Raw genomic sequence first — 53,095 nt, forward strand, 5'->3', positions numbered from 1 at the left:
GTGTGAATTTTTAATTTTCACGTTTTTCAGGGTTTCCTTTTATATTCCAGGTCTTACATTGTGTGTTTCTCATTTTTCACATTTTTCAGTATTTCTCGCCATATCCCAGTTCCTACAATGTGCGTTTCTCATTCTCCACGTTTTTCAGGGTTTCTCCTCATATTCCAGGTCCTACAGTGTGTCTTTCTCAGTTTCCACGCTTTTCAGGGTTTTTCGTCATATTCAAGGTCCTACAGTGTGCGTTTCTCATTTTCCAAATTTTTCACGGTTTCTCGCCATATTCCAGTTCCTACACTGTGAATTTCTCATTTTCCACGGTTTTCAGGGTTTCTCTCCATATGCCAGGCCCTACAGTTTGCCTTTTCATTTTCTCATCTCTTTCAGTTTTCAAGGCATATGTCAGGTCCTAGAGTGTGCCTTTCTCATTTTGCACGATTTTCAGGGTTTCTCGCCATATTCCAGCTCCTACCATGTGCCTTTCTCATTTTCCACATTTATTGGGGTTTCTCGCCATATTCCAGTTCCAACAGTGTACCTTTCTCATTTTCCTCGTTTTTCAGTATTTCTGGCAAATTTTCCTGGTCCTACATTCCTACGTTTTTCAGTGTTTTATTCGCCATATTCTAGGTCCTACAATGTGAATTTCTCCTTTTCCACGTTTTTAAGTTTTTCTCGCCATATTCCAGTTCCTACACTGTGAATTTCTCATTTTCCCCGGTTTTCAGGGTTTCTCCTCATATTCCAGGTACTACAGTGTGCGTTTCTCATTTTCCTCATTTTTCACGGTTTCTTGCATTATACCAAATCGTACAGTGTGAATTTCTTATTTTCCACATTTTTCAAGGTTTCTAGCCATATTCAAGTTCCTACAAGGGTCTGTTTTTTATTTTCCACGTTTTTCAGGGTTTCTCTCCATATTCCATGTCATACACTGTGCCTATCTCATTTATCACGTTTTTCAGTGTTTCTCGACATATTCTGTGTCCTACTGTTTGATTTTCTCATTTTCCATGTTTTTCAGTATTTCTCACCATATTCCAGGTCGTACAGTGTACCTTTCTCATTTTCCACGTTTTTCAGGGTTTCTTTTCATATTCCAGGTCCTACAGTGTGAGTATCTCATTCTCCATGTTTTTCAGGGTTTTTTTTTTTTTTTTTTTTTTTTGCATTATTCCAGGTCTTACAGTCTTCCTTTCTCATTTTCCACGATATTCAGGGTTTCTTGCCATATTCCAGGTTCTACAGTGTGCATCTCTCATTTTCCCCCTTTTCAGTGTTTTTTTTTTTCACCATATTCCAGTTCCTACAGTGTGAATTTCTCATTTTCCACGGTTTTCAGGGTTTCTCTCCATATGCCAGCTCCTACAATGTGCCTTTCTCATTTTCCAATTTTTTCAGGTTTTATTTGTAGATTCCAGGTCCTAGAGTGTGCGTTTTTCATTCTCCACTTTTTTCAAGGATTCTAGTCATATTTCAGGTCCTACAGCTTGCTTTCTCATTTTCCACGTTTATCTAGGTTTCTCACCATATTGAAGCTCCTACCATGTGCCTGTCTCATTTTCCACATTTATTAGGGTTTCTCGTCTTATTCCAAGCCGTACAGTGTGCCTTTTTCATTTTCCATGTTTTTCATGGTTTCTTCACATATTCCAGGTCCTACAGTGTGCATCTCTCATTTTCCAAATTTTTTACAATTTCTCACCATATTCCAGATCCTACAGTGTGCCTTTACATTTTCCTCGTTTTTCAGTGTGTCTTGCCATATTCCTGGTCCTACAGTGTTCCTTTCTCATTTTCCACCTTGTTCAGGGTTTCTCACCATTTTCCAGTTCCTACATTGTGAGTTTCTCATTTTCCACGTTTTCATGGTTTCTTGCCATATTCCAGGTTCGACAGTGTGTTTTTCTCATTTTCCTCATTTTTCATGATTTCTCACCATATTCCAATTCCTACAGTGTGAATTTCTCATTCTCCAGGTTTTTTCAGGGTTCTCGCCATATTCCGTGTCCTACAGTGTGAGTTTGTCATTTTCCAAATTTTTCAGGGTATCTCGCCCTATTCTAGTTCCTACACTGTGCATTTCTTAATTTCCACATCTTTCAGGGTTTCTCGCCATATTACAGATCCTATAGTGTGCCTTTCTCATTTTCCAGGTTTTTCAGGTTTTCTTGCCATATTGCAGGCCCTACAGTGTACCTTTATCATTTTCCACGTTTTTCAGTGTTTCTCATTGCCGATGCTACAGTTTGAATTTCTCATTTTCCACGTTTTTCAGGGTTCTAGCCATATTCCACGCCCTACAGTGTGAGTTTCTCATTTTCCAGATTTTTCAGGGTTCTCGCCATATTCCAGTTCCTACAGTGTGGATTTCTCATTTTCCACGGTTTTCAGGGTTTCTCTCCATATTCCAGGTTCTACAGGGTGCCTTTCTCATTTCCTAAGTTTTCTAGTGTTTCTTGCCATATTCCAGCTCCTACAATGTGCCTTTCTTCTTTTCCAAATTTTTCAGGTTTTCTTTGTAGATTCCAGGTCCTAGAGTGTGAGTTTTTCATTCTCCACTTTTTTCAAAGATTCTTGTCATATTCCAGGTCCAACAGCTTGCTTTCTCATTTTCCACGTTTATCTGGATTTCTCACCATATTCCAGCTCATACCGTGTGCCTTTCTCATTTTCCACAATGTTCAGTGTTTCTCGCCATATTCCAGATCCTACCATTTGCCTGTCTCATTTTCCATATTTATCAGTGTTTCTCGCCATATTCCAGGCCCTACAGTTTGCCTTTTGCATTTCCCATGTTTTTCAGATTTCACGGCATATTCCAGGTCCTAGAGTGTGCCTTTCTCATTTTCCACGTTTTTCAGGGTTTCTTGCCATATTCCAGCACCTACAGTGTGCATTTCTTATTTTCCAATTTTTCAGGGTTTCTCGCCATATTACAGGTCCTATAGTGTGCCTTTCTCATTTTTCCACGTTTTTCAGGGTTTCTTCCATATTCCGGGTCCTACAGTGTACCTTTATCATTTTCCTCGTTTTTCAGTGTGTCCTGCCTTATTCCAGGTCCTACAGTGTTCCTTTCTCATTTTCCACGTTGTTCAGGGTTTCTCGCCATATTCCAGACCCTACAGTGTGCCTTTCTCATTTTCCACGTTGTTCAGTGTTTCTCACCATATTCCAGCTCCTACAGTGTGCCTTTCTCATTTTCCACGATGTTCAGCGTTTCTCACTAAATTCCAGTTCCTTCAGTGTGAATTTCTCAATTTCCCGGTTTTTCAGGGTTTCTCGCCATATTCCAGGTCCTACAGGGTGGCTTTCTCATTTTCCAGTATTTTCAGTGTTTCTCATCCCAGGTCCTATAGTGTGAGTTTCTCATTTACCATGTTTTTTCAGGGTTTCTTCCATATTCCAGGTCCTACAGTGTACCTTTATCATTTTCCTTGTTTTTCAGTGTGTCTTCCTTATTCCAGGTCCTACAGTGTGCCTTTCTCATTTTCCATGATGTTCAGCGTTTCTCGCCAAATTCCAGTTCCTTCAGTGTGAATTTCTCAATTTCCAGGTTTTTCAGGATTCTCGCCATATTCAAGGTCCTACAGGGTGGCTTTCTCATTTTCCAGTATTTTCAGTGTTTCTCATACCAGGTCCTATCGTGTGAGTTTCTCATTTTCCATGTTTTTTCAGGGTTTCTTGCCATATTCCAGGTCCTACAGTATGCATTTCACATTTACCATGCTTTTCAGGGATTCTCTCCATATTCCAGTTTCTACAGTGTATCTTTCTCATTTTCCAAGTTTTTCAGGGTTTTTTTTTTTTCCATATCCCAGGTCCTACAGGGTGCCTTTGTCTTTTTCCAGATTTTTCAGGGTTTCTCTCCACATTCCAGGTCCTACAGGGTGCCTTTCTCATTTCTCACGTTTTTCAGTGTTTCTCACCATATTCCAGCTCCTACAATGTGCCTTTCTCATTTTCCACGATGTTCAGTGTTTCTTGCCATATTTGAGGTCCTACAGTGTGCGTCTCTAATTTTCCACTTTTTTCAGGTTTTTTTTTGCCATATTCCAGGTCCTACAGTGTGATTTTCTCATTTTTCACGTTTTTCAGGGTTTCTCTCCATAATCCAGGTCCTACTGGGTGCCTTTCTCATTTCTCATGTTTTTCAGTGTTTCTCTCCATATTCCAGCTCCTACAATATGCCTTTCTCATTTTTCAAATTTTTCAGGGTTTCTTTGTATATTCCAAGTCCTAGAGTGTAAGTTTTTCATTGTCCACTTTTTTCAAGGATTCTCGTTATATTCCATTTCCCACAGCTTGCTTTCTCATTTTCCACATTTTTCTGGGTTTCTCACCATATTCCAGCTCCTACCGTGTGCATTTCTCATTTTCCACGTTTTTCATGGTTTCTTCACATATTCCAGGTCCTACAGTGTGCATCTCTCATTTTCCAAATTTTTTAGGTTTCTCGCCATATTCCAGATCCTACAGTGTGCCTTTATCATTTTCCTCATTTTTCAGTGTGTCTTACCATATTCCTGGTCCTAAAGTTTGCCTTTCTCATTTTCCAAGTTGTTCAGGGTTTCTCGCCATATTCCAGATCCTATAGTGTTTCTCATTTTCCACGTTTTTCAGGATTTCTCTGCATATTCCAGGCATTACAGTTTGCCTTTTGCATTTCCCATGTTTTTCAGTTTTCAAGGCATATTCCAGGTCCTATAGTGTGCCTTTCTCATTTTCCACGTTTTTCAGGGTTTCTGCCATATTCCAGATCCTACAGGGTGGCTTTCTCATTTTCCTCATTTTTCACAGTTTCTCGCCATATTCCAGGTCCTACAGTGTGAATTTCTCATTTTCCAGGTTTTTCAGGGTGTCTCACCCTATTCCATCTCCTACAGTGTGCCTTTCTTTTTGTCCACTTCTTTCAGGGTTTCTTGGCATAGTACACGTCCTATAGTGTGCCTTTCTCATTTTCTACGTTTTTCAGGGTTTCTTGCCATATTCCAGGTCCTACAGGGTGGCTTTCTCATTTTCCACGTTTTTCAGTGTTTCTCATTCCAGGTCCCACTGTGTGAGTTTCTCATTTTCCAAGTTTTTCAGGGTTTCTCGCCCTATTCCATCTCCTACAGTGTGCCTTTCTTTTCGTCCACTTCTTTCAGGGTTTCTTGGCATATTACACGTCCTATAGTGTTCCTTTCTCATTTTCTACGTTTTTCAGTGTTTCTTGCCATATTCCAGCTCCTACAATGTGCCTTTCTCATTTCCTAATTTTTCAGGTTTTATTTGTAGATTACAGGTCCTAGAGTGTGAGTTTTTCATTCTCCACTTTTTTCAAGGATTCTCGTCATATTCAAAGTCCAACAGCTTGCTTTCTCATTTTCCACGTTTATCTGGATTTCTCACCATATTGCAGCTCCTACCATCTGCCTGACTCATTTTCCACATTTATCATGGTTTCTCACCATATTCCACCTCATACCGTGGGCCTTTCTCATTTTCCAAGATGTTCGGTGTTTCTCGCCATATGCCAGATCCTACTGTGTGAGTTTCTAATTTTCCACTTTTTTCAGGGTTTCTCGCCATATTTCAGGCCCTACAGTTTGCCTTTTGCATTTTCCATGTTTTTCAGTTTTCACACCATATTCCAGGTCCTAGAGTGNGCCTTTCTCATTTTCCACGTTTTTCAGTGTTTCTTGCCATATTCCAGTTCCTACAGTGTGAATTACTCATTTTCCACGTTTTTCAGGGTTTCTCGTCATATTCCAGGCCCTACAGTGAGCCTTTCTCATTTTCCATGTTTTTCAGGGTTTCTTGCCATATTCCAGGTTCGACAGTGTATTTTTCTCATTTTCCTCATTTTTCATGATTTCTCACCATATTCCAGTTCCTACAGTGTGAATTTCTCATTCTCCAGGTTTTTCAGGGTTCTCGCCATATTCCACATCCTACAGTGTGAGTTCCTCATTTTCCAAAGTTTTCAGGGTATCTCGCCATATTCCAGCTCCTACACTGTGCATTTCTTAATTTCCACTTCTTTCAGGGTTTCTCGGCATATTACAGGTCCTATAGTGTGCCTTTCTCATTTTCCACGTTTTTCAGGGTTTCTTCCATATTCCAGGTCCTACAGTGTACCTTTATCATTTTCCTCGTTTTTCATTGTGTCTTGCCTTATTCCAGGTCCTACAGTGTGCCTTTCTCATTTTCCACGTTGTTCAGGGTTTCTCGCCATATTCCAGGTCCTACAGGGTGGCTTTCTCATTTTCCAGTATTTTCAGTGTTTCTCATACCAGGTCCTATAGTGTGAGTTTCTCATTTTGCATGTTTTTTCAGGGTTTCTTGCCATATTCCAGGTCCTACAGTATGCATTTCACATTTACCATGCTTTTCAGGGATTCTCTCCATATTCCAGTTTCTACAGTGTGCCTTTCTCATTTTCCACGTTTTCAGGGTTTCTCTCCATATTCCAGGACCTACAGGGTGCCTTTCTCATTTCTCATGTTTTTCAGTGTTTCTCACCCTATTCCACCTCCTACAATGTGCCTTTTTCATTTTTCAAAATTTTCAGGGTTTCTTTGTATATTCCATGTCCTAGAGTGTAAGTTTTTCATTCTCCACTTTTTTTCAACGATTCTCCTTATACTCCAGGTCCTACAGCTTGCGTTCTCATTTTCCACATATTTCTGGGTTTCTCACCATATTGCAGCTCCTACCTCGTGCCTTTTTCATTTTCCACATTTATCAGGTTTTCTCTCCATATTCCAGGTCCTACAGTGTGCATCTCTCATTTTCCAAAGTTTTTTTTTTTATGGTTTCTCAGCATATTCCAGGTCCTACAGTGTGCCTTTATCATTTTCCTCATTTTTCAGTGTGTCTTGCCATATTCCATGTCCTACAGTGTGAGTTTCTCATTTTCCACGTATTCAGGGTTTCTCTCCATATTCCAGGCCCTACAGTTTGCCTTTTGCATTTTCCATGTTTTTCATTTTTCATGCCATATTCAAGGTCCTAGAGTGTGCCTTTCTCATTTTCCACGTTTTTCAGGGTTTCCTGCCTTATTACTGATCCTCTAGTGTGAGTTTCTCATTTTCCACCTTTTTCAGTTTTTCTCGCCATATTCCAGGTCTTACAGTGCGCGTTTCTCATTTTCCTCATTTTTCAAGGTTTCTTGCCATATTCCAGTTCCTACTGTGTGCCTTTCTCACTTTCCAGGTTTTTCAGGGTTCTCGCCATATTCCAGGTCCTACAGGGTGGCTTTCTCATTTTCCAAGATTTTCAGTGTTTCTCATTCCAGGTCGTACTGTGTGAGTTTCTTATTTTCCATGTTTTTTTTTTAGGGATTCTCACCATATTGCAGGTCCTACAGCATGCATTTCACTTTTACCATGCTTTTCAGGGATTCTCTCCATATTCCAGGTTCTACAGTGTGCCTTTCTCATTTTCCACGTTTTTCATGGTTCCTTCACATATTCCAGGTCCTACAGCTTTCTTTCTCATTTCCCACGTTTTTCTGAGTTTCTCACCATATTCCAGCTCCTACCGTGTGCCTTTCTCATTTTCCACGATGTTCAGTGTTTCTCGCCATATCCAGGTCCTACATGTGTGTTTTTCTCATTTTTTCACGTTTTTCAGGGTTTCTCACCATATTACAGGTCCTACAGTGTGAATTTCTCATTTTCCACGTTTTTCAGTTTTTCTCACCATATTCCAGGTCTTACAGTGTGTGTTTCCCATTTTCCTCATTTTTCACGGTTTCTCGCCATATTCCATGTCCTACAGTGTGAGTTTCTCATTTTCCAGGTTTTTCACGGTATCTAGCCATATTCCGGCTTCTACAGTTTGCGTTTGTTATTTTCCACTTCTTTCAGGGTTACTTGCCATATTCCAGGTCCTATAGTGTGCCTTTCTCATTTTCCACGGTTTTTTTTTTTTTGGGGGGGGGGGTTCTTGCCATATTCCATGTCCTACAGTGTGAATATGGTGCAAAACCCTGAAAAACGTGGAAAATGAAAAACACACACTGAAGGACCTCGAATATGGCAAGAAACCCTGAAAAATGTGAAAAATGAGAAACGCACACTGTAGGACCTGGAACATGGAGAGTTTCCCTGAATAACGTGGAAAATGAGAAAAGCACAGTGTAGGACCTAGATTATTGCAAGAAATCCTGAAAAAAATGGAAAATGTGAAACGCACAGTGTAAGACCTGAAATATGGCAAGAAACCCTGAAAAATCTGGAAAATGAGAAACGTACCCTGTAGGACCTGGAATATAGCGAAAAAACGTGAAAAACTTGGAAAATGAGAAACACACTCTGTAGGACCTCGAATATGACGAGAAATCCTGAAAATAGCAGAAAATGAGAAATGCACACTGTATTACCTCCAATATGACAAGAAACCCTGGAAAATGTGGAAAATGAGAAATTCATAGTGTAGGACCTGGTATATAGGGAGAAACCTTAAAAAAAAGTTGAAAATGCTTTCCCATAATTCCCCCATACCCTACCCCCACTCCCCTACCCACCTAGTCTCATTTTTGGCCATGGCATTCCCCTGTACTGGGACTTATACAGTTTGCATGTCCAATGGGCCTCTTTTTCCAGTGATGGCCGATTAGGCCATCTTTTGATACATATGCAGCTAAAGTCAAGAGCTCTGGGGTACTGGTTAGTTCATAATGTTGTTGCACCTATAGGGTTGCAGATCCCTTTAGCTCCTTGGATACTTTCTCTAGCTCCTCCATTGGGGGCCCTGTGATCCATCCAGTAGCTTATGAGCATCCACTTATGTGTTTGCTAGGCCCCGGCATAGTCTCACAAGAGACAGCTATATCAGGGTCCTTTCAGCAAAATCTTGATAGTGTATGCAATGGTGTCATCGTTTGGANGCTGATTATGGGATGGATTCCTGGATATGGTAGTCTCTATATGGTCTATCCTTTTGTCTCAGCTCCAAACTAAAATACCTAATAAAAATATTTTAAAAAAAAAAGAATTGGTTGTTCTCAGCTGGAAAACTAAATACAGGAGTCAAGTTTTTAAATACAATTTATACAGTGAAAAAGAAAAAACAATAACATCTATTACTTCCTTTAATATCTAAAACGGTTTTATCCTTGAGATTATTAGCATTAATAGATGTACATACCTGCATTTTCTGAAAAATCACACTGGGATGACATTAACATAATAACAAGATAATAAAAAAAGTTGAAAATGAGAAACGCACACTGTAGGACCTGAAATATGGTGAGAAACCCTGAAAAACATGGAAAATGAGAAAGGCACACTATAGGTCTTGGAATATGGCGAGAAACCCTGAAAAACTTGTAAAATGAGAAACGCACACTGTACGACCTGGAGTATGGCAAGAAACCCTGAAATTGTGGAAAATAAGAAATGCACACTGTAGGACCTGGAATATGGCGAGAAACCCTGAAAAATGTTGAAAATGAGAAAGGCACAATGTAGGACTTGGATTATGGGAAGAAACCCCGAAAAACGTTGCAAATGAGAAAGGCACACTGTAGGACCTGGATTATGGCGAGAAACCCTGAAAAACATGGAAAATGAGAAACACACACTGAAGGACCTGGAGTATGGCGAGAAACCCTGAAAAACGTGGAAAAAGAGAAATGCACACTGTAGGACCTGGAATATGGCGAGAAACCCTGAAAAACATGGAAAATGAAAAACTCACACTGTAGGACCTGGAATATAAAAAGAAACCCTGAAAAACGTGGAAAATGAGAATCTCACTCTGTAGGACCAGGAATATGGCGAGAAACCCTGAAAAACGAGGAAAATGAGAAACTAGCACTGTAGGACCTGGAATATGGCGAGAAAAACTGAAAAATGTGGAAAATGAGAAACGCACACTGTAGGATCTTTGAATATGGCATGAAACCCTGAAAAACATGGAAAATGAGAAAGGCACACTGTACGACCTGGAAGATGGCGAGAAAACTTGAAAATCTTTGAAAATGAGAAACACACACTGTAGGGCCTGGAATATGGCGAGAAACACTGAAAAATGTGGAAAATGAGAAATTCACAGTGTAGGAACTGGTATGTGACCCTAAAAAAGCTTTTTAGTAGTGTAGCGAATTTCCTCATGGACTACACTTTCTACCTTCCCTCTAGGGGCCTGTTTTGCCTTGAGACTGGTTATAGTTCTAGAAGAAACTATTCGTGGACGTTGTGGAACATCAGTATTGTCTTGCCTGGCATTTTCTTCACAGAAAGTCACTGCTGGTTTATCAGACTCTGCAGAATTCATTTCCTCATATGGGGAAGGTATTATTTCAAGGGGTGGGGCTGAGGGTACTATTTCCTCAGGTGGGGCAAATCCTTGAGAATCTGAAGATTCACATTTCTCAGCTTCAATAGGGTCTTCCCGTAAGTCCCCATCCCAAGTTATAGGATCCCATTCTTTGCCAATTAGTGCCCTTACTTTAACTGTGGACACTCTCTGAGGCTGAGACTTGAATTTTAGCTGTAGTTCAGCCAACGTTATTACTATGAGGGTTTCAGTTTGATTTTCTGCAACTTGAGCTCTATGGCTGCTGGAGAGATGATTCTCTTCAAGGACACACTTTGCAACTTTTAGATAGTTTGTGTCTGGAGCCATTCGATTTTATCGCACATCTTCTTTTCATTAATCGTCCCCCCCCCCCCGAAATGCTAAGAGCAACCAGCCAGTAAAATCATTTTCTGATCCCACCCCCATCTTGTAGAAAGCTTTGTACACCAAACCACCTAATTCATCANAAGAAAATCAAGGGCATTAGCTTCTTTAAGTTTGAAATATAGTTTCAACCATGGGTCTTCAAAATTCTCTGAGCTCCCAGGAGGGAGAGAATCTGGAGAGGTTTCAATAGTTGAAAGTGCTGGTGGATCAACAAGCCAATTCCAGTATTTTAAAAGATTCATCCTTATACTTCTGCTCCTCTAGAACCACTTCTGGTGCCAACTTGTGCATTAGTCATGGTTCTCTAGAGTCACAGAACTTATGGATAGTCTCTATATAGTAAAGGAATTTATTGATGACTTACAGTCTGCAGTCCAACTCCCAACAATGGTCAGTAGCCGCTGTGAATGGAAGTCCAAGGATCTAGCAGTTGCTCAGTCCCACAAGGCAAACAGGCGAAGGAGAGAAAGAACCTTCTTTCTTCCAATGTCCTTATATAGTCTCCAGCAGGTGTAGCCCAGGTTAAAGGTGTGTGCCACCACACCTTTAATCCCAGATGACCTTGAACTCTGAGATCTCCCTGTCTTAAGCTTCTGGAGTCCATAGCCACTAGGCCTCAAAATCTCCATACCAAGATCCAGGTCAGAAACTTCTATCTCCCAGCCTCCAGATTAGGGTCACTGGTGAGCCTTCCAATTCTGGATTGTAGTTCATTCCAGATATAGTCAAGTTGACAACTAGGAATAGCCACTACACTCCCTTAATCCCCTTAACCATAACCTAAGCCTAACCCCCTAACCCTAACTTAACCTTTAACCTAACCCCAAACCCTAACCCAAACCCTAACCCAAACTTGAACCTATATCCTAACACGACCCTAACCCTGTACCCTGAACCCTTTAACTCTAACCCCACCCCATAACCTGTATATCTTGCACTTTTACAACAGTAACTTTTTAGTCTAACCCTCTCACCAACCCTAAATGTAAACCGGATGTACTGGCTGATTTTGTGTCAACTTGACACAGGTTAGAGTTATCACAGAGAAAGGAGCTTCAGTAGGGGAAATGCCTCCATGAGATCCAGCTGTGGGCATTTTCTCAATTAGTGATCAAGAGGGCAGGGGGAGGGGGGGATGGCAGGCAAATTGTAGGTGTTGCCATCCCTGGGCTGGTAGTTTTGAGTTCTGTAAGAAAGCAAGCTGAGCAAACCAAGGGAATCAAACCAGTAAGTAACATCCCTCCATGGCCTCTGCATCAGGTTCTGCTTCCTGACCTGCTTGAGTTCCAGTCCTGACTTCCTTTGGTGATGAACAGCAATGTGGGAAGTGTAAGATGAATAAACCCTTTCCTCCCCAACTTGCTTCTTGGTCATGATGCCTTGTGTAGGAATAGAAACCCTAAGACACAGGATATGCCCAACCCTAACATCCCTACCACTAATCCTCAGTGCAACCCTCTAACCAACCTTAACTCTACCTTTGTAACTGGAATTTCTCTAACCCTCACAACCTTAACATTAACCCTCAGTCTAACCCTCATACCAACCTTAACCAACTAATTTGGTTAATACATGTAATACTATTCCCTCTCTCCATTACCTTCTAACTCCATATCACTAACCCTTTGAACTACCAGTTCCAGAAATCATTATGGAAAAAGATTCACGTTGTAAACCTTGGTATATCCTTAAAGAAAATAAAATCATTTTCTCCACACACCATGGCTAAATGTATTAAAATAAAACTATACTAAAAACTTATTAAAGAAGAAACTCAATGTAGTATTAACTTTTATTAATGTCTTTAGTTTGTGTATCATTTACAAGGAGACTTGTGCCTTCAAAAGCATTCCTACTTATAAATAGAACAAGAAACTCTTAAGTAATTAAACCCTAAAGCATGCACAAAAATTTTATTCAGGTTTTATAAGAAAGGGGAATACATTTTAAGCCTTTATTTGAAATTATTATTTGGGAATGTCAAATATTTTTTTAAGATGAATGTATTTCCTAATAGGAAATAATTATATAATTATAATGAATAGTGTTCATAAAAATGTCTAGAAAGAACAATTGTGTTATGCCTCATGAACAAAAGAAGTGTTCCTATGTGCATTAATTATTTTAAAAAAAGAAGCAGGTAGCATGAACGTGGGAGGTTCCTTATTATAGGACACATAGATATTCAAGGCACATGACTAGGCTAATAGTTGGCTGAGTTCAAAATACTAATTTATTGTTTCATTGAGAAAAGAGTAAAATGTAATATCACTTCTTCAGTAATGGTTCTTCACTTAGTTTTACCTGTTGATAAATAAATGCAATTATATCTAGGATAAAAATTTTTTTCTTCTCAGATAGACATCGACTACTAAATGACTGATGCCAAAGTAGATGAAGCAGCATTACACTCAAATTTTCTTTTACTACAATAAATGTATGTTAAGATATTTTGTATTACTTCTATATAATTAAACCGTCTCTCTTTCAGGTTTTACAACTATTCAAAATTAGGCTGATTGAAGAATTAGTTAAACCATAAAGAAAGATCAAACCATTATTCAAAAAAAGTCAAATCCAAATCCTGGAGTTGACTTCTGACTCTATTCAGTTTGGGTTTTTCCCAGAATAGGAAAAACATCCTACATTACCGCATTTTGTGAGGTTAAAATGCATGCACTTTTAGTATTGCTCCATTCTTTTTCTTTGGTGACACAGAGGTATTTGCCTCCCCTCTCTTCAATTATGAATTTATTAACAACATGTTTGTCCCAAATATGTACAGAAGAAAAAAGAATATGTAAAACCCATAATCCTCAACTTAATCTCAGTTCAACTTGGTAATGGATAAACAGAAGGTATTAAACTATGTGCAGTATGAATAAATAATATACTGAACTTTATTTCAGAAAGTAAATTCTGGGAGAAAGAAAGATAATTCTTGTGCTTCTAATGGGTTATCAAAATGTTTCCTACCATATTGAAATAAAATTTCAATGTTAACTACATTACTTGTATGGGCTCCTAGATATAAGCAGCACTAACAATTATTACAATTCTCAAAATTCTCTATTTATTATTTTGAAGCACCTAAAATTCTCCCATAACAAAAGAGACTAAAATGAGATGTTAGTAATACAATCCACTTCCTAGCACTTTGTGTGAACATACAAAGTTCCTAGTTTTAACAGACAGGTCATAAGTTTGGTGGTTTCCACGTTGGCAAAGGCTTTGTATATTAAAAGCAAAAATGTCTTCCTAAGTAGAAGGTACTACTTAAACTAAAGAAACAAATAAATGCCCTTTCTCATGTGAATAATGATTCAATGTGAAATTAATTAACATAAACCATATGACAGGCAAAGATTAAAACAAGAAAAAGAGAAAAAAAAAGATTAAAGAAACTGGCATTTTCTGAGAGTAGTGAAAAGACAGAGAGAGTCACATGAATTTCCTTTATCTCCTTTCACTCTCATATCCTTCGTTAATGGTAACTTTTTTCTTTCTTATTTCTTCACACAGTTTGGCCATGTAAACCCACCACAGAGAAGTGATACAATGATATAGATGAACACCTGGAAGGAGAAAGAAAGCAATTTTACTTACATGACTCTATCACAAGGTTCACAGAACTCATTAAAAAAAAAAAACACTACGAGTACTAGGAGAGTAATAGCTCTTCAATAACAATAGTGAAACTATATGAAAAATAAGTATTATGAAGACAGATTTTATTATTTTCCTTTTAAAAATGTTGGCATCTAAAATACAGTGGCATGCAGTTTCACAGTTCTATAAACCATGAAAGAAGTATATGTACACACTACGATTCTTCAATCATGATCCAATCAATGCAAAACATATCACATAGCTGACAAATGTTAGTTAAATAGAAGAAATTACATATTAATTTCTATATAATTCTGTTAATAGACTGAACTGGTTGAAAATTTTACATACTAAATGTATGTCTGAGTATATACGGGTATGCACATTTGTCAGTGTATATGCACAAGTCATAGAACTCTGTCTTCCTCTACTGTTTTCCTATTTACTTTTTGAGACCAAGGCTCTCACTGACTATGAAGCTCACCTTTTCAACTAGGTTGTCTTACTAAACAAGCTCCCAGGATCTACATGTCTACATTGCACACGCTGGGATGACAGGTACCCATGGCTATGTCTAGACTTTTAGGTGGGTGTTGGGAAATTTGGATTTAGGTCTTCTTGCTTACAGAGCAAGAGTCATCTCTTCAACCTGAATTTTATTTATCCCATTATACATAAAAATTCTCAATAGGGAGAAAAAGAGTTTACGTGGAGGGTGATATTTAATGCTAATTTCACAAGAAAAGATATTTCCTGGTCATGTACTTTATGATGAAAAGGTGAATGTAGGGCTGGAGAGATGTCTCAGTGGTTAAGAGCAATGACTGCTCTTCTAGAGGTCCTGAGTAAAATTCCCAGCAACCACATGGGTGGCTTACAACCATTTACAATGGGATTTGATTCCCTCTTTTGGTATGTCTGAAGACAGCTACAATGCACTCATATATGTAAAATCAATCAATCTTTCAAAAACCAATGTGCCAGGCAGTGGTGGAGCACACCTTTAATCTCAGCACTTGGGAGGTCAGCCTGGTCTACAGAGTGAGTTCCAGGGCAGCCAGGGCTACACAGAGAAACCCTGTCTCGAAAAACAAACAAAACAAAACAAAAACCTGATGAATGTAGCACAATTGGAGTGATAATCATTACTAAAGAATCCCAGCACCCAATTTCTTAAAGAGTCAAAAATAAGCTCATATACTAAAGAGAGAAAAACTTACAATTGATACAATGATGATGATGATAGTGAGCTTGATATTCTTCATACACATGGCTCGAGCAAGATTTCTGCTGGTAGTTTTGAAAGTGACAGACTAAAAAACAATCATCAGTTGTTTTATTCTTCACACTGACTATATGAATGACTTGTAGTAACAATCTGCAAATTGTTATTTTAATCAATTCTCTCACTTTTATGATTCTAAGGATGAAACCCAGGGCCCCTGATCATAAAAGATAAGAAATATAAAGAGAATGTCTTGTGCCATGTACTATAAAAGCATTTACCTTTCAATAAAAAAAATAAAAAAAAAAAAAACCTTTGGCCAATGAACTGAGGCAGGAAACAGGAGGTAAGAGTTGGAGGGGGGAATGGGGGGGGGCAAGCACAAGGGAGATTCACTTGGACAGAGAAAAAGACGGTTACAAGAGAACAAGGAACTATACTACTGAACCAGAGTCCAAGCCTTATTTTCACTAGTTCTGTTTAAATTCAAATGTCTTTTCCCCTTCCTTCTCTTTTCAAGTCATTCAGAATCAGTACTTATCCTGAGCAGAGTTCTTTGAAATCTATAATAAGCAATAGGAACTCACTGACAAGGCTTTACTTCTTTTCCTTCTATTTGTAGCAATGTACACAGTGTTGAATGAACAAGTGATTTTATTTTAGGGGGAAAACATTTTCTATTTTAAATTTTTAATAAGAAAGTCTTATTCCAAACCAACTGGTTATAAGCATATTAGTTGATCTTTGGGCTTTGAACCACACATATAAATGTCTGATTTTCCTAGGAACATATGTATTTACTTATTGTCAAAAACCCATAGGTAAGATAAGATTCCTTCAGTTATCCATTTTCTTTTCAATCATCACTTTTTCAGTGAGTAAAGCATTTTCACCAAGACACAAGAAGTTTAAAACAAATAGGTAAACAAATAATGAAATGTACTAATTACCTAGCAATTCTACTCCTAGGTATACTGTACAAAAGATATTATGTGAAAGCTCAAAAAAGCCATATAAAAATGTTTTGGGTTATTTTTTTCATATCTAAAAGTGGACACTACCAAAATATCCATAAGCCATAATGAATTATTATATAATAATCAAAACAAAAAACTTACTAATATATTTACACAATCAACATGTCATGGATTAGTGTAACAATTTTGACAGAAAGAAAAATAGAGTAAATATTATAGCTTCTTTTTATAATTTTTGCAGACTCAACATGGTGGTTTGAATATGCTTGGCTCATGGGAAGTGGCACTATTAGGAGATACGGCCTTTTGGGGATAGGTATGGCTTTGTTGGAGGAAGTGTGTCACTGTGTAGGCAGGCTTTGAGATCTCCTAATGCTCAAGCTCTGCCTAGTACAGAAGACAGCCTCTTCTTGGTTGCCTGCAGAAGACAGTCTCCTGCCTGCCTTCAGATCAAGTTGTTGAGATCTTAGCTCCTTCTTAGCACCATGTCTTCCTAGATACTGCCATGTTTCATTCCATGATGATAATGGAATAAACCTCTTAAACTATAAGTCAGTCCCAATTAAATGTTGTTCTTTATAAATGTTGCCTTGGTCATGGTGTCTCTTCACAGCCATGAAACCGTAACTAAGACAGAAGTGGTATCAGGCACTGGAGTATTGCTGTGATAGGCCTGACCATATTTTTGCCTAGAAAAATGTGAATTTTGAAAGCAGTGGAATGCTTTAAGTTGGGGACAGTGTGCCATCCTAGTAGAAACATAGAAGACAGTGGTGCTGAGGGTGATTTGATCTTTGGGGGCTTGGCTCAAGAGGTTTCAAAGAAGACTTTAGTATGTTGCCTAGCGATCATTCTTGTGATATTTTCGTGAAGAATGTGGCTGCTTTTTGCCTTTGTCCCAAAAGTCTGATTGAGACTAAGGTAAAGAGGTTTTGATTAATTGCATTGACAAAGGAAGTTTCAAAAAACCCTATTTTAGAATTTGTCCTTGTGGTTCACCCTTATGAGGAGCATTTTGATCAAGTGTAGCAAGGTTAGAAAAGAAAAATACAAAATGCATGCTTCAAAGATTAAAGAGGCACCAGGAAGTGAGGTGTAACTAAATCCTGTGTTCAAGGATATTAAATGGAATTAAGGGAGTGGTGACCTCAGGGTGAGATACCACTCAGCTAAGCTTATTTTGGGGTCTGTAGTTGCACAAGGGATAGTTATATCATGTTAGGGATTATTATGACCTGGTTATTGTTTTCATTTGAATATAAGGAGATATGATTGTATGTCAAATTGACAAGGGATGGACTGTGATGGCTATTCTTGGTTGTCAACTTGATGATATCTAGAATGAACTACAATCCAGAACTTATAAATATCTTGTGAAGATAATTTAAAGAAAAGCTTAGGTCCAGACATGGTAGCACATAGCTTTAATCCCAGCACTTAGGGACAGAGGCATGCAGATCTGTGATTACAAGGTTAGACTACAGAGCAAGTTCCAGGACAGCCAAGCTTAAGTAGTGAAGGAAATCATCAAAACCAAAAAACTGATGAAGATGTAATAGAACAAGGGGGCCATGTTTAAGACCCACCAAGCAGTAGAACTTGGCAGTTTCACCCATGTAGCTCTGGCTTTAGAGTGAAAAGTAGAAGAGGTGTCCTGAATTAGCCATGATTAAGAAGAGACCAGCATTGCTGAGGTGAAGTCTTCTGGGAAGTGTTTTCTGAGAGCACAAAGAAGCTGTATTCCAGGGATGGACCTCCTGATGACAGCGAGACTTGGTGATATGTAAGACTCACATCACTGGTTTTGAAGGCATTAAGGGGTCATGGAGAGCAGCTGAGGCTTGGCACTGTAAGAGGCTAGGGAAAGCCATTGGTGAAGGTGCAGCTGCAGTAGCAGTTGATGGCCCAGGATTGAAGGAGTCATGTAAAGGAGTTCAGGCTTGGCACCATAAAGAGAGCCTATGAGAGGCTATTGGTGATGCCCAGTTGCAGCAGAGAAGACTCTAGTGTATTAGATATGCCAGTACCATGGGATGATCACCAAGAACAGCAGCAACAGTGGAGTGGATCAACCTAAGCTTAAAATGCTATAGAGGGCAGAGCTGGAGAAGTGGCTCAAACCCTTTGGAGGAGCCCAGACAATCATGTGTGGATCCCAGACACTGGAACAAGAAATTGTGAAGTAGAAGTTGCCTTGGAGACCCCAAGATGTTAGGGATGCCAGAACCATGGGATACCTGTCAAGGAAAACTGCTAACAGGGAATAAAACCAGCCCAAGAGAAAGAATTGTGTTTCAGTAAACAAAACTGAAAGGAGTTGGACATCAGGTATGGAGATGCAGAGTTTGAAGGTTTTGGTCTTGTTTGGGTCCAGTATTTCTACACTATGACATTTTGGAATAGTAATGTATATTCTGTGATATTGGAAGTATATGATTTGGTTTTTGATTTTGATTGTATAGAGGATTACAGTTAAGAGACTGCATGAATCTCAGAAAAGACTTTAGACTTTTAAACATTGTTGAGACTGTGAAAGACTATTCGGACTTTTGAAGTTGGACTAAATGTATTTTATATTATGCTATGGGTAGGTATGGCCCCCATAGACTCACGTTTGAACAAGTCTATCCCCATAGGAAGGCTATAGGGGGAATGCAGTGGTTTGAATATGCTTGGCCCATGGGAAGTGTCACTATTAGGAGGTATGGCCTTGTTAAAATAGGTGTGGCCTTGTTGGAGGAAGTGCATCATTGTGTAGGCAGGTTTTGAGGTCTCCTAGTTCTCAAGCTGCATCCAGGTGCAGAAGAGAGGCTCTGCCTAGCTGCCTGTAGAAGACAGTCTCCTTCTGCCCACCTTTGGATCAAGTAACCTTTTTTTTTTTACCTTTTAATTGGTATAGGATTCTGCACAAGTAACATTCTTCTCTGTTAATAAGTTGTGGGATACCAGGTTATTGGATATGCTTTTCTATACTATTATTAAAATGCTTATAGGGAAAATAATTCTGTAATGTTTAAAATGATGGTCTGTTCAGCTACCCATCTGAAGGAGTCAAGTACAAGCATGGAAGTAAATCCAAAGATACAGAGGACTCATGTTAACAACAGTAGGTAGCTTTGATGCAACACCAACAATGTTCAAATATTACCTTAATTATTTCAAAAACACTGAAACAACTTGCTAGTATTATTGAACTGTTAAACATTAAAGTAGTATGTTTTAGCTTATCTAAATTTTTAAACTATTAAGAAAAATATTAAAGTATTTCCTCTTTTTAAATTACACAGATGTTTAATTAACTTTATTTACAGAGTAGGTATCCTCCCCTTCACCCAGATTCTAGTGGTACCTAATAGCATCCTTAGGCAAGAGGCAAGAATGGCAGTTTAAAAATAATTATGTAGAATCCTGAGACTAACAGATTGGTACTCATTAAGAAAAGCAAGTGGGGATAGTAGCATTTCTCTATGTCTCAGTTACTCAAAAGCAGTTTTGTTCCAGTCCCTATATAACATGATTTTGAAGACAAGGCTACTATTACTGCATTCCTATCAAATTCCACAGTATATAGTTTTGTTTTTATTTTTGTTTTTATTTTTTGTGTGTATGTATGTGTGTATCCTGTACTAGAAAATTGTTTTCCAGCATACATGTATGTTCAAAGCTAAGCTGTTTTCACATTTCCTGATTTTGTTTGAGCTAATTTGCTACTACTGCATCTTGTGGATCATCTGGTTCTGCAGTTGTCAACAGTGCTTAGAATGACAACAGCATGCAGAAAGTCACTGGTACCATCTATTGTTTTTTCAGGATATCTCAACAGGTATCCCCTCTGACAGAACTAATAATTAGGATGCCATATTTTAGTGATAAACCAGACTTTAGGAGGGTTAAATGTATGTGATTCTTTGAATGAGAAACGTCCCCAACGGGCTCTGGCATTTGAACACAAGGTTCCCAGTTAGTGACACTGCTTAGGGGTGTTTGGAAGTTGTAGCATTGCTGGAGGAAGTATGTCACTGGGGGTAAACTTTGAGAGTATACAGTCTTAGTCTAGATTTCCAGTTCTCTGTTTCATGATATAATCTGTTTCCTGCTCCTGCCACCACAACATGCTTGTTATCATGGCTGCTCACCATAATGGACTCTTTACCACTCTGGAAACATAAGCCAAAATAAATTGTTTCATCCAAAAAGATGATGATTTTGATAAGGGAATTTTATCACAGCAATAGAAAATTAGCTAATAAAATGGAAATGTTTCCAGTATTTTAACCTCTACTTGGTATCTTACTCATCAAATGGTGTGTCTTTTTTATTGCTGTGAAGAGATGCCTTGGTCTCTTCCACCATTTCTATCACCACTGCCACCTCAACATGAGCGTAAGTAGTGCTACCCCTGCCAACACATTTCCCATCAATGTTGGAATCTCCAACATATCCAGCCACCTAAATCTCTAGATGAATCTAAGGCTGGCTCCACAAGACAGAACTCATGCCTAGTCTGTTAAGTAGGCCCCAAATCCCATAGATGGTTAGGTTATAGGCATGAGGGGGTGACCTAATATTATTCTGCAAAATAGCTATAAAGAATAAACTGCTCCCTAAGTTCTCTTTATATTTGTGCATCTCCCAACCGATACAAGAGAAGCTTCTTTTTACAACATATTGTGATTAATAAAGTGACTCATAAACTGGTTAGCATGCAGACAATAACAGACTGTGGACTGCCTATCTCTAAATGGGACCTCAATATCATACTTTCGCTTCCATAAGTCTCAGGGAGTATCATAGATAAGGGGGTAAAAAGTTTGTAAGAGTCAAACATATTGGACATCTGCAGCAAAACTCTTCTTGTCAGATATGACAGAGCCGTTGAATGCATGGACTCACAGCAGCTGTGAATACATGTACAAGATTAAGGCAGCCAAAATCCAAGCATGGATGAAGGATGGGGGAGGAGCTCATAAAATCCCACCCTCAAATAAAGACCTATTGTCAATTGATGGCTGTTAGGGGAGAAGAGTCAGGGGTTTTTTTAGTGATGTCATCAATGAGAGTCTGCCTATGTTCCTGTAGACTATCTGATACCAATGCATATACAGGTAGCACTGAATAGACTCAGCACACAAAGTTGGGAGAGAAACAAGTGAAAAATAGGGGATGAATTGGCAGGGATGAAAAGTGGGGTAGCACTGATCAAAATGAACTATAAGTGTATATGAAATTTTATCACTGGGAGGCCTGCTCTTTTCTGAAGGGAAATGAAGAGGGAGTAGATCTGGGGGAGGTGTGTGTGTATGGAGAGGAACTGGGAGAAGAGGAGGGAGGGGAAACTGTAGACAGTTTATAATATATGGAAGAAGAACAAATTAATAAAAGAAAAATTAAAAATTATAGAAATTAAAAATCTTTATATCATTGTTCTAATTACCATATACTTTGATGAAAAGCTTATAAAATGCCACAAAACCCAACAGTTGTCATACAACCTCCTACAACCTGCCATTACTAAATGTCAATATTAAAATTAACAATAACAAAAGTTCAAATACCTGTTAGAACATAACATGTATCATGCCAAGCATTTTACATATAGTTTAATTCTTAGAACTCCATGAAAAAGGTATATTGCCATTTTATAGATTATGACAATTGAGGTAGAAAGAGGTTAAGTAATGTGCTTAAGGTCATATTACTAGAAAATGGTATTAAAATCCTGACAGTATGATTCTAAAGTTCAGGCTCTTAATCACTACAGTCTTGTTGCTAGTCACAATCAACATCATTATGATGTTTTTATAGTCATCGTGATATTTACAGTATAATCACCTTGGAGATATGCATGTCTGTGATAAATTATCTAAAGTTAATTGAAGTAGGAAGATCCACCTTAAATATGGGCAGCATCATTTCCTGACCTGAAGTTCTGGACTAAATAAAGAAGAGAAGCAAGCTAAGAGTCTGTATCCATTGCTTTCTGCCTCCTGAATATGAGGCACAATATGACCAGCTGTCTCAAGATTTTACTTCTATGATTTCCTCACCATAATGGACTAAATACCCACACTGTGAGCAAAAATAAACTTCTTTAAGTTCCTTTTATCAGGTATTTTGTCACAATGAAGAAAGTAACTAATACCATGATTAGCCAATCACTGATGGCTTTTAATGTGAAAATTTTTAATCTGTTAAAGATCTCCACATATTTATTTTTTCAAAGCACTTGTAATAAACTACATAGAAAATGTAAAGAAATATGTGAGAGTAGAAAAAAGTAATTAATGGCACATTTCAACCTATGCCTTTGGCTTGATATAAGGAAAAAATCAAGCTAACACTATAAACACCAAAGGATTCACAATGAGTTATACCCAGCCAAAACGTCCGGGGAAGTATATAAGGTGATCAATTGAAAAACTTTGCTTCAATGCAAAGTTATAGGAAATTATAAAAGCTTCATTAATGGTTACTGAGAGACTGGATGTTTTGTATGTCTCACTGCTACCTTTCTTATCAAAATATGATAACATCATAGACATGAGAAAGGAAACAGAGAAACAAACCACCTTAATATAAAATTTAAGACCATTCCCATATTATCTTAGCTATCAGTGCAATTATTCTAATACCCTGGGAAAAATATATTCCATACTTACTGAATCCACAAGGTTTTCTGTTTTATCTATCAGCAATTCCAACCTTTCTCCACGTTGAGCAACCAAATCTGGAAATATTTTTAGAAATAAAAATAAGATTTTATATTAGAAATAAAGAAACCCACCTACTAAAGCCAAGGCCCTAAAACTGAGATCAAAATTCTAGGAAATCACCATTTGACTACAGAAGAAAATCAGCTAACCCCAATTCAAGACAACAGGTAGTTGCAAAAGGAGACAACAAACAAGCAGTTTCCCAAACAGCTTATTTATGGAAATAGGTAACTTGCCCATTCTGCCCAAATAAACACCTCCTTCCTTTCCCTATCATTACACCACCCCCCGCCCCAAATTGGAGAATATAAACTGTGTTCTTTTGAACTCTGGTCATTGAATGACTGGGTCCTTTGCCCTGATCACAGTGATGTTAGAACTCAAGATGGCACCTCTTTGGCATTAAACAATGCCCACTCTAGTTTTTTGAGGTCATCTAAATTCCCATTTTTATTTCTTCCTGTAAACTTCATCATTACATATCCTTAAAATACATATGCAATTTTGAGGCCACAAGACAACCCAGAAGGTAAGATTTTTTTCACCACCAAGCATGACAACTTGAATTTAATCTCCAGAATACACATAAATGTAGGAGAGAATAGGCTCCAGAGTTGTCCTCTGATCTTCACAGCTACACTGTGGCATGGACCAGGTGCCACACATAAATAAAAAAAAAATATGAATATAATAAGAGATTGATTCAATAATTTCAAAACTCTGGGTGCTGGAGAGATGACTCAGTGGTTAAGAGTACTGAATGTTCTCCTAGAGGTCCTGAGTTCGATTCCCAGCAACCATATGGTGGCTGACAGCCATCTGTAATGGATACCCTCTTCTGGTGTGTTTGAAGACAGCTACAGTGTACTCATATACATAAAATAAATGTTAAAAAATTCAAAACTCTGCATAAGAAAAATCAATGCCTAGATAGCTTTAAAGATAAATTCTATATAAAATATTTCAAGAAAAATATATACTAATTTATCAGAAATTTCTCAAAAAAAATCAAAAGAAAGGAATATTTTTCAACTTATTATATGGGTCCAGTATTATCTTGGTATTAAAGTCAAACAAAGATATCACAAGAGGATCTGGGGTGTGGCTCACTTAGCAGAATTCTTTGCTAGCATGCATAAACCTTGGATTTAATCCTTAGTACTGCATAAACTGGTACACACACCAGTAATTCCAATACTATGGAGGTCAAATCAGGGTGTGATGGTTAGGTTTTTTTAAATTTATTTTTATTTATTATTAGATATTTTTTTATATACATTTCAAATGCTATCCCGAAAGTTCCCTATACCCTCCCTCCACCCTGCTCCCCTACCCACCCACTCCCGCTTCTTGGCCCTGGTATTCCTGTACTGGGGCATGATGGTTAGTTTTAATTGACAACTTGACACAATCTAGAATCACCTAGGAAGATAGTATGAATGAAATATTGTCTAAATCAGATTGGATTGTGGTATATCTGTGAAGAATTGTCTTGATAGCCTTAATTGATGCAAGAAGACCCAGCCAAAATATGTGTGGCAACTATTCCTTGGTTTTTGGCCGAGACATATAAGAGAAAGGTAGATGAGCACTAAGCATACATGCATTTATTCTTTTATATTCTTCACTGTAGATGTAATGTTTCAAGCTACTGCCTTTGTGATTTGCTGCTATGATAGACTATAACATGAATTTATAAGCTAAAACAAACCTTTTCTTCTCTAAGATTTTTTCTCAGGGTATTAAATTAACAGAAATAAAACAGAAATGCAGGAGAACCAGAAGTTCAAGGTCTTCCTTAGCTACATAATAAGTTTGAGAACAGCTAGGGATACAGAAGCTTGTCTCACAAAAAAAGACACCATAAATGGAGAGAACAAATAAGCTAACAACCCCTGACACACTCCCACACTCCCTGCCCTCTCTCATAGGATGGGCTGGTGATCCTGGGTTCTGTAAGAAAGCAGGCTGAACAAGCCATAGAGAACAAGCCAGTAAGCAGCACCCTTCCACGGCCTCTGCAACAGCTCCTGCATCCAGGTTATCTATCAGCTCATGCCTTCAGGTTACAGCCCTACTTGAATTCATGTCCTGACTTCCTTTGATGGTGGATTATGATCCACCATCATCCACCAGTGTAAGGCATAAAACCTTCCCTACTCAAGTTGCTTTTGTTCATGGTGTTTCATTGCAGCAGTATGGTCATCATATCGAAAACATTTCCTAATATATAGGCCTGGGAAGCAAGTAGGGCTAACTACAGATCTTCAATGTTCCCTTCTTTCTTCAAAATCTAATCCACTAGTCTCACCCCTAGCTCTATAACAGACTGCCTGCTGTGGCCTACCCTCCCTTTTTGCCACCAGTTTAAAGGATCACACAGACTTCTCCAATACTCTCCCATACTCATAGCTTTGTTTCAGTCCCATAACTTCAGAAGGCATTACCCACCAGCCAAGCCCTCCAGAGGAGCAAATAGGCCAGTGAAGAAGGTAGGTGAACTTCAGCTCTTTATTTTTCCTTCCTTTCCTCCAAGTTCAATATCCAAGTCTCATCCCCAGCTCTGTAGCAGACTATCTGCTGTGGCCTCTTGCCTCCATTCCCAGGGTACTAAGCAGATGATAGTGAAACAACCTCCTACCCTCTCTCTAGTGGACCTCCTCAGCCTCTCTCTTCTAGCCCATTCCCATTCCTAATTGACAGTTCCCAATAACTAGCAACATACTGAACCAGGAAGCCCCAGTGGGATACTTAGAAACATTCCCTACCAGGCAACACACAATCACCATGCCCTCCTAAGAACCAGAGAGGGCAACAGAAACCAAGGAACAAAACACATACCCAACAAAGACAAGACCAGATATCAGTATCTAGGTCAGTAGCTATCAACCTGTGGGGTCATAAATCAGATATCCTGCATATCAGATATTTATATTATGATTCATAACAGTAGCAAAATTACAGTTATGAAGAAGTAATGAAAATAATTTTATGGTTGTGGTCAGCACAACATGAAAAACTGTATTAAAGGGTCACAGCACTAGGAAGGTTGAGAACCACTGACCTAGATGGTGAAAACAAGGAAGTGCTGTTTCAGTCTCTCTACAGTAATCTGTCTAAAATCTAGTCCACTGTTATTTGTGTTCATATGAAGGGAAACTATGCCATTGAAACATACCTATGTTTCTGACCATTATTCCTTTCAGTTCATCCACTTGTGCTTGAGTCTCCATCACTTTGTCTAGGCTCTTATTCTCAGAGTGATGCTTCTACAAGATAATAAGTTTTAACTTGCAATATTAAGGCATTATTTATAATAATAAATAAAGAATAACAACCTATACTGAAGAATGCTATACAATTATAGGTTCTATTATATAAAAAACATATATATGAGAAATAGTTTTAGATTTAGGAAAAATATTGGCAATATAAAATTTGCTATCATATTAAATGCATTTTAGTATAAATATATCATTTTAAGTAAAATTCAGTAAATGTGTTACAAAATATGAAATATATGAGACTCTTAGGACAGAAATGAGGGGATAATCTGTGCTTATAAAAGAAGGTAGGTACCTTTGATTCTTCACTTCTTTAACATTATGAAATGGAGGCATACTCACTTTTTTAAAAAAATCTGTTCTTTTATCTGATGTGATCACAACATTGGCTTCTCACAAGATCTAGAGTCTAAAACACTGATGATAGTATATATTTTGATATTACTATTCAATGCTAATAATGATAAATATTACAATATTATTTAATCCACTATAAAGCTGTTTGATATAGATATTTTCATTATCTCTATTTGTTATAGGGAGGAAATTAGTAATTTAAAGGATCAAACACAGATTTGGAGCTAATAACAAACCAGTTAATAGTTTTGCTGCTACTTAGAATATATTTAAAAATAGGAAAAGAGAAACTAATTAAAAATGCATAGTTTTCCATATTCACAATGAAATTATAGTTAGAGGTTATATCTTTGCACTCAAATAATCTTTTTTTATTATTAGATATTTTCTTCATTTACATTTCAAATGCTATCCCCAAAGTCCCCTATACCCTCCCCCCGCCCTGCTCCCCAACCCACCCACTCCCACTTCTTGGCCCTGGCATTCCCCTGTGCTGGGGTATATAATCTTCGCAAGACCAAGGGCCTCTCCTCCCAATGATGGCCAACTAGGCCATCTTCTGCTACATATGCAACTAGAGACATAGCTCTGGGGGTACTGGTTAGTTTATATTGTTGTTCCACCTATAGGGTTGCAGATCCCTTTAGGTCCTTGGGTACTTTCTCTAGCTCCTCCATTGGGGGCCCTGTGTTCCATCCAATAGATGACTGTGAGCATCCACTTCTGTAGAAAAGTATTTTGAAAGATGCTGACCATCATTTATAGCATAAAAATGCAGATAAAAACACAATGAGATGCCAATATATACCCACTAAAATGACTAGGATGAATGACAGAAACAATAAATGTTGACAAAAATGAAAAACACTGGAACTGCTAATGAGAATTTAAAATGGTACAATAACTTTGGAAAAATAGTGTAATAAATTTTTAAATGACATATTATCTACCATATTGCCCAGAAATTTAATTTCTAGCTATTTACCAAAGAAATAAAAACATATGTCCACACAAAGACTTGAGATTCACAGAACTTTACTCATGCAACACAAATGTCTAGCAACAGATAAATAGGTAAAACATTATTTATACAGTATTGTTCAGCAGAAAAAAAAAATAAGCTGACTTACTCATCATGGATAAGTAGTGTAAGCATTATAATGAGAGAGAAAGAAACAAGAACCATCAGAGTACCTACTTTTGACTGTCCTTAAAGAAAAATCTAGAAAAGACAAAACTAATCTACAGAAATAAAATATAGATCAGTAATTTGCTGGATTAGAATATTTGGGTTGGTGACTTACTAGGAAGGGGGATGGGGGAAGTTTAAGGTAATGGAAAGGCTTTTTATCTTGACTATAGTAGCATTTCAGAGTTACACACACACACACACACACACACACACACACACACACAAACTATCAATTCAGTTGACAATGAGGAAATTATACAGATGAACAGATTTTCACATGACTAATTTGAGCTATTCAAAAATCAAACTTGGATGAGAAAAAGGTTTATATATAGGTTAAAAGGCCAGTTGACATGTTTAGTGGATTTAAGCTTATGAAAAAAAAGAATATTGATGCAAAAATACTCAATAAAATTATTGCAAACTGAATCCAAGAACACAGCAAAATCATCATTCACCATGATCAAGTAGGCTGCATCCCAGGGATGCAAGGTTGGTTTAATATACGAAAATCCATTAACGTAATGCACTATATAAACAAACTCAAAGGAGAAAAACCACATGATCATCTCCTTAGATGCAGAAAAAAGCATTTGACAAAATACAACATCCCTTCATGTTAAAGGTATTGGAGAGATCAGGAATTCAAGGCCCATATCTAAACATAATAAAAGAAATTTATTGCAAACCAACAGCCAATATCAAATTAAATGGAGACAAACTTGAAGCAATCCCACTGAAACTGGGGACAAGGCAAGTATGCCCACTCTCCCCATATCTATTCAATACAGTACTCAAAGTGTTAGCTAGAAATATAAGACAACAAAAAGAGATCAAGGGGATACAAATTGGAAAAGAAGAAATAAAGGTATCACTATTTGCAGATGATACGATAATATACATAAGTGACCCCAAAAATTCTACCAGGGAACTCCAGCTGATAAACAACTTCAGCAAAGTGTCCGGATATAAAATTAACTCAAATGAATCATTAGCCTTCCTTTATACAAATGATAAACAGGTTGAGAAAGAAATTAGAGAAACAATCCCCTTCACAATAGCCACAAATAGTATAAAATATCTCGGGGTAACTCTAACCAAACAAGAGAAAGACCTATATGACAATAACTTCAAGTCTCTCAAGAAAGAAATTAAAGAGGATCTCAGAAAATGGAGAGATCTATCATGCTCATGGATTGGCAGAATTAACATAGTAAAAATGTCGATCCTACAAAAGGCAATCTATAGATTCAATGCACTCCTCATCAAAATCCCAACACAATTCTTCAAAGACATGGAAAGAGCAATTCTCAAATTCATCTGGAAAGGCAAAAATCCCAGAATAGGGAAAACAATTTTTAATGATAAAAGAATGGCTGGGGGAATCACCATCCCTGACCTCAAACTTTACTACAGAGCAGTAGTGATAAAAACTGCATGGTGGGCTGGAGAGATGGCTCAGAGGTTAAGAGCACTGACTGCTCTTCTGAGTCCTGAGTTCAATTCCCAGCAACCACATGGTGGCTCACAACCATCCGTAATGAGGTCTGACTCCCTCTTCTGGAGTGTCTGAAGACAGCTACAGTGTCCTTATGTATAATAAATAAACAAATCTTTTTAAAAAACTGCATGGTATTGGTACAGAGACAGACACATTGATCAATGGAACAGAATTGAAGACCCTGAAATAAAACCACACACTTACAGTCACTTGATCTTTGACAAAGACACCAAAAATATACAATGGAAAAATGAAAGCATCTTCAATAAATGATGCTGGTCTAACTGGCTGTCTGTATGTAGAAGAATGAAAATAGACACATATTTGTCACTTTGTACAAAGACCAATTATCTTTCTACACTAAAATGAACCTTTATGTCTTTTAATGGGGAAACTTTATTATATTGTGTTCTACAAGTCAGGGCCCCTAGATTCATGGTGTCTGAAGGTAATAAAGAAGAAAATATAAATCAAAACACTATGATCTGAGATAAACCTTACCAGTTGTGCAGCCAAAACACTTGAAAACTCGCTATTCATAGCATAAGGAAGTGCAGTTTGTGCTCTTGAACCATAAGTTGTCTGGAATCTCTTCTTTACTTCATTCAAAAAACTGAAGGCTCGAGAACGCTCAAAATCCTATAAAATGAGAAATATTGTACTCATATTTACAAAGTAAACAAATATATGTGGCAGATTGGTAACAATATAATAGGTAATGTTTACTGACAAGTGACTCCATGAGGAAGAACCAGAATTGATCCTTTTTCATAGATCAGGAACCAAAGACTCCAAAAGACAACTAACTTGCCATATATCAAATAGCTAGTAAATTAAAAAGCTGATAGCCAAATCTAAACTAAATACAATGTTATATAGAATATTACCTCAGGGGTCAGGAATTGATTTTTAATTCTTTCAGTTCTTTCACATAATCTATTGCAAGAACCAACATAATGAGACAGTCAATATATCCATAAAAATAGTATAGTCTGAGGGCTGGAGAGATGACTCAGTATTAAGAGTGCTAGTTGTTCTTTGAGAAGATCCAAGTTTGGTTACAGCACCCAGGTTGGGCAACTCACAACTGAAATCACAGCTTAAGAATTTTGCTGCTTAGGCTGGAGAGATGGCTCAGTGGTTAAGGGCACTGACTGCTCTTCCAGAGGTACTGAGTTAAATTTCCAGCAACCACATGGTGGCTCACAACCATCTGTAATGAGATCTAATACCCTCTTCTGGTGTGTCTAAAGACAGCTACAGTGTACTCATATGCATAAAGTAAGTAAGTAAATAAATAAATAAATAAATAAATATTTTTAAGAAAAGAATTTTGCTGATTAACTTAGACCATTTGACATATGTCATTGACCATATGACAATTTTCATCTACTCCAACATTTTCACATCAGTCCTTTCAGATAAAGCTGGACTTTATTGTGAAATCAGAGTTAAAAGCCATTGTGATGATCAATGTAATTGAACGTCATTTCCACATAGTTTAAACCAAAGTTTAGTTAAACCTTTCTAGGCCCTCTGCATATATGTTATAGGTGTTAGCCTCCTGGTTTTGTGGACTCCTAACAGTGGGAGTTGAGGTAGTTCTCATTTTTTTGTCTACTCTTGGGAACCTTCTCCTCCTATTGGGTTGCCTTGCCCAGCCTCGATAGAAGGGTTTGTGCCTAGTCTTACTGTATCTTGTTATGCTGTGTTCAATTGATGCCCCTGAGAAGCCTGCTCTTTTCTGAAGAGAAATGAAGGAGAAGGGGACGTGGAGGGACACTGGGAGGAAATGGAGGGAGGGGACTGGGAGGAGTGGCAGGATGTATTGAAACAAAAAAATTAAAAGATCTGAAAACAAAAATAACAATCATAAACACCAATTTCAACATACTGTATGTTGATAAGGGTTCAGAGAGATTAAGCAAAAATATCAAAACTGAGCTGAATTATACATATTTAAGTATCAAACCTTGTCATAAGATGCTTTTTATAACAAATGCAAAGTTTAGAAAAAATTTCTATACTTTTCGTATCACCATTACCCATCATAGGTATAGATGATTAATAATTGGCTGCATTAGTATACATAGTGAAATAGCAATATACCTTCAAGTTACTTACATCATCAGTGATACAAAGATACACAATCCTGTCTTGGCAGATGTAATGAAACAAATAACTGTAGAATAAAAGATATAAAACTTATTGTAGTTTTAAGCATTGCCTACTTTATTTCTAAGTTCTAGCTATATATAAGCCATGTCAAACTTTACTATCGTGATTACAAATCCATTTTCATCTTCCTCTTCCTCATGCATTTCTATCTTTGGTTAAACTTACAGGAATGAATAAAATGAGAAGTTCTCTTTCCTAAATATAATAATGTGCATCAACCATTAAAATGCTAGCTAGAAAAGCATAATTGGATTCCTAAGGCCTAAAGGAGAGATGTCTTAGAAGAGACAATTAAAATTAATTCCCAGTGAGCCATAGGATTTTTGTTTTTGTTTAGCTTTTTCCTGGCAAACATCTTTAGTAGCAAATTCTCTGTACTTCTGTCATGCATTTGAGCAAGTGAATGTGCAGGATAGTAAGGATACAGATTGTAAAACCATCAGTTCCCGCTTTTTTGGGATCATAGTACAAGGAATTACAATGCAGTGTGACAAATAAGTTGATAAGGAAATCGAGGGTATTATATAGTATTCTAGTGACACAGAGGAAGCAGGTAATGGACATTTATCAAAGGGTAAAAGTGATATATGATCTGAATTCTAAAGGATAAGTGATAGATGCAAAGAGTCAGCCAGGAGTATACAAACATGCAAAATTAGGCAGTGTAAGAATGTGGATATAAAAGAGCACATACTAAATATTGGTATGTTCACATGACAAAAGTACAGAACATACAGAAAAAAGGAACTGCCGAGACAGATGATAGTGAGAAAGTAAGTAGATACTAGGTTATACAAAATTTTATAAACTGCTTTGAGAAAAATGAAAAAATTCAAAACAGTTTTGCCTGGGGCAGGTAATGCTATTATATGATAATATCTGAAATCAGTATGTAATCCTTCACCTGAGCTCCAGTCCCACCTATGCTTCCATCTATCATACTTAATATTTTAAAAACGTGCTCTGTTTTCCCGAACAGATTTTTAAAAACAAGTATGGTAACCATACGGCAATAAAAGGTGAGAAATATTACAAATATTATGAAGAATCAAAGAAATTAACACTGAATAGTAAATTGTTAAGTATGGATACAAAACAAAATCACGGACTAAAGTAGTAGAAGACAAGGTCACTGAAGAAAAAAGTAGAGAAAGACTGAGCTGACAAACTTGTAGAGGACAGGTAAATATTTGGTGAGGAAGTGAAATATAATTCTGAAGTTTTAGGTTTAGCTTACTAAGTGCCCATTGGAAATATTCCATATATACAATGTAGATGTTTTAATTTTGGTATACAGAAGTAAAAGTTATGTTATTGAGATGACAAATATGATTATGTGACTGAAATCAGGGCAGAGGGTGAAAAAGAAAAACAATTCCGTGATTAAACCTCACTGAACAAACATAGGAGGAGCAGGTAGAGAGATCACAGAATGTATAAAATATTATCTTCTACTAAAACTTATATTGTACTTATATTTCCTAGCTTTCCTTGTCGCTAGAGATAGGTATGTTACTAAATTTTGGCTCTAATAATACTAGTGGAAGAAATATTCCCTTCCTCACTCTAAAAGAATTCCATGTTTCTTCCCAGCATTTTCATAGGCATTGATTAGCAACACATACATTGTAAGCATGCAATGTTTTGAATAAACTATAAATCCATACTCAACAGACACTGATATTATTTAAGCCTTATTACAATCTCTGGGCCCCTAAACCTAAACTGTTATGATGTGGACTATAAAACCTGTTTTTCTTTTAAAGATTTATTTTACACACACACACACACACACACACACACACACACACACGCACACACACACACTGTAGATGTTTATGGACATACCAGAAGAGGGCATCAGATCCCACTACAGATGGTTGTGAGCCACCATGTGGTTGCTGGGAATTGAACTCAGACCTCTGGAAGAGCAGTCAGTGCTCTTAACCACTGAGCCATCTCTCCAGCCCCTATAAAACCTGTTAAGTTCTCAAAGATGATACATTCTCTGGCATTTATAGAAGTCTGGTAAAAAAAGATGAGGAGTTTCTCCAAGAAAGTAGAGTCACTAACCATACCCCATTTCAAATGGTTGTGAAGTAATTATTTGATCACTGATAGTAAGAAATGATTTGTGTTTCTTGTTATTCTCTTTTACAAATAAAAGTTTGTAACTCTCATTCCAGTGATCCTGTTCTTATTTCAACATTGATGGTAGGAGGATGATAGCAGGGAAAACATATGACTTGTTCTGTTTTGTTCTTTTTTTTTTTTTTTTTGACCACCAGGCCATAGGACTTCCTAGACCAGATGGAAAGGACTGTGCATCACCCAGAAACTATGGACATACAGCAAAACACAGCAACCAGATAAGTCTTTAGAGTTAGGTATGTTCAGTATTTGAGAAAGAAAGTTCATCCAGGTATTTTGATGGCTGACGAAGTAAAAGGGAAGACTTAAAGTAATCCTTAAATTACTTAAAGTAATTCTACTATAATAAATTTTTCCAGAGTAAAAGCTTTACTTAAGCCTAAAACAACATAGCCAAAGATGGCAGTTCCTAACTTCCTATCTAGCTAGCTTGACTACATGACTATATAGTGAGGAGGAAAAAAAATGTAAGCAGAAACTTTAAATAGTAAAATGCAAGGATACTTCTGACCCATGCCTTTAAAAACACCAGAAAAAAAACACCGAGACATTATAACAATAAAAGAAGCTGTTTTGGCAAAAGTTGGAAGGCAATGATGGTAGAGCCAATCCACTAGCTTTGAATCACTCATCTCTGGGCTATTTCACATATGTTAATTTTATATTTCAATGTCTTTGTCACAGTAGCTTTAACTAACTTGTAAAAGGGCTTAACTCTATAAAGTTATAAGGATTTCCTGACATAAGAAGTAAAGAAATAAGGATTATGTATTAAAATATTTTAAGCATCATGGGAAGTTAAAACATGATTACTAGGATTTTACACTTATTAGCATCTCTAATATGCCACTATGGTATCATTCTAGAGCAAAAGCTGTCATACCTTAAAAACCTTTAGTACCTTTCTACTGTCTACAGGTAAATCTAAACTCTTAATATGCCCTATGAAGACATGCATGACTTTCTGCTACCCATCTCTTTAGTTTTTAATCATCATCATTCTGAATACTAGTCACAGAGAATGACTTATAAATTTCATAAATATGACTGTATTACTACTTAATGGTCTGTTTTATGTTCCTTCTAACTAGAATGTCACTATTTCATAGTCTTTACTATAGTTATCTACAAATTTCCTCACTAAGCTATAATTTTTTTTAAATAAGGTATTTTCTTCATTTACATTTCCAATGCTATCCTAAAAGTCCCCCATACCCCCCCCCCCCCCCCCCCCCCCCCCCCCCCCCCCCCTCTTGGCCCTGGCGTTCCCCTGTACTGAGGCATATAAAGTTTGCACGACCAATGGGCCTCTCTTTCCACTGATGGCCAACTAGGCCATCTTCTGATACATATGCAGCTAGAGACACAAACTCTGGGGGGAGGGGTACTGGTTAGTTCATATTGTTGTTCCACCTATAGGGTTGCAGACCCCTTTAGCTCCTTGGGTACTTTCTCTAGCTCCTCCATTGGGGGCCCTGTGATCCATCCAATAGCTGACTGTGAGCATCCACTTCTGTGTTTGCTAGGCCCCGGCATAGCCTCACACGAGTCAGCTATATCAGGGTCCTTTCAGCAAAATCTTGCTAGTGTGTGCAATGGTATCAACATTTGGAGGCTGATAATCTAAGCTATAATCTTTATGAAGGCAAATATTACATTTCTTGTTATATCACTTTCACCAGCTAGAGTGCCTATCAATAGCTAAATACTATGTTAATATTTACTAAAAGAATGAAAAAGGGAATTATCTGTATCATTTCATATATTTTAGAAAAGCAATTTTATATATAACATTTCTATATCTTTCTTTAGTATATCATTTCAATTGATAGAATAAATAATAAGTTAAATTAGTAAGTAACAAAACTTTACTAATTAACAGAGCTTCTTATTGTTTTTGAGATAGGGTTTCATTCTGTCATTTAGGCTGGCCTTGAACTCATAGTGGAATCTAGTAGAAGGATAAGAGACATGAACTACCACCATGCATGGCTTAACACTAGACATTTCTCAAGCTAGTCAAGTTATTGATTGTCAAATTAATCTACCTAAAATCTACTGTTTTGACTATAATAAAATTCATTCTTTCCCTCTACCACATGCAGATCAGAACTCACTTGCCATGTGAGTAAGTTAGTTTATTATTTTCAGAAGGTATCTTAGCCAGAATCTGCTCTGTCACCTCCAGGAAGTTTCCTCCACACCAAGCATGTTTGGCAAGGATAGTGGTTCCCCTGGCAACAACAGCAAAAAGAATGGCCATGACTTCAATCTATTAAAAGTAAAAAAAGATACAGATTTAGAATATTACTTAGGCATGAACTTTCAAAAGAAACCTTATCATTTACCTACATCCATCTAGAGATAGTACTGAACAAGTCATTATAGCATAGAAATTAATGAAAACTTAATAGGAACTGGGGGCACAGCTCAGTGGTATAAACTATGCTTAGTATGCTTGTAGACCTGGGTTTCATCCTCATCAATGAGGAAAAAAAGTGAACAACCCCAAGATCTTCTACAAGTTTGTGACTTAAACTGCTTATAGTTACAAATCGGTGTGTACACATTTATAAATTATAGCAGAAACTGATACTCTTTAGAAAGCAATGGCCACAGATAGCAAAGTGGCATAAAGACACCCCCACAATTTAATGAAATAATCTCATCCTGAAAATTTATCCTAGGAAAATAGTTTAGCAGAGACTAAACTTCGGATACACAAAGATCACCGTTAACCATAACAACAACCCATATTTATTAAGTACTCACCTTGTAACAGATACTAGTTTAAGTACTTAAAAAAAAAAACAGGGAATGACTCCTTAATTATTTTACACAAAATTACAGAGCTACAACAGTATGGTAATTTAAACCCAGAAAGTGTGATTCTAGAACCCACATGGCTGCATAGAACCAATAATATGTATATTATATGATTTATACCAATATGATAATTACTTCTAATATAAAGGCATTATCCATAAAAGCAACCAAATGAAATTCACCCAAACCTTCCACAAGCGAAGAGTGTTTTTATAATTTATGTTAGAAGCTTCATAAACAAAATATTATCAAAACCAAAGGGCATGAATTCAAAATTACTTTCCTGACATTTAGATAGGAATATGCTTATTTTTCCTCATATAACATGCCAGATTTCCCTGTGTGTGTGTGTGTGTGTGTGTGTATATATATATATATATATATATATATATATAAACAAATCAACTCTTCAATGTAATATAATTTAACATGTTCATTTCATCAAGTAAATCAATGGTTCTCAAACTATAGTGAGACTATGAATTGTATTGGATGGTATAATCTCTTAAAATATGATTTTTAAAACAGAGGGCAGGTTCTGAAAATTGTAGTTAAATAATCTGGCCTGATGAAGCCTAGAAAAAAATAATTCACATAACCATTCTTCATTACACAAAGTAGAAAATGATGAAGTGCTTGGGGTCAGGTAATCTACTGAGTCCCAAATAGAATCTCAGCATTGAAGGACATAGAGCAAAGGCTATCTTTTCAGCTCATCTTCTAGTAGGATCTCTTCTTCATTCCTACTGCCTAAATAAATTTATTCTCTGGGGTTATCTCTTCAGTAGTCTTTATTTTCCCCTGACTCTTCTGTACATAGATAGTTTCCAAACCAATGTTTCATAATTTTTATCTCCCTTGACGTAAAATCCTCCCTTGATCATGTATCATCATACTGGTATTATTATTCTATTAGACTCTTGTCTATATATTATCTTTGATTCTCTACCTCCTTTTATATTACTATACTCTGGCTTTTGCTCTTAACAATCTAAAATATAATGCTTCCTAAAATCACCAACAGCCACCCTCTATGCTATAAAATAATAGTCACTTTTCTATTGTCACCTTACTTTGCCTCTCAAGAACTATCAACATGCTAACTAATTCTCATTCTTGAAACATTTCCATGTATTTGGCTTCTATGGCTTTCTTCTTGATGACTTTTTCCTCTCCTTACTCATCAGTAAATATTGAATTCCCCAAGGGACTGATTCTATGCCCTTTTTTGCACAGATGAGCTCATATGGATTTGGCATTTAAAATATAATTCATAAAAGATACATTGTATATAAAAGAATAGGGTCAATGATAAAACTCAAGACACAACCAACAATTGAGGGAAAGATAAAAGAGCAAAGACCCACAAAGAAAACTCAAGAGGACCAATTGGGAAAATGTGGCCCAGAGGCCAAAGGGAAAGAAAACTTTAAAAGGAACAGGTGTTAGTGGTTGGATATGTTAGCTCACAAAGAATGAGGACTAGAAAATAGTGACTTCGATTTTATAAGGAAGGAAACTATTGCCTAGGGTTAAAGAGACATATAGTCAAATAGACAAGAGCAAAAAGAGATACAAAGATAGGAATTCAATTGGTACTTAGATGATTAACGTAGTAACCTTGGTCACTCTGCAACTTCAAGAAGAAAACCAAGCTTTGCAGCAATATAAAAAAGATTGCTTTCATCAGATGTAACTTTATTATGAACCAAGGGTCTGAGGTAACTGTAAAATACTTAAATAATCCTAAATTGTGTTTAAAAAAAATAGGGCAATTTGCTCTCTTTAAGTTTTATTACTATTCCATGCTGTGCTGGTTAGACTCTTCAGAGAACAGTGGATTCAATTCTATGTATATCTAGACTGGACAGAAGTGAGAAATCTGAAGATAATGTCATACAAAGGATGGCTTGTGGAAAGACAGTTAAGAAAAAGAGAAGAAGGGGGAACTTAAAACAGTTTTTAAGTTTATAGAAAGTGTATAATGTATTGGAGTAGAGAGCACACTATTCAGAGTAAAACTGGGAACAGTGGATATAAGTTACAGAGAAGTAGTGCAAGTTTTCCCCACTCAATGAAAGTAGTTCCTAATTAAAATTTAGATTACTAAATATTGCATCTATAACAACAGAAATCTGATTTTCTTTCTAGATGTTACTAATAGGAATGTTTTTACTTTCCTGTAATACTGGAAAAACTCTACCTATATAGTCAAATCTTGCCTATACTGTAACTCTTTTGCAGTTCAATATTGATGAGTGTTGAGATAACAGAAACAACTGTGGCAGAAAGAACACTTACTGTGTTTGAAAAAAGGAAACCTAGCTCTACTAATTATCAGCACTATGTGACTGTCTAACAAATCACAAGATGCTATATAAAATAGTATTCAGAAATTGCATGGAATCATAAGCAGACACAGAAGCAAAAACATGTAATGGAACTATCAAATTTTCATCAATGCTGTTTCTCCCAATTTTCTTAAACATTTCTCACTTAGGCCAATAGCTATTATCCCAATTCTACTTGGATCTTGCTAAGAATTATAAATTGTTTTTCTGTGGCAGGCATAAAAATTACAAATAAAAACCTCCAGATGGGTAACCACTGACAGAAAATTATCACCTCAAAGCTCAAAAGGCCAGAGGGCAAAAATCAAGGTGTTGTTAAGTCCATGTTACCTATGAAATCTGTAGAGAAGAATCTTTAGTCTTGACTCACCTGGGGATCCATCCCATTTACAATCACCAAACTGTTGTGAATGCCAACAAGTGCTTGTTGACAGGAGCCTGATATAGCTGTCTCCTGAGAGTCCCTGCCAGTGCCTGACAAATACAGAGGCAGATGCTCATAGCCATCCATTGGACTGAGCACACGGTCCCCAATGAAGGAGCTAGAGAAAGGACCCAAGGAGCTGAAGGGGTTTGCAGCCCCATAGGAGGAACAACAATATGAACTAACCAGTATCCCCGAGAGCTCCCTGGGACTAAACCACCAACCAAAGAGCACACATGATAGGCCTTGTGGCTCTAGCTACATATGCAGCAGAGGATGGCCTAGTTAGACATCAATGGGAGGAGAGGCCCTTTGTCCTATGAAGGCTGTATGCCCCAGTGTGGGGGAATGCCAGGGCCAGAAAGCGGAAGTGGGTGGGTTGGTGAGCAGGGGAGGGGGGAGGGGGGGAATAGGGGGAGGATGTTTTTCGGAGGGGAAACCAGGAAAGGGGATAACATTTGAAATGTAAATAAAGAAAATATCCAGAAAAAAAGAAAATATTTGCAAAATATAAAATAAAGGAGTAATATACCAAAGTGTGTGTGTGGGGGGGGGGGGTGTCGAGAATCTTTAGTCTCATAGCATCTGGTAGTTTGCTAGCAATTCTTTGGCTTGCAGTTGTAGCACTGTAATTATGCTTCTCTTGTCTTCACATAACATTGTCTCTTCTATCCTTATGAGACTGATCATAGTAGTCATGTCCACTCTACTCCAATAGGACCACATCTTATCTATATTTACACAATCTTATATGCAATAAAGTATCATACACAGGTATCAGGAGCCCAGACTTCAATATAACTTTATGGAGGACACAATTAACAGTACTCACTGTTCCTCTCAAATCAATCCTATTCTCCCTTTTCCATATAATTCACATCCCTTCTACTTCTAAAACCAACTACCTTGTCAGCTATATCAGAGACTTGTCCTTATAGCTATGAGGCAATCTACTATGGTTTGGATTTAGAGAATTCTGTTGTAGTTGGATGTGGTTGTGCACACCTGTGATACTAACACTTGGGAAGCAGAGGCTGGAATATCAAGAGTTTAGATTAAGTCTTGGCAATATAGTGAATTCAAGGTCAGCCTGGATATGATGGGTAAAACAGTAGACAATGGATATGAAACTCAGGAAGAGAGGACTCCTACTAAAGGGAGTCATAATACAAAGGGAGACAGACATAAATAAATGCAATAGGGTATAAAGGATGAATAATATAGGAATAATAACCATAATGATCAAATTAGATAAGATTATGAGATTCTAATATTGAATTAATAAAGGAATGACTAGGTACCAATCTATCAGCATTTTCCTCAGTATACTGTTAACATTTCTCCTTAAAAGAGATGTTAAAGTGTTTGCTTTACTCTAGCTCTTCAATTTTCAGCACAATACCTGACAAAGAATATCTACTGAAGAATTAAGTGAACACTGGGTGTACTTAAAATACTATAACTGGTAGATAACTTTATATTCTATAGAACCTGTTAAGAGTATTTTTTTTTAAGTATCAAACTCTTTCCCTAATTCAGGTAACACAGTTCATTGATATCCAATCACCAACTCTTTAGTTTGAGACTGTGATGGTATATGCTTGGGCCAAGGAGTGGCACTATTAGGAGGTGTAGCCTTGTTGGAGTAGGTGTGTCACTGTGGGCATGGGCTTTAATACCCTCATCCTAGCTGCCTGGAAGTTAGACTTCTCCTGTTTGCCTCTGGAACAAGATGTAAAGCTCTCAGATCCTTCTGCACCATGCCTGCCTGCATGCTGCCATGTTCCTGCCTTGATGATAATGGACTGAACCTCTGAACCTATAAGCCAGTCCCAATTAAATGTTGTCCTTATAAAAGTTGCCTTGGTCATGTTCACAGCAGTAAAACTCTAAGACAGAGACATAGCAGGAAATAAGTCGATGGCAAATAAGCCACATACTGTGATGCAATAGCCTTGGAACAGATAGCAAAGAATACTGTTAAGCCACACAATTTTAAAGAAGGGGGGGGATCTTTATGAAAAGTTTGGCTATAGACTAAAATTACTCTTGTTGCTATCACAAGCACTGTTTCTGAAAAATGATCTGAAATCCAGCCACATCCCTCTCACTTTCTCAGGATAGGATTTTATTCTGTCAAGCGAACTACCTTTTAACCATATTGATTTATTATTCCTATTTATCCCCGTTCCCAAAAAAATGTAAGTTATTATATTAGTCACCTCCTATGTCTTGTTTGCTACCAATGTATCCCATGTACTTAATGGAGTACCTACTATGTATTTATTCTTTAATAAATATGTTAAGTACATTGCTTCCAGACATAGCTATTCAAGGGGAAAGACATTTTCCAAGAGAATGATGATACAAGTCACTGAATATGATTAATAAAATCCAAAGAAAAAGACTTGATAATTCATTGGTTATGAGAGTCAGAGCTATTTTAACCAAAGAGCCAGATACAGGATCAATTTGGTATCGATTGGCCATCAAGAAAAAAAAAAAAAAAAAAAACAGTAACATGCTCAAACCATAGGTTTGGAGATCTACTACCTACTAGGACTGAGAAAGAGAAATGGCAATATTGCTAAGGGCGTACAGAAAATAGGGATGTGGTTGTGTACACCTGTGATACTAACACTTGGGAAGCAGAGGCTGGAATATCAAGAGTTTAGATTAAGTCTTGGCAATATAGTGAATTCAAGGTCAGCCTGCATATGATGGTTAAAGCAGCAGACAATGGATATGAAACTCAGGAAGAAAGGACTCCTACTAAAGGGAATCATAATACAAAGGGAGACAGACATAAATAAATGCAATAAGGTATAAAGGATGAATAAGATTGTTCATGCTCACAATGAAGCATGAGCAAAAAGGAAATCATAACGCAGAAAGTGATATTGGTGAACATGGGTGATGAGAGTTTTTTGGCTTACAGAAAAGTCAGCAAAACGCGAATGAGAAACTTAATATTTTCGCAGCCTGTAATGACAACTTAAATAACGCGTTTTGACAGTAACCCGAGACTTCTTCAGCAGCGTAAAAACATACTTTGCTCAAACGGGACCTGCTCATCAATTAGAACGGTAGACAACAGAGAAATCAAAGCCACCCATGTTCTACCTTTGCACCTTCTAGTTTACATCTTCTCCCTCCCTTTCTCCCAGTCTCCTCACTGCAGGAAACGACCCATTCCACTTACCTGACCGAGTACCGTCTGGCGGGCACTCCAGCTATTGACTGAGGGGCGCAGGTCCTCCTAGGGTCGCCCACTGCTTGAAACAAGAGGTGGATAGGACCTGACGCCGCAAGCTTCCGTGTAAAGCACCCCGCCTACGCGTGGCCTCCTGGGAACGTGAGTTCTCCTCCAATGGGGAGCAGGCTAGAGGACGTTCCCAACCCTCCGCACTTCCCAGAACCCGTACTGCACTCTGGGAGTAGTAGTTCTGAGTGTAATGGTGCCACGTCTGCCTTAGGTCGGGTCAACGACTCATAAACAACATCGAAAGCTGTACTATAATCCCAGGAAACGAGAAGATGCAAGACAACACAAGTAGTCTACCAGTATAACCACCAGAATAAATGAGGAGTTGGGCTTCCCCCGCTATCTCCACACTGATTTCTCAGCAGATAATGTCGCCTGTTCATAAACAAAAAACAATGTCTCCGACAGGAGCTTTCGCTACAAAAAAAAAAAAAATTAGCTTCACTGTGTACCTCACCAATCATTTCTCCTATGCTTTGCCATCAAAAGTAACGGCAGCAAAGCAGCGGCAGCTATTTTCCTGTGATTTGAGTCTGCTATGCTATATCCTTTTTCTCCTTTGTCATCACCACTTCTCCCCAACCCCCAACTCAGCAAACTCCCTGCTTCCTGGCTCTGTATTACCAACCTTTAGAGACCCTGGAGTTTTCTCTTATGTAAAACATTCCAAAGTCACCTTTTCAACCCCACACTTCTGGCCTCCTCACCACATAGAGACTTGAGTGATGATCATTCTCCAACCTCTCCATTTCGTACAAAATTATCAACAATGTTCCTACGAAAAGTACTTTATAGACATTGCTACATTCATTAGGTTTGCATCTCACCTCTATGCCAGCCCGTTTACTTCTGTAGTGTTCACATTGCATAGGTCCTTGCTCTGCACTTTGTTTTCTTATTCTTCACACACTTCTTGGTGATATCAGCTATCCCCACCGCATTATTGTCATCCATATGCCGATAATTCTCATGTATTTAGAAAGCCCAGACAATACGCTTGAGACACAGTGATAACTGGATATCTTGGGTATCTAAATCTTAACAATAGTTCCAAATCTACCTAATAGATTTCAACTTTCCCTGTTCCATAACCTGCTTGTCTCACTGAATAGCACATTCAATCAGTTGACTGCTCTAGAATGCTAGGTGTGATTTTGAATACATATATTTCCTCAAAGCTCATAGATACACAATAAGTAATCTATTTTTTGACTACTTGATACTTCATTTCACACAGCTTCAGCTTTCTCATAACTTTTCAAGGATTTTCAAGGATATGTTTACTGAGCAATGATGCTAAGCAGAGGATAACATCACCATTTATCTTTTCTTTACCCTTTTTCTTTTTCTTCTCTAGATTGTATTGTGGAACATGCACAAGACCTACATAAGTTCAAATCAGACAAAATCCCAGCAATGATAAGGGAGAGTGGATACAAAGTCCCATCCAGTCCCTAAATCCAGAAGCTGTTTGTGATTGATACCTGCTGAGAAAGGGAAAAATCAGGTTATGGAACATAAACCATACCAGGATAAAAGTAAAGGGCCTGGAAGCACAATATGGAGTCACTGCTATGCATCCACATTGAAAGCTAAAGAAGCTGGAGTCTAATTTCCACAAACACTACTCAATAAAAATGAAGTAAAATGAGACAGTACACAAGAACTATTCTTGTATTTTCTGTATTATTTTGGAAAGGGAAGGATAAAAATAGATGAAGAAGGAGTGTCTGGATAAAGATAGCAATAAAAATTTAAAACTTTTATATAATACTTTAAAAATATTTTGGTGGCTCTTATACACTTACTCTTTTATGAGAGGCAGTGAATTTATGGACCTAGAATAGGAAGGACCTTTATGTCTGCCTGCCTCTGAGTGTGTTAATGTTATATTAACTGAATAAATGGAATCAAATTTTGGAGTTTTGGTTGAAGTAGCCCTGACCATGAATATTAGGAATGTGAGTTTTATAACTTAAGGATGAGTAATGGACAAACTGATATTTCCTTGAAAACCTGTGATGTTTTAAAATGATGTATGGAAAGCAGAGGAGAGAAAAGGGAAATAGGTGTGTGTGTCTGTGTGTGTGTGTGTGTGTGTGTGTGTGTGTGTGTGTGTGTGTGTGTGTATGTGTCAATCTGTAGGAAGTACCAGAGACCTGGGGTTGGTGGAGGATACCTCAGAGTATTGACTCTAGCTGAGATTCCTAGCAGTGGGGAATATGGATCCTGAAATGGCCACTTCCTGTGGCCAGGCAAGACTCTCAGTGGAGGGATAAGAACAGAAATCTACCCACAAAACCTTTGACCCAAAAGGTATCCTGGCTACAAGATGTGCAGAGACAAAGATAGAGCAGAGACTAAGGGAATGGCTAGTCATTGACTGCCCCAACTTGAAACCCATCTCATTGACAAGAACCGATCCCTGACACTATTTATGATATTCTGTTATGTTTGCAGACAGCAGCATAGCAGATCTATCCTCAGAGACCCTCCACCCAGCAGCCAATGGACAGATGTGGAGACACACAGCCACACATTAGATGGAGCTCCGGGAGTCAGAGACAGAAAGACAACAGAGTAAACAAATTTGGACCGTTGGAGGATCCCAGAGACTGCAATACTAAGCAATGAGCATAGGCTGGACCTAGCCTCCCACCCCCATATGTAGCAAATGCTCAGCTTGGTCTTCATGCAGGTTCCCCAACAACTGGAGATGGAGCTGTCTCTGAATCTGTTGCCTGCCTGTGGATTCCATTCCCCTAACTGAATCTGTTGTCGCCAGTGGATTCCATTTCCCTAACTGGGCTGCTTTGTCTGCTTTAGTAGGAGAGGATGTGCCTAGTCCTGCAGAGAGTTGATGTGCCAGGATGGGGTAATATCCAGGGGAGTCTTCTTATTCTCAGAGGAAAAAGGGAATTGGGAGTGTGGGGGGGAGCTGTAAGAGGAGTGAACTGAGAGGAGAGGGGAATATATTGGGGTGTAAATTAAGTAAATAAATAAATTGATAAAAAAAAGTAAAACTACAAAGGATGGGATGGAACAAGGCATCCCTTTTTTAATGCACAATTCTGACACATAACCAGAATTTATTTTTTGTGGGACCAATTTTGTTCTCAAATGGACATGATTTAAGAAGTCTTAAATTTAATTTTCATGAGGAACCTGGAGGAGATAGAGACTCCGTAGGAAGACCGACAAAGTCAACCAACATGAACCCTTGATGGTGATTCCAGAGACTGAACTACCAACCAAAGAGCATACAAGAAGTAGACCCAGGCAACTTGCACATATGTAGCAGATGTTCAGCTTGGTCTTCATGCAGATTCCCCAACAACTGGAGCAGGGGATTATCCCGACTCTGTTGTCTGCTTGTGTGTCCCATTCCCCTGGATATCTTTTCTGGCCTCAGTGGGAGAGAATGAACCTAGTCCTGCAGTGACTGGAGGTGCCAGGGTGGGCTGGTACCTGGGGAGAACCTACCCTTTCTCAGAGGTGAAGGAGAGGGGGAGGAGTCATGTGAAGGGGGGGGCTGAGATAAGAGTGGGATCGGGATGTAAAGTGAATAAATAAATAATGGAGAAAAAAGTACTGTGGAGGCTTGTGTGTTAAAAAGCTTTAGGAGGGTCAGGTGTGGTGGCTAATAACTTTAATTTCAGCACTCAGGAGCCAGAGACAAGCAGATCTCTTAGAGTTTGAGGCCAGCCTGCTTTAAATAGTGAGTTTCTGGACAGCCAGGGCTATGTAGAAAGATGCTGTTTCAAGAAATGAAAACCAACAACAAAGCCATTGGAGGGATATTTTGACAAGTTCCCAGCAAATGTCAGCAGGAAGGTACTGGCAATTGGCTAAGGTCGGGCCAGTTTCAGCCTACTGGAGCAATCATGTTGCCAACTACGCCTGTGTCAGATTAATATCAATACCCAAAAGGAGTCACTATTTGAATTTTCTAAGAATGTTGAAAAAAATGAATGATTGATAGAGGTGCAGCTGAAAAGTATCCAACTGTGGTGGTCTGGATGAGAATAGCTCCCATAGGCTGATAAGTCTGAATTGTCTGAATATTGATTTTTCTGCTGATAGAACTATTTGGAAAGGATTAGGAAATGTGGCTTTGTTGAGGTGTATCACTGGGGGTGGGCTTTGAGATTTCAAAAGGTGTGTGCAGTTCTCTTTCTATCTCCAATTGGTAGATCAAGACAAGTTCTCAGCTGTTCCTATTGACATACCTTTGTTCTGCCATCTAACCTCTGAAAACGTAAACCTCAAATTAAATGCTTTCCTTTATAAGTTGTTGTGGTTGCTGTGTTTTATAATAGCATTAGAAAAGTAACTAAGACACCAACTAAAAGAAATATTCCTTTATTAAGGAGATTTACTTATTTACTTTATGTATATATGAGTACACTGTAGCTGTACAGATATTTGTGAGCCTTCATGTGGTTGTTGAAAATTGATATTTTTTTTAGGACCTCTGCTCGCTCTGGTCATTTCTGCTCACTATGGTTGGCCCCACTCACTCCAGTCTGCCCTGCTCACTCTGGTCAACTCCTCTCGCTCAGTCCCTGTTTGCTCCGGTCCAAAGATTTATTTATTATTATATCTAAGTACACTGTAACTGTCCTCAGACACACCAGAAGAAGGTGTCAGGTCTCATTATGGTTGGTTGTGAGCCACCATGTGGTTGCTGAGATTTGAACTCAGGACCTTTGGAAGAGCAGTCAGTGCTCTTATCTGTTGAGCCATCTCACCAGCCCCAAGAGAAATACTCCTAAGTATGGGATTCACAGTTCTTTTCTTGTTATACCTAGCTTACACACTTATTTCTGTTGTTATGATCTGCATCTGCACCAAAAGAATTTTTTAAAATCCATTGTTTGAATGTCCTGATATCCGGAGGAGCACGGATAAGTTCCTATATAGTTCCATAATGTCTTCAGAGCGTCAGAAGAATTTCGCCACGTGATGGTTTGTATATGCTTGGCCCAGGGATTGGTACTATTAGAAGGTGTGGCATATTATTTATAATAGCCACAACCTGGAAAGAACCCAGATGTCCCTCAACAGAGGAATGGATACAGAAAATGTGGTACATTGACACAATGGAGTACTACTCAGCTATTAAAAATAATGAATTTATGAACTTCTTGGGCAAATGGATGTATCTGGAGGATATCATCCTGAGTGAGGTAACCCAATCACAAAAGAAGTCACTTGATATACACTCACTGATAAGTGGATATTAGCTCAGAAACTTAGAATACCCAAGATACAATTTGCAAAACACAAGAAAATCAAGAAGAGGGAAGACCAAAGTGTGGATACTTCATTCCTCCTAAGAATAGGGAACAAAACACCCATGGAAGGAGTTACAGAGATAAAGTTTGGAGCTAAGACAAAAGGATGGACCATCCAGAGACTACCCCACATGGGGATCCATCCCATAATCAGCCACCAAACCCAGACACTATTGCACATGCCAGCAAGATTTTGCTGAAAGGACCCTGATATAGCTGTCTTGTGTGAGGCTATGCCAGTGCCTGGCAAATACAGAAGTGGATGCTACAAGTCTATTGGATGAAACACAGGGCCCCCAATGGAAGAGCTAGAGAAAGTACCCAAGGAGCTGAAGGGGTCTGCAACCCTATAGGTGGAACAACAATATGAACTAACCAGTACCCCCCAGAGATCATGTCTCTAGCTGCATATGTATCAAAAGATGGCCTAGTCGACCATCATTGGGAAGAGAGGCCCATTGGTCTTGCAAATTTTATATGCCCCAGTACAGGGGAATGCCAGGGCCAAGAAGAGGGAGTGGGTGGGTAGGGAAGCAGGGCTGGGGGAGGGTATAGGGAAATTTCGGGATAGCATTTGAAATGTAAATTTAAAAAATCTAATAAAAAAGGTGTGGCATTGTTGGAGTAGGTGTGCCACTGTGGGTGTGGGATTTATGACCCTCATCCTAGCTGCCTGGAAGTCAGTCTTCTCTTAGCAGCCTTCAGATGAAGAGGTGGAACTCTCAGCTCCTTCAGCCCCATGTCTGCCTGAACTCTCATGCACTTGTCTTGATGATAATAGACTGAATCTCTGAACCTGTAAGCCAGCCCCAATTAAATGTTGTCCTTATAAGAGTTGCCTTCATCATGGTATCTGTTCACAGCAATGAAACCCTAACTAAGGCATACCATCTCCTTTTCCCATATACAATTATACCTTTGTTAAGGTATAATTGTATATAATTACACCTGGTCTTAAAACGAATGATTTATATTAAGTATGTCTGGGAAATATTTGACTGCTAAAAGATGGCATTCTATTCCTATTTTCTGTCCTATCTGATGCTAATTGTCAGCATGGTGGTCTTTACTCTGACTTGCTTAGAAAATCTGGAACCATACAACAAGCAAATAAATTATTACTTCTCCAATCTATGAATTCAATGAAGTGATGCTTGAGATGGATCCCAAGTTGGGCTGGTCACTAGATCTCCTTTTCCTCAATCTCTTTTCCATTTTTGTCCCTGCAGTCAGGGAAATGCAAATCTGAGATTCCACCTTACACCATTCAAAATAGCTAAAATCAAAACCTCGGGCTACAGCACATGTTGGAGAGGATGTGGAGAAAGAGGAACACTCCCCCATTGTTGGTGGGATTGCAAGCTGGGACAACCACTCTGGAGGTTCCTTAGAAAATTGGAAATAGATCTTCCTGAAGATCCAGCTATACTACTCTTGAGCATATACCCAAAAGATGCTCCACCATGCCACAGGGGCATGTGCTCCACTATGTTCATAGCAGTATTATCTGTGATAGCTAGAAGCTGGAAACTATCCACATGTCTTACAATGGAAGAATGGATACAGAAAATGTGGTTCATTTACACAATGGAATACTATCCAGCTATCAAGAACGAGGACATCACGAGTTTGCAGGCAAGTGGATGGAACTAGAAAATATCATCTTGAGTGAGGTAACTCAGATCCAAAGGGACATGTATGGTATGTACTCACTAATAAGTGAATATTAGCCCCAAAAGTACAGGATACAATTCACAGAACTCAAGAAGGTTAACAAGCTAAAGGGCCCAGGAAAGAATGCTTCAATCCCACTTGGGAGGGAGAAGAAAGCAATCACAGAAGGCAGAGGGAAGGAGAGACCTGGGTGGGAGAGGGAACAGGGAGGGGAAAGGGGGAACATGATCAGGTATTAGGGGGAGAACAGGAGTGAAGTCCTGAGGGACAGCAGAATGAATGGCAATATGCAACCTTGGTGGTGGGGTGGGGTGGCAGGTGGGGGCGACCCTCTAGAATGTCTCAGAGACCTGGGAGGGGGAGACTCTCAGGACTCAAACCGGGGCACTTCAGATGAAATGCCCTACAGTGGGGAGAGGGAACTTGTAGAGTACACCTCAAGTAGAAAAACGGGGCACCAAGTGGAAGGATGGGGTTGCCATCCCACAGTCAAAAACTCTAGCTTCTTTTGAAGATCTAGGAAAGAATCTGTTTTGGAAGTTTTCCTTATGCACTTCTTGGCCAGTAGATGGCCACCTTTTACCTGTGTCCCTTCAATACTGTTTTCTTGCTGTGTATGTTTGTATCTAATAGTCTTTTTAAAAGGGCATTCAGAATATAGGATGACTCTACCCTAATACCTTCATTTAACTTGGTTATCTCTGTTAAAGGCTGTACTCTAAATAAGGTAATAGTCTGAGATACTAGAACTTACGACTCAAACATAATTTTGGAGGACGCAATTGAGTATATAACAGTAAAATATCTTGAAAGCTGAGAATAAAATTAGTACTTAAAAATTGTAGAGCTACTCATAAACAAATATAACGAGTGACCTCACCAGATCATTCAGAGTTCATTTTTGTTTCATAAACTTCTTATTGTAAGTTAACAAATAACTGTGTTTGGAATAAGTGGTCATGAGGTGTGTGGTTGACTTTGATGTTTTCACTCAAGTCCTTCATTTTTACATTCATTTTCAGTTGTAAAATGCACATAACATAAAATTAACCCCCATTAACTTGGGGGCTGGAGAAATGGCTCAGCGGTTAAGATTACTGACTGCTCTTCCAGAGGTCCTGAGTTCAATTCCCAGCAACCACATGGTGGCTCACAACTATCTGTAATGGGATCTGATTCCCTCTTGTGGTGCGTCTGAACACAGCTACAGTGTACTCATATAAATAAAATATAAAATTAAAAAAATTATCATCCTACTCATTGTTAAGTATGCAATTCAGTATTATTAATTCAGTATTGTGGCTTTCTATTAAGTTTTAATGTTGAAAACTAAAAGTATTGGTGCTTTGAACTTATTTTCCAAAATTGTTTCTGCTATTTTAGATTTTTGCACATGGGGAACTGCTTGTTAATTTCTGAAAACTATTCTACTGGCATTTTGATAAAGATAACACTGAATCTATCAATATGTATGAGGAGAATTTTTATCCTAACAGTATTTAATCTTCTAATCAGTTAATCAGAATATTCCTAATGCATTTAGATGCACTTTTTTGTTTGTTTTTTGTTTTTCAAGATAGGGTTTCTCTTTGTATCCCTGATTGTCTTGGAGCTAATTCTGTAGATCCAGCTGGCATCTCAAAGATCTGCACCCCTCTGCCTCCTTCCCAGATGTATTTGGATGTCTTTAATTTCCCTTAATAATGTACAAATGTTATGCTTCTTTTGTTACATTTCAAAAATAATCTAGTGAATTTAATGCTACTGTGAACAGAAGCACTTTATTAACTTAATTTTGTTTCCTTTGCTAATGTAATTAATTTTGTATATTTATCTTGTATTTGTGACCTTATTGATTTCGTCTATTAATTATAGTAATTTCATTGTTCTAATAATTCTATTTTCTTTATTTTTAACTAAACATTTATATTTAAGAAGTACATAATATTTTTATATTCATAAACATTCTGAAGTGATCACAATGAACATATAAATAACTTCAAAAAGTTATTATTTCGGTAAATGTGGTAACTACTTTATAATTATTATCTTATCAATTAACTTCATTACACAACATTACATTATATTATACCATTCTATATGTTAATTTTCAGAACTTGTTTATAACTAAAATTTTGTACATTTTAGCCCATGTGCTCCCATTTCTCTACCCCAAATTCCTAGCAAACAGATTTATACTCTGCTTTTGTATGTGTCCTCTATAAATTCTACACATAAATTAAATCTCATAATATTTGTTACTATGGTTGATAAGTACAAATGTTGTTTCCCTCAGCACCATATTCTTTAGGTCCATGTTGTTACAAGTAGCAAGATTTCCTTCTTTTTAAAAATAAATGACATTTTCTTTATTTTTTAATTGATGGATATTTAGATACATTTTATATCTTGAATATTGTGAATAAATGCTATGGTGAACATAAGAACATCTATGTCTCATTCAGAACTTGACTTTAATTTTTTTGTCAATAATTCTCCACTTTTTAAATTTATTATTATTATTACAATATTTTTTTACTTATTTACTTTACATTCTACTCACTGCCCTCCTTCCTGGTCACCTTCTCCCACAATTCTTCCTTCCTCCCCTTCGCCTTCTCCTCTGAGTAGTGGGGGGTCCCCTGTGTATTCCCCTGTCCTGGCACATCAAGTCTGTGTGATGCTGTACACATCCTCTCCCACTAAGTCCAGACAAGGCAGCCCAGCTAGTAGAATATATCCCACATACAGGCAACAGCTTTTAGGATAGCCCCTGTTCCAGTTGTTCCAGAATCACATAAAGACCAAGCTGCACATCTGCTACATATGTGTGGGGAGTCCTAGGTCCAGGTTAGTTGACTTTGTTGGTTTTCCTATGGAGTTCCTATCCCCTTCAAGCCTGAAATCCTTCCTCCTATTCTTCTACAAGAGTTCCCAAGCTCTATCCACTGTTTGGATGTGGCTGCCTGTATCTCTTTGAGTCAGCTACTGGGTGGACTTAATAAAATTGCAAAGCTTCTGTAAGACAAAGGACACTGTGAAAAGGACCAATCAACATCCAACAGATTGGGAAAAGATCTTTACCAATCCGAAATCAGATAGCAGACTAATATCCAATATATACAAAGAGCTCAAGAAGCTAGACTTCAGAAAATCAAATAACCCTATTAAGAAATGGGGTAGAGAGCTAAACAAAGAATTCTCAACTGAGGAATACTGAATGGCTGAGAAGCACCTGAAAAAATGTTCAACATTTTTAATCATCAGGGAAATGCAAATCAAAACAACCCTGAGATTTCACCTCACACCAGTCAGAATGGCTAAGATCAAAAATTCAGGTGACAGCAGATGCTGGTGAGGATGTGGAGAAAGAGGAACACTCCTCCATTGCTGGTGG

The 53,095-nt window shown here is 37.8% G+C and overlaps 1 protein-coding gene and 1 pseudogene across 4 annotated transcripts; both read right to left on the minus strand.

Moving 5' to 3' along the window:
• Window positions 1-12,448: 12,448 nt before the first annotated feature.
• On the minus strand, window positions 12,449-42,831 carry Vamp7 (vesicle associated membrane protein 7). Of its 4 annotated transcripts, none has more exons than XM_029473726.1 (8): window positions 42,665-42,831; window positions 35,979-36,095; window positions 31,657-31,714; window positions 30,034-30,171; window positions 26,377-26,467; window positions 23,145-23,212; window positions 15,504-15,596; window positions 12,449-14,249 (listed from the first exon to the last, which is right to left on the minus strand). In XM_029473726.1, the coding sequence occupies exons 4-8, from the start codon at window positions 30,070-30,072 to the stop codon at window positions 14,181-14,183; spliced, it is 360 nt and encodes a 119-aa protein (XP_029329586.1). In that variant the 5' UTR covers window positions 30,073-30,171; window positions 31,657-31,714; window positions 35,979-36,095; window positions 42,665-42,831; the 3' UTR covers window positions 12,449-14,180. The 4 variants fall into 4 exon arrangements, with proteins under 4 accessions (XP_029329586.1, XP_029329584.1, XP_021009827.1 ...); XM_029473724.1 differs by having other exon boundaries at window positions 36,044-36,133; XM_021154168.1 differs by having other exon boundaries at window positions 35,979-36,133.
• LOC110287593 lies at window positions 19,776-20,443 on the minus strand (annotated as a pseudogene).
• Window positions 42,832-53,095: the final 10,264 nt, after the last annotated feature.

The sequence above is a fragment of the Mus caroli genome (genome assembly GCF_900094665.2).
Source record: "Mus caroli chromosome X unlocalized genomic scaffold, CAROLI_EIJ_v1.1 GL456233.1, whole genome shotgun sequence".
NCBI lineage: Eukaryota > Metazoa > Chordata > Mammalia > Rodentia > Muridae > Mus > Mus caroli.

Coding starts and splice junctions, on each gene's coding strand:
- Vamp7 (XM_021154168.1), bottom strand. CDS start 36,124: ATGGCCATTCTTTTTGCTGTTGTTGCCAGGGGAACCACTATCCTTGCC. Junction 26,468..30,033: donor GTGTTTTGGCTGCACAACTG/GTAAGGTTTATC, acceptor ATTATCTTGTAG/AAGCATCACTCTGAGAATAA. Junction 15,597..23,144: donor CAGAAAACCTTGTGGATTCA/GTAAGTATGGAA, acceptor ATTGTTTTTTAG/TCTGTCACTTTCAAAACTAC.